Source organism: Gossypium hirsutum, chromosome A03 (genome assembly GCF_007990345.1).
Source record: "Gossypium hirsutum isolate 1008001.06 chromosome A03, Gossypium_hirsutum_v2.1, whole genome shotgun sequence".
NCBI lineage: Eukaryota > Viridiplantae > Streptophyta > Magnoliopsida > Malvales > Malvaceae > Gossypium > Gossypium hirsutum.
This window is the reverse complement of record NC_053426.1, coordinates 25,825,211-25,897,299: the sequence shown is the minus strand read 5'-3', so window position 1 is coordinate 25,897,299 and position 72,089 is coordinate 25,825,211. Positions and strand designations below refer to the sequence as shown.

General features: G+C 35.3%; 2 protein-coding genes and 2 non-coding genes across 5 annotated transcripts; 1 reads left to right on the top strand and 3 right to left on the bottom strand.

The window, feature by feature from the left end:
- Window positions 1-41,261: 41,261 nt before the first annotated feature.
- Window positions 41,262-41,347, bottom strand: LOC121225454 (small nucleolar RNA R16). The gene has a single exon (XR_005923335.1). It is a non-coding gene; the product is annotated as a small nucleolar RNA R16 (small nucleolar RNA).
- A 26-nt stretch (window positions 41,348-41,373) lies between these two features.
- On the bottom strand, window positions 41,374-41,461 carry LOC121225457 (small nucleolar RNA R16). The gene has a single exon (XR_005923336.1). It is a non-coding gene; the product is annotated as a small nucleolar RNA R16 (small nucleolar RNA).
- Window positions 41,462-42,733: 1,272 nt separating this feature from the next.
- On the bottom strand, window positions 42,734-46,769 carry LOC107887121 (uncharacterized). The gene is made up of 5 exons (XM_016811267.2): window positions 44,556-46,769; window positions 44,394-44,469; window positions 43,453-43,789; window positions 43,183-43,281; window positions 42,734-43,036 (listed from the first exon to the last, which is right to left on the bottom strand). Exons 1-3 carry the CDS (start codon window positions 46,161-46,163, stop codon window positions 43,605-43,607), a joined length of 1,869 nt encoding a protein of 622 aa, XP_016666756.2. The 5' UTR covers window positions 46,164-46,769; the 3' UTR covers window positions 42,734-43,036; window positions 43,183-43,281; window positions 43,453-43,604.
- A 2,145-nt stretch (window positions 46,770-48,914) lies between these two features.
- LOC107888160 (outer envelope pore protein 24B, chloroplastic) lies at window positions 48,915-51,009 on the top strand. Of its 2 annotated transcripts, none has more exons than XM_016812291.2 (3): window positions 48,915-49,285; window positions 49,360-49,716; window positions 50,757-51,009. In XM_016812291.2, exons 1-3 carry the CDS (start codon window positions 49,016-49,018, stop codon window positions 50,835-50,837), a joined length of 708 nt encoding a protein of 235 aa, XP_016667780.1. In that variant the 5' UTR covers window positions 48,915-49,015; the 3' UTR covers window positions 50,838-51,009. The 2 variants fall into 2 exon arrangements, with proteins under 2 accessions (XP_016667780.1, XP_040954342.1); XM_041098408.1 differs by lacking the exon at window positions 50,757-51,009 and adding an exon at window positions 49,867-50,101 and having other exon boundaries at window positions 48,922-49,285.
- Window positions 51,010-72,089: the final 21,080 nt, after the last annotated feature.

Below are 72,089 nucleotides of genomic sequence, written 5' to 3'. Positions count from 1 at the left end.
ACCATTTATTTGAGCTAGGGTTGATGTTTAGGGTTTGACCCATGTATGACATGCATGTATTTTGATGTTTCATGGTATATTATGAAAGTTTGATGTGTGATAAACAACTTTTACTAAGTGGTTTTCAATGAAAACACCTAAAAAGGACTTGTTTGTAAAAGTTGTAAAATAGGTCATAGAAATCTAATTTAATGAAAAATATGGGTTGATTGACCATGTGTGTGGGTCGGCTAGGCTTGAGTAACAAAGAAATTGAATGCATTTCATTTTATGAGCCTAAGGACTAATTTGTAAATATGTGAAAGTTTAGGGACAAGATTGTAATTTTCCCAAAGTATAGTTTTTTGGACTGATTTGAACAATTTGATAATTAAATGAGCTAAATTTGCTATTATAGATCAAGAAAGACGGAGTTCGGACCTAGTCTGGGCAAAGAACAAGGTTGTGGAGTAAATCGAATTAGTTAGCCATATTTTGTACCGAGGTAAGTTCATATGTAAATAATGCAATATTATGATCATATTTTAATGCATTAATATTGTATGAATTGTATAATTGATTCAATGAAAACATTCGACAAGTTTCGACAAGAGAGAGAGAGAGAGAGAGTGAGTGAGTGAGTGAGAGAGAGAGAGAGAGAGAGAGAAAATCCCGTTTGAACCTTAGGAATAGAATAGGATACGAGTGACATGTCACCAGGACCCTATGTGATGTATATGATTATGTAATCCGGGTGCTGGTCATGTTTGTCCTACCGGTGGCTAGGTAGTTCGGCATGTGTTGCGGATATCTGATAGCTTGTGTGAGCAGCCCGTATAGCTACGTCTTGACCGTCAGCTTGTGTGAGCAGACCCATGATTAGCTCGAGAGCGAGCCTTTATGTGATATGAAATATGAGGTAGCTTTGGCTACATATGTGGCACTTGTGTGCAAAGACCTTCCATGTATTCGTTTAGTATTCCAAATGTTCAACAGTATGTCAAAAACGAGAAAGAGTATGTTAAGTCATGAGTTGGTACAGGTATGTACGAAAAACTCATAAGAATGTGCTAGTTAAGTTATGAGCTTTTGGTAAGATTAAGAATGATAAAGTTATGCTTAGGAAACTATGATGATAAATATATGATTTTTGTTAAGTTAAATTGTATGATATTCATGCCAAATGTTGCTTAATATTGTTTATTATTGCATGTGAACTTCCTAAGCTTTATGCTTACTCCCCTCCCTTTCTATTTTCTTATAGTATCGCCAAGCTAGCTCAAGAATCGAAGGACATCGGAGCTCGATTCACACTATTAAATTAATCCTTTGGGTATTTATGATTTCACATTTTGAGTATAGCATGTATAGGGGACTTTGTCTTTTTGTTTACGTGTCATATTAATTTGTCCAAGTGTGTTAGCTTATAATGATTTGATGGTTCATTTTGTTTATGGCCATTAGATATGACTTATATTGATTATTGGGTTGTAAGCCTATTTATACATGCATGCTTGTGCCTATGCCTTTGAGATGTGGTTTGTGATTGTGTATATGATGGGTTATGTTATTGGTTATGAATTCTTGTTCATTTAATCGAGATGAGTTGGTACGATGATAACTAAGGTCCCAATGTAAAAAATGGAAGCAAACTTATAATTCTTAATGCATGAGAAGTGGTAAATTTGGCTTAACAAAGTATGGTGTCTTGTGCATGTATAAGTTGATATGGTGTTGCCATGAACATGACTTGTTTGATGATGTTTAAGTACTCAATTATGCCATGTCAGGTACCTTTAAAGTTATGTATGTGCTTGAGTATATAAGGGTGGCAAAACACTTGGAAAATAGCCTCAAAATTGTCCACACGGGCAGACACACGGGCATATGTCTAGGTTGTGTATGACACACGGTCTGCCCCATGGGCGTGTGATCCGACCGTGTGTACCCTTGACCATAGTTTTGAGAAACAGAATGCCCAGTAGTGAACACACGGGCATGAGACATGGCGGCTATGTGAGAGACACGACCATAGGGCGTGGGCATGAGCCCAGGCCGTGTGAAGTATGCACCTTAATTACGAAAATTAAATCGTCACACGACCTAGCACACAGGTGTGTGACTTGGCCGTGTGACCCTATTTTGTTGATGACGTCATAAATAGATAGTTACATGGGCTGAGGACACAGGCGTGTCGCAAGCCACACGGGTGTGTGTAACAACACGGCCTACCCAAACAGGCGTGTGACCCTCCAAAGCCTGAAAATTATCTAAATGTTGTAAAAACTTTGAAAGTTCTCAGTTTAGTCCCAAACCACTACCAATTTATGTTTTGGGCCTCGTAGGCTCGTAATAGCGACGATATGAATGTATATGAAAAGTTTTAATTTGGATGGAAATTTATGTCTTGGTTCTGCATGATTGCTTGTGTATAAGTCCAGTAATGCCTCGCACGTTATTCCGGCGTCGAATACGGGTAAGGGGTGTTACACTCTTTGCTTACTTCTTCAGCTTTGCAAGCTCGTTCAACCAATACAACAAATTCTTTTAGTTTCAAGATTCCAACTAATAGTCAGATGTCCTCATTCAGTCCATCTTCGAACCTTTTGCACATAATAGCCTCGGAGGAAACACACTCTCGGACATACTTACTGAGCCTGACAAATTTTTTCTCATACTCTGTCATTGACATTCGGCCCTGTTTCAACTCAAGAAATTCTTTACGTTTCTGATCGATGAACCGTTGACTGATATATTTCTTTCAGAATTCCTCTTGAAACAATTCTCATGTAACCCTCTCTCTCGGTACCACAGATACTAATGTCTTCCACCAGTGATATGTTGTGTCCCTCAATAATGATATAGCACATTTCAAGCATTCTTCGGGTGTACATGATAACTCATCAAATACCTTGATAGTATTCTTAAGCCAGAACTCAGCTCTCTCAGGGTCATTGTCTACATTAGCCCTGAATTCCTCAGCATCTTGCTTTTAAATCTTTTCAACCAGAGGCTTATTCATTCTTACTAACTCCACACCTTGAGAAGCTACGGGAATCGGTTGGGGATAAGGAGGGGGTGAAGGATGTTGAGCATTCAGATTTGTTTGAATAAACTCCAAATACCACTCGTTCATCATGTAGAGGAAGGCTTCCCTAGCCCCTCCTCCCTGACTGACCATGGGAGGTCTATTTTCAGATGACGATGCCCCTTGAGCGGGAGCCGGTGCATTACTTTCTACATCATCAGTTACAGCTCGGTCATGATCCATTTACTATATGAAAACACAGTTTAAAATTGTCAGGAGTCATCACACTATCATAGTTCATATGTGGCATGTATAGCTAGACTCTTACGCATGCTACGCTAGTTGAGAATTAACTAAAACGTAGCACTGATACCACTAAATGTAACACCTCTTACCCATATTCAATGCCGAAACAAGGTACGAGGCATTACTGGATTTATCACACGAACAAATATACAATTTCAGGTTAAACATTGCATCCAAATTAAAACTTTTTACATTTAATCATAATGTCCCTAATACAAGCCTATGATACCCAAAACATGCTTTGAAAGTGGCTCGAGACTAAACCGAGAACTTTAGAAAATTTTACAAAACTTAGAAAATTGTTCACTAAACAGGGGTCACACACGCCCGTGTGGGCAGGCCGTGTGGTCACACACGCTACCCATGTACTCAATATTGGGCATTCTGTTCTGTAAAATTTAGGGTGCAGGGGACACACGGCCTATACACATGCCCGTGGGGCAAGCCGTGTGTCACACACGGCCTAGACACACACCCGTGTGTCTACCCATGTGGACAAAAATAAGGATATTTACCAAGCCATTTTGCCACCCTTTAATGCATACACCTACACAACATAACATAGCACCAATCCAAGCGTATACATACAACCAACATTCACAACCAAGACATCAACACATCATTCATGATATGCATCATTATATGAATATACTTATAACCAATATTAGCCCATTTCCAATGGCCTTATACAAAATTAATTACTAACCAATATAAGCCAACATATTTGGTCAAATCAATTATGACACATAACAAAATGACCAAGTCCTCTATATATGCCATAATTTAAAATGTTGAATTCATTGGTACCAAAATAATTGTTGATACTGTGAATGGATCTCCGACGATCTCCGAACCCCAAGCTAGCTTGGTGACACTATAAGACAAGGGAAAGAAAGGTGAGTAAGCTATATAGCTTAATAAGTTCCTATGCAAATAATAAGCATCATAACCATGCATTTAACATACAATTAACATGATGAGGATTAACATGAACGTTATCAAAATCTCATAGTCATAACTTAATCATAATCCTACCAAGAGTTCATTACATATCGAGCTCATTGCTTATAAGTTTTACGTACATACCTGTACCAACTCGCAACATAACCATATCCTTTTTCAACTTTTACATTCCCGTTGAACACTCGAAATATTAACGGATACTCAGAAATCTTGCACATAAGTACCATATATGTAGCAGAAGCTACCTCATATCTCATAATACATATGGGCTCATTTTCGAGCTATTCACGTGCCTGCTCACACAAGCTGTCAGGTATCCGTAACACATGTCGGACTACCTAGCCACTGGTAGGACATACGAGACCAGCACCCGGATTACATAATCGCATATACACATGGGTTCCTAGTGACATGTCACTCGTATCCTATTATATTCCTAAGGTTTAACCGGGATATCTCGCTTGTTAAAACTTTGTTAAATACATCCAAAGAGTCAATCACAATTCATTCAATATTAAAGCACTTAAAATATAAATATAACAATTCATTATTTACATACGAACTTACCTCGATACAAAAATAGTAGAATTGGACCTAATCGTCAAACACCTTTATTTCCCCCAATCTAGGTCCAAACCTCATTTTTCTTGATCTGTAATAACAAATTTAACTCATTTAATACTCACATTATTCAATTTAGCTCAAGAATCATATTATAGAAAAAATTCATTTTTACCCCTAATGTTTCACATTTTTACAATTTAGTCCCTAGGCTCATAAAATGAAATGTATTCAAATTATTCAAAACCCAAGCCTAGCCAAACCATTTTCATACTTATATCAGCCCACATTTTCCACTTAATCACACTTTTACTACTTATTTTATAACTTTCACAAATAAGTACTTTTTGACATTTTTACCGAAAATCACTTAGCAAAATTTGTTTGTCTAGCACCAAACATGCATTTTCGACCATTCGACATCAAAATACACAAATATCTAACATGGATAAAATTTGAAACTTCATCTTTCTTTCAAATTAGTCCATGAAAAAGCTAGATTAGGTTACAAGGATCTCAAAAACATGAAAATCATTAAAAATGGGGCTAGAATGGACTTACAATCGAGCTTGGAAGCTTGACAAACCCTATCTATGTCTTCCTCATGTAAAAATTGGCCAAGGGATGAAATTGAAGAAGATAGAGATGTTTTATTTAGTAAATTTTGTCTTTATTTGACAAATGACTAAAATGCCCTTCATACATAACTTTAAAATTTCACCTAATCATATCCATTTTTGTCCATCTAATTAACAAATGGTCTAATTACCATCTAAGGTCCTTCAATTTAAAATTTCATAGAAACTAGACACCTCTACATTCTAGAACATACATTTTGCACTTATTGCAATTTAGTCCTTTTAACTAAATTGACTGCCCAATCAATAAAATTTCTTAACGAAATTTTCACGCAATCATTAAATCATATTATAAACCTCAAAGAAATAATAAAATTAACATTTCGACTTTAGATTTGTGGTCCCGAAACCAGTGTTCTGATTTGACCCAAAACTGGCCTATTACACATCATTTCACGAATTTGATAATCATAAGCTTTATGTACATACCTATGCCATCTCGTAATAATTTCATACTTATTCCCATCGTTGGCATACCCAATGAACCACTTGGAATAATAATATCAGATACTTGGGAAACCTTGCAGACAAGGTGTCACATATGTAGCCATTGCTACCTCTATCTCATAACACATATATGCTCGCACTCGAGCCATCAACAAGCCTACTCACACAAGTTGTCAGTCAAGACGTAGCTACACAGTGCTAGTCACACAAGCTATCAAGTAACCGCAACATATGTGGTATACTTAGCCACTGGTAGGACATACAGGACCAGCACCCGGATCACATAACATAATGCCCCAATGACATGTCACTTGTATCCTAATCCATTTCTAAGGTTCGATTGGGATTTCTCACTTGCTAGAACATCGTCAAACGTGTCCGTTGAGTCATTTACACAATTCATACAAAATTAAAGCATTTAAGATACAATTATAATAAAATTTATTTACATACGAACTTACCTCGGAAGCAAAAACGGCTAAAGGAATCTATTCGTCAATTACTTTGTTTTTCCCCCGATCTAGACCCAAACTTCATTTTTCTTTATCTATAATACCACATTTAACTCATTTAATCATCAAGCTATTCAATTCTGTCCAAAATTATTATGGCAAAAATTACATTTTTCCCCCTAACATTTCAACATTTTACAATTTAGTCCCTAGGCTCATAAAATGAATTTCTTTCAATTTCTTCACAAAACGAGCCTAGCCAAACCTTACCCTTACTCATAACAGCCCACATTTTTTATTTATTCACACTTTACCACACATTTTACAACACTTTAAAAATAAGTCCTTATTTGACATTTTTACCGAAAAATCACTTTACAAATGTTGTTTAACTGACATCTAACACACATTTTCTACCATCAAACATCAAAATACAAACATATTCAACATGGGTAAAATTTTAGACTTCAACTTTCTTTCAAATTAGTCCTTGAAATAGTTAGATCAAGTTACCACGATCTCAAAAATATAGAAATCATTAAAAACGAGACAAGAATGAACCTACAATCGAGCTTGAAAGTAGGCCAAACCTTAGCTATGTCTTCTCCTCAAAAATTCGGCTAGGGGGATGAAATTGAAGAAGATGGACACTTTCATATTAGTTAATTTGTCTTTATTTACCAAATTACCAAATTACCCTTCACTTAAACTTTATAAATTCACTCACTCTATGCCCATTTTTGTCCACCCTAAGTATAATGGTCTAATTTCCATTTAAGGACCTCTAATTAAAAATTCATAACAATTTACTACCTTTAACTTATAGAACTCAAATTTTACACCTATTTCAATTTAGCCCTTCTAGTCAAATTGAGCACTCAATCGACAAAATTTCTTAACGAAATTTTCACACAATTTTTCTATCATGCTGTAAAACTTAAAATAGTAATAAAGTGAATATTTCTACTTTGGATTTGAGGTCTTGAAACTACTATTCTGATTTAACCCTAAAACGGGTTGTCACACCAACTCCCGACTCAATTCGACTCAATTATGGCATGTACCTCTAAACTCAAATCTAAGCTCAATTTACTCTAAGAATTGGATAAACCTGCAAAGCTCTGATACCACTAAATGTAACACCCTCAACATGTATCCCTCATTGGAACCAGGTTACGGAGCATTACCGGAGTTTACCGATTAAACAGACATAAATTTCAAACATTTCGTATCATCAAAACATATCATCAAAGCATTATTCAATTCCAAATTATAAACAAACCTAATCTAATCCATTTTGCCTAGTTTATGAACACTTAGACATCAATTTAACATGTCATAATATAACTTCAAATACAAACACATATTCATATGTATATACCAAATCATTATTAAACTTATAACCTCATTTACAATCAAACTACAAAATAACTATTATTTAGACACCCTAGGTACATGTCGACACAAAGTATAAACATCACCACATTTGAGTTCAGGATCGTTGTTGGATGCTAAATCAGCGATCAAAAGTTAAGTACCTAACCTGCACACAGAAAACAAAACCATATGCTGAGTAAAAACCCAGTGGTATTTCTATAATCCAAATATTTAAAGACAAAATAATATAATAGGCACAATTGAATATTTAAAATCCACATTTATTTATATAATAGCATTAACCATTCAATACTCAAATCATAAATACATCATTTTATACCCGTAACAACTCATTTTTAGGGTTAATCGAAACAGTGGTTTCGGGACCACAATCTGTAACACCCCACACCTGAGTCTTACATTGGGATGGGGTACGAGGCGTCACCTCACTTAACACATGCATTCTAACTTTTTCAAATCATCAAGACTTAACCAAATTTAAAACTTTTTCAAACTTATTTAAAATTCCTTAACATGGGCCTATGAGGCCTCAAACATCCATTGGAAACCATTCAAGACCAGTTCGGGTCCTTAACCAACTTTAGAAAAATAATCCTTGAAACAGGGCACACGCCCGTGTGGATAGGCAACACTCCCGTATGGGACTTGAACATGGTCGTGCTGGTGGCCCGTGTGGCACACACAACCTAAGCACCTAGGGAGATGCCCATGTCCCATACCCCTGTAGATTTATTTTTCAAATTGAACATACACGGGTTTTCACACGGCCTAGCACACAGCCATGTCCATGGCCTGTGTCACTCACACGGTCGCGACATGCCCGTGTCTCAACCCATGTTCGAAAACCTTAACATTCTATTTCTAACGTCAGCAATCCTTAAGGGTCACACGAAAAAGGCACACACCCATTTGCTAGGCCTTGCCCTTCACACGGCTGAGACACACGGCCATGTCTCTGCCCGTGTGTTTACTACCATGCTTACTGACTTGCAATTTTTACATGCAGAGGACACACGACAGGATAACATGCCCATAGGGCTGACCGTGTGTCACACACGGCCTAGACACACGCCCTTGTGTCTACCTGTGTGGACAATATGAGGCTATCTACCAAGCCTTTTTGCCACATTGAAACACAATCTAATGCCGACCAACATATCAAAATCTAACTTAATATGATTTCTCGACCAAACAACCATAGTTAAGACTTATATATATTTCATGTACTCAAACATGCCAACAGTTTTACAAGACTATCTTGCATTCATATAATAACTTTCAATATTAGCCATTTTTCATGGCCTTATACAAAATGAATCAAATGCTAAGTTAGGTCATCACATTTGGCCAATTAACAATGACATGAAACTCAAAAGTCTAAGTTCCTATACATGCCATATTCAAAATGATAAGTCTAATTATACCGAGTGCTTCAGTTGATACTGTGATCGATGCCTCCGACGTCTGTTGATCCTCGAACTAGTTAGGCGGCATAAGAAAATGGAAAAGAGAATGAGTAAGCATAAAGCTTAATAACTTGCAAGCAAATAAACATAATAGCAACTTTACCATTCATCATCGTGATTATAGCACAAAAGTAGGCATAAGCACAACTTACTCGTCACTAACCAATACAATTCACATAGCATATATATATTGAGCTCACGTCTCATACATTTCAAATAGCTACCTGTAACACTCATAACATGGTTATTTTCTTTCGTTTAATTGAAATTGTAACTCTTACCGTTGAACCATTTGGAAAGCTATCGAATATTCACTAAGCCTCAAACATAGGGTATAATGTTGTTTCCATGTCCCAGACATGGTCTTACACTGACTATCAAAATCGAGGCCGACGCCATGTCCCAGACATAATCTTACACTAGCTCTCACATATCCGTGTCGATGCCATGTCTCAGACATGGTCTTACACTGACACATCTCATAGTCGATGCATGTCCCAGACACGACTTACACTGGCTTACATCTCGAGGTCGTACATCTCGAGGCCGATGAATATCCCAAACATGTCTTATACTAGCTCTCGTCTCAATGCCAATGCCATGTCCTAGACATGGTCTTACACTAGCTTTCATAATATGGTCGATGCATGTCTCAGACATGTCTTACACTAGCACACAAATAACCCGAATGTCATGGCATGAATATCCGATTTATTTCCTAAGGTTCAAACGAGAGTTCTACTATATCAATATTCATCATACATAATCATTTCCACAATCAAGCAATTTATGCTATAACAATTCAAACACATATAATAACAATGTAGTTGTATTATTTTCATACAACTTACCTCAAATTACAAACTATAAATGACTAGCTCGGCTTAGTCCACTTGCTTCGCTTTTCCCTAGTCTAGGCCTGGATTTTGTAATTCTTGATCTAAAATGATAGAAATTCATTCATCTCATTAGCATATTACTCTAGACACTCGAGAATTCATAATTGGGCAAAATGACCGTTTTGCCCCTAGATTTTCACAAAATGACCATTTTACCCATATGTCTGAAAATCATTTTTTATCATATTTTCTCACTAACCAAGCTTAGCCGATTACTTTTTATACTAGAAGCAGCCCAAAATTCTCATTATTTCACACATTTATCACCTATTTTACAACATATGCAAAATGGTCCTTAGTTAGGGTTTTCATGAAAACTACTTCACAAAAGTTGTTTATTACACTACCATAACTCATTTTCTTGCATAAAATTTCAGAAAACAACATGAACACACTCATGGTAAAACCTAGGCTTTTAACCATTTTGCAAAATAGTCCCCTCATTTGAAAGCTCATGTTACAAGGGTTCTAAAAGTACAAAAATCATCAAGATCACTTGCTTGTAGAGAGATTAAGTGGCTGAAATTTTCAAGCTTCAAAACCCTCCTATGGCGGATATTTTTGGTCAAGAAGAAGATGGGAAAGGAATGATATCATCCTATGTTTATTTTATTTTCTTTTTAGTCAAATAAGTCACCAACTTCATCTAACATTTGACTAAGTTAAAATCCTTGTCTCATGGCCGACCAAGCACTATTTTAGGGCCTAATTTCAGTTAAAAGACCTCTAATTTATGATACATGGCAATTTAACTCCCTTAGCTATCAAATTAAGATTTTGTACTTTATGGATTTAGTCTTTTCTGCAATTAAGCTCTCAAATGATAAAATTAATTCACCAAATTTTTCATGCACTATAATAAACATGTTATAAGTCTAAAATAATAATAAAATACTTTCTCCAACTTCAGATTGGTGGTCCCGAAACCACTATTCTGACTAGGCCCAAAATCGGGTTGTTACAATTCTCCCTCTTAGGATTTTTGTCCCTAAAAATCTTACCAGTGAATAGATTCGGGTATTGGTCTCCCATGGTCTCCTTCGGTTCCCATTTGGCTTCTTCGACTCCTTGTCTATGCCATAATATTTTAACAAGTGCTATACTTTTATTCCTCAATTGTTTAACCTCTCGAGCCAAAATCTTAACCGGCTCTTCACCATAAGTCATGTCCAGCTGAATCTCAACCTCAGTTGGCGCGATAACATGCGAAGTATCCGATCTATATTGATGTAACATGGACACATGAAACACATCGTGAATCTTTTCCAATTCTGAGGGCAAAGCCAATCGGTATGCTACCGGTCCAATTCTTTCAGTCACCTCATAAGATCCAATAAACCGTGGACTTAATTTGTCTTTCCTTCCGAATCGGAGAACCTTCTTCCCTTGGGATACCTTCAAAAATACTTTATCCCTGACTTGAAACTCGATCTCTTTTTGTTTCAAATTCGCGTAGGATTTCTATCTATCCGATGCAGCCTTTATACAGTCACGAATCACTTTATCCTTTTCTTCAATTTCTCTGACTAAGTCGACCCTGTGAATCTGATTCTCTCTCAGCTCGGTCCAATATAAAGGCGTTCGGCACTTCCACCCATACAAAGCCTCATAAGGCATCATTTTCAAACTCGACTGATAAATATTGTTGTAGGCGAATTCCACCAACGGTAAATACTTTTCCTAGCTGCCTGGAACTCGAGAACACAACACCGTAACATATCTTCTAAGATCTGAATTACTCTCTCCGACTGTCCGTTGGTTTGGGGGTGGAAAGCTGTGCTAAAGTTAAACTTTGTTCCCAAAGCCTCTTGTAGTTTCTTCCAAAACCGCGAGGTAAACCTCGGATCTCTATTCAAAATAATAGACAAGGGCAATCCATGAAGTCTCATGATCTCAAAAACATATAAATCAGCCAATTTCTAAAAGGAATAGTTGGTACGCACTGGTATAAAATGTGCCGACTTAGTAAGTCTATCAACAACGACCCAAACTGAATCCTTTTTTCCTTGGTGTCAAAGGCAACCCTGACACAAAATCCATGGTTACTCGGTCCCATTTCCACTCGGGATCCATCACAGGCTGAAGTAAACCCGAGGGTACTTGATGTTTGGCTTCCACTTGTTGACAAACTAGACACTTAGAAACAAATTCAGAAATGTCTCTTTTCATCCCCGACCACCAGTACATTCTTTTCAAGTCATTATACATTTTCACACTACCCGGATGGATAGACAGGCAACTATTATACGCCTCTCGTAAAATCTTTCGAATAAGCTCGTTATCATTGGGTGCACAAATTCTGTCTTGGAACACCAAGCATTCGTCGGTATTTGTAACACCCCGTACCCGAGACCGTTGTCGGAGTCGAACACAAGGTGCTAACCAACTTAATTAATTTACTTACACAGTCCACTTTTAAAAGTTTCCAGGCAATTGGCTAACTGCGTCACTGTCACCTTAAAAATCATATCTTGAGTTCCAAAGCTCAAAAATCAGTTCTGTAATTTTTTTTCTGAAACTAGACTCACATGTCCATCTACAGATTTTTTTCTAGAATTTTTGGTTGAGCCAATTAGTACAGTTTATTAGTTAAAGTCTCCCCTGTTTCAGGGTTCGACTACACTGACCTTTGCGCATTACGACTTGGATATCTCCCTGTACTGGGCTTCAATACTGATGCCGTTTGTTTCTATAGAAACTAGACTCGAAAAGGAATCTGTACATATATGGCATGACTTATAATTATCTCTGGTTAATTTATAATGAATTTCCAAATTCAGAACAGGGAATCCAGAAACCGTTCTGGCCCTGTCTCACGAAAACTTAAATATCTCTTAACATACTGTTCATATGATCTTTTCGTTACTTTCCTATGAAAATAGAGTCATCAAGGTTCGATTACATAATTTATTCACTATTTAATTTCATTCCTACTATTTTTAGTGATTTTTCACATTCACATCACTGCTGCTATCAGCATCCATTTTTAAGGTAAACTTTACCTATTTCATGATCCTCCATGGATCAACTAGAGTTTGTCATACATATACCAAAAGTGATCATGAATGACCATTCCCATGGCTAACCGTTACCAACATTTCCATACCTCTCAACAAACAACATACAAAACGATTTTAATGCTATGATCAAAGTATATTTAAGCCATTTTCGCATGGCTATCCAAATTTACACAAAATCGAAGGATACATGACCAACAACAAAAACGGTAGTCCTATACATGCCATTTTCAGAGTTCAACCAAAAGTGTACCAAAAGGGCTTTGATAGTGTGGGCGACTTCGACTTCAATAATCCCGAGTCCGATAGCTGACGAACCAAAATCTATAAAACAGAGATTCAAAGAACGGAGTAAGCATTTAATGCTTAGTAAGTTTTAAGCAAAACAAAGTGTTCCCAATCACTATCATTGGTCATTCATTTCAACTGTTCGATGAAGTTAATCTAGAGCTTCATCTCGATCTATAATATCATTAAACGCAACACTTGGCTGCCACATATATACTTTCGAATAATAATGACCTAGATGGTCAAATATTTCCAAAGCACATTCTTCATCGATTTTCAACTTTCAATAATCCTTTCCACTTGTTCATAATCACATCCATACTTTTAAGTATTTCAACATGACAAGTACTAAATTACCATAGGCACATAAAGAACCAAACATATTCCTTATCACATATACGTAAGCTTACAAATCATAATCCTTACCTTGTACTGGCACATCTAGCTCAACCCAACCCATACTCAAATCATAAGGCTTTTGGGCAGAATATGCACTAATACATAAGAATATTTCATCGCATACTTTATTATACAAACATACCATTACCAATTAGATCATTCTCATATTTGGAGTTATAATATTAATCACATTTACCTACCTCTTTGATACTAATAATTCACCTCGAAATCACTCCACCGATGAGTAAGTAATACGTACCTGAACATCTTAAATACATAATACTTATTTGATGGTAACTTAATGTAGATACTCAATATCAAAGTCTTACTTGAATCCTAGCATTTAGCGGTCGGGTCTTTAAAGCTCGGATATAGTACGAGCACGAAGCCTACGGACATTAATCAGGATAATATTCTCGCATAAAGCCTGCGGGGTTTTAACCCGGATATAGTACTGACACAAATGCCCTTCGGGACTTATCACATTTATACACTTTCACATCCATCACATTGGCCATTCGGCCTTATCACATATATACACTTTCACATTCATCACATTGGCCATTAGGTCTTATCTCATATATACACTTTCACATTCATCACATTGGCCATTCGGCCTTATCACATATATACACTTTCACATTCATCACGTTGGTCACTCAACCCTATCACATATATACACTTTCACATTCATCACGTTGGCCACTCGGCCCTATCACATATATATATACTTTCACATTCATCACATTGGCCACTCGGCCCTATCACATATATATACTTGTACATCAATTTCATCATAACAAAATTGACTAGGTATACTAGTCATTTGTGGCTTATAGCTTCACTTTAATACGGATTTGGTACTTTGATTACCAATGTTTAATCGATAGCTTATAAGCAACTCAAATGGTTTTATTAAGGTTTACAACAAAATCCCAAATTCAGCACAAGCTATTTTTCCTGAGCAACAGTCATTAAATTATTCGTAAATGGAGCTACAAAACTCCAAATGAAGTGCCGTTAATTTTCCCTGAAAATAGACTCATACATATCTTATCCAGAAAATTTTCAGAATTTTTGGTTTGGCCAATCAATACCAGATTTTTCTTAAAGTTTCCCCTGTTTCACTATTTGACTAATCTGACCACTCTTCACTACAAATCAAATTTCTCATTGTACGGAATTCAAAATGTGTTCTATTTGATTTCATTTGAAACTAGACTCATTAAGGAGTCTAAGCATATAAATTTTATCTTATAAACATTTTTGTACAAATTATAATGATTTTCTAAAAACAGAACAAGGGATTTCGGAGTCATTCTGACACAGTCCCACACAACTTTAAATATCTCTTTATAGGAAATTTCTTTGCTTCCACGGTCTCTTTTATAAGAAACTAGACTAACTAAGCTTTGATTACATATTTTATTCAGCCTATAATTCCACGCCAACAATTTATAGTGATTTTCTAAAATCACGTTACTACTGCTGTCCAAAGCAAATTATTACAATTTGCTCTTAAATTTCCAAGTCCAAACACTTATGAACTTACCTTTTGAGTTTAAGACATATCATGGCCACATCATATCTTATTAACTCAACTCATTATGTCCTATTTTGATTGAATTTACTCAACGTTTGATCACTTAAAACTTACCTCGGAAGTGGTCGACGATTAGGTATCCACGGCTATTTGTTTACATTCTCTTTTTCCCCTATCCGACTTTGATCCTCTTTGCTCTTAAGCTAAAGCCGCAGAGCACTTTCGAACACCATCACTCAGCTTGGATTGAAGCATCGGATACAAAAACTTTAACCTTCATGTACAATTAATTTCGGCATTCAATCCCCTTAAATTTCAGCTTGTAAAACAATTAATAGCAGTTTTAGACATCATAGTCTTCACCCATTTAGACAACATTCTTTAACATCTAAATAGCTCATTTATATATCATTTGTTCATTAACAACTTCAACCATTATTAATATAAATTTACAATCACTTAGATAACATTAATTGTCGTCTAAACAACAATTTTTTTTTGCTGCATTAAAACACTAAACAACAGTCCTTAAAACAACATAAATACACCACTATCTGAACGTCATTAACAACACAATATTCAAACAGCATCAATACCACAATCAGATAGCATAAGCAGGGTAGCAATGAACAATACCAACAAGGTAAAATTCGGACAATGATTTAACATTTTCAACAATTGTCAAACACAAGAGAATAAAAGTTCAAGGAAAGCTCACTAAGGTTCCCAACACCGATTCTACCTATTCAATTTGCTCTTTCCCTTTTCTACTACAACCTTCTCCTACCTTGTTAGCTAAATACAATCAACCCCAAAGTTACAAAAATGGATTATAACAACACAAGCATTCACTAAATTCTTTTAACACAAGTGAGAAACTCTTCATCTACTAGACATGCAACATTTGCAACTAGAAAAGAAAATCTTCTCTTCTCCCACATATTCGTCAAGCTCAAATCAACAATACAACCAGAATTTGTCAACGAAAAGCTATGGGCAAGGGAGAGTTTAGAAGAGTTACCCTTCTACTTGAAAATTTTAACTTCTAAGCAAACAAATTTCATGGTTTTCCACTACATGCAGCTGCCCTCTCCTTTCTAGCTTCATTCCTTTCTTCCTCTTTTCATTTCGGCCAAGAAGAACCGATTTCTTCTTTTTTTCCTTCTCAAGTCACGGCAATGGGGGGGAACATGGATGAGACAACTTTGTTCTCATCACCCCTCCCTTTTCATTTCTTTATTACTAACCCTTTATTATATTCTTTCTCCCATAACACACTAACACAACATGTTTCCAACATGTTTCACCCCATAACATTTTGTCCACTCTCATGCTCATGGCCGGCCACTACTAATTAGGGGGGAAATTGACATGCAAGTCCACCCTTTTTATTTCATGCACTAATAGATCCTTATGTTTTGACCTATCACATTTCAAAAGTGTCACACATAAGTCCTATTGACTAAATTCACATGCAATTTACTAAATCAAAGCTTAAAACTTCCACACATTCGTATTCACATATAATAGTCATAAAATATGACGGCTAATTATTTTTATGACTCGATTTTGTGGTCCCGAAACCACTTTTCGACTAGGGTCAAATTAGGGGTGTCACAGTATTAATCCAAAAATCTGATTCAACACCCGACTCACACTGAACTCTCTTGGCTTGCAATTGACTGTCGTTATTCTGAGCCTTACAAATCTCTTGTAGGAACATCGGTCTAGCTCTCAACTCTGCCAGAACCGAACCATCTTTAGTCACGATCAACTAAGCATTCATAGCCTTCAAGGCGAACAATGATTTTCTACTCAGAGTGTTAGCGACTACATTCGCCTTCCCCGGGTGGTAGTCAATCACTAACTCGTAATCCTTTATCAACTCTAGCCACCTTTGTTACCGTAGATTCAACTCCTTCTGAGTCATTAAATACTTGAGACTTTTATGGTAGGTGAACACTCGACATCTCTCGCCATACAAATGGTGTCTCCAAATCTTTAATGCGAATAAGATGGCTGCCAACTCTACATCGTTCGTTGGGTAATTATTCTCGTGTGGTTTTAGCTGTCTCAAGGCATAGGCTATTACTTTGCTTTCTTGCATGGGCACGCACCCTAAACCATTCAAGGATGCATCACTAAACACCACAAATTCTTTTCCCGGTTCTGGTTGCACTAAAACTGGGGCTTCGGTCAACAAAGCCGTTAGTTTCTTGAAACTCTATTGGCACCTCTCTGACCAGTCGAACTTGACATCCTTTTCTAACAACCTTGTCATCAGAGTAGCTCTTATTGAGAACCCATTTACAAATCTTTTGTAGTATCCAGCCAAGCCCAGAAAGCTTCGAACCTCTATCACATTCCTTAGCGGTTTCCACTTAACGATAGCTGAGATCTTACTCAGGTCAACTCTAATCCCGTCACCCGACACAATGTGTCCCAAGAATCTGACCTCTCGTAGCCAAAATTTGCCCTTACTAAACTTGGCGTACAACTGCTTATCTCTCAAGGTTTGTAGAACCGTTCTCAAATACTCCGCGTGCTCACTTTCATCACGCGAATAAACTAATATGTCATCGATAAAAACGATGAGGAACTTATCCAAATATGATCGAAAAATGCAGTTCATTAAGTCCATAAATACCGCAAAAGCATTCGTTAAACCAAAGGGCATGACGAGGAACACATAATGGCCATACCTCGTCTGAACAGCAGTTTTTGGTACGTCTTGCTCATTAACCCTTAACTGGTAGTAGCCATACCTTAAGCCGATCTTAGAAAACACAATGTCTCCCTTCAACTGATCGAACAAATCATCAATCCTTGGCAAGGGATACTTGTTCTTCATAGTCACCTTGTTGAGTTGTCAGTAGGAAAATTTGCTCGGATACCAGTGAGTGAGGCTTATTTGGGTCGTGTTATAAATGCCCTGGCTAAACCTATTAACGGTCAGGGTGAAATTTTAGCTTCTGAATCTCGGTTAATTGAATCTCTTGCCCCAGGTATTATTTTGAGACAATCTCATCGATCCGTCCTTCTTCTTCACGAAAAGTACCGGAGCACCACACAGTGAATAGCTCGGTCTCGCAAAACCTTTATCCCTTAACTCTTGTAATTGATTCTTTAACTCCTTCAACTCCATTGGAGCCATTCTATACGGAGCAATCGAGATAGGTACTGTACCAGGGACTAACTTGATACCAAACTCAACTTCTCTGATTGGAGGCAATCCAGGTAACTCTTCCGAAAACACATCTAGATATTCACATACCACCGGCACCGTCTCAATTTTCACTTTAGACTCTTTGGTGTTTAACACAAATGCTAAGTAGGACTCATACCCTTTTCTCAAATATTTCTCGACAGTCAAAGTTGAGATCTGTACTAGTGAGTTATCCAATTCACCTGATTCAACCCGAATAATATCCCCATTCTCACATTTCAATTCAATGAAATTGCTACCACAATTCACTATCACATCATGAGCAGTCAACCAATCCATGCCAAGAATTAGATCAAATTCATCAAACGGTAGTAGCATGAGGTTAGCCGGAAAACAATGACCTCTAATCATCAAAGGACAACCTCTACACACTTTATCAACTATCACATGCCTGCCTAATGGGTTTGACACTTTTATTACAAATTCAGTAGACTCAACAGATATATTTGTACCGGGTACTAATTTCATGTAAACATAGGAATGAGTAGACCCAGGATCAATCAAAGCAATAACAGAAATATCATGGAGAGAAAAAGTACCCGTAATAACATCTGGTGAAGATGTCTCTTTGCGAGCGCAAATGGCATAAGTCCTTGTAGGCGCTCGGCCCTCAGACCTCATAGCTGAATCTCTAGGAGCTCCTCTACTACTAGCCCTACTGCCCATTTTCTTCTGTGGTCTACCCCTCGTAGGAGCACTACTCGCCCTCACATCTTGCTTTTTCTCTTTCTCATCTAATTCAGGGCAGTCTCGAATGAAGTGGTCCAAAGATTCACATTTAAAGCAACCTCTTTCATTCCCTCGGTACTTGCCGAAATGACGCCTACCACACTGCGAACACTCTGGCTTATTTGGCCGAGCACTACCGACGCTCGCGACAGAAGTGGTCTGGGCTTTAGAAGCCATATTTTGCTTGTTCTTGCTCTTATTTAAGAATCCCATTGATGGGTTCGATAGGGTAGGAAACTTTCTCGATCTCTTAGATCAGGTATGCTGTGATTTCTCCATCTGTCTTTTCCTTGAGTCTCAGGATTCAATGTTACCTCTTATCTTCTATTTGGCCAATTCCTCAGCCTTACATGTTCTCTCAACGAGCACCACAAATTCCCTCAATTCTAAAATGCCCACTAATAGACGGATATCTTTATTTAGACCATCTTCAAACCTCTTGCACATGATAGCTTCTGTAGATATGCACTCCTGTGGATATTTGCTGAATCTCACAAACTCACGCTCGTACTCCGTCACCGTCCTACGGTCTTGCTTCAACTCTAAAAATTCTTTCCTTTTTTGGTCTATAAATAATCTGACTAATGTACTTCTTCTGGAACTCTTCCTGGAAGAATTCATATGCTATCCTCTCTCTCGGTACAATAATTACAATAGTATTCTACCATTAGTAGGTCGAGTCTCGTAAGAGTGACACTGCACACTTCACGCACTCTTCAAGCGTGCACGATAACTCATCAAATACCCTAATGGTATTTTCCAACCAGAACTCTGCTCTCTTGGGTCATCATCAATTTTAGCCCGAAATTCCTCGGCCCATTGCTTTCGTATTTTATCTACTAGGGTTTTCTCTCTCCAAACCATATCCACTCCTTGCGGAGCTATGGGGGCATACTGAGTAATCGGAGGAGGTGGGGGAGGTGGAGTGTTCGAATTCGTATGAATGAACTTCGAATACGCGTCTGTCATGTAGAGGTGACCTTCTCTAGCTCCTCGCCCTAACTCACTGTTACGGGCCCACTATCTACTGGCGCGATCCCTTCAGAAGGAACCAGCGCATTACTCTCCATATCATCTGCCGTAGCTACATCAGGATCCATTTACTATATAAATAAAAACACAATTTATCTCTTCAGGAGTCGTCACACTATTAATATACAATTATGGCATGTATAGCTAGACTCGTACTCACGCTAGGTTAGCCCTAGAACCGACTAAACCATAGCTCTGATACTACTAAATGTAACACCTCACACCTGAGTCCTACACCAGGACGGGTTACGAGGTGTCACCTTACTTAATACATGCATTCTAACTTTTTCGAATCATCAAGACTTGACCAAATTTAAAACTTTTTCAAACTTATTTAAAATTCCTTAACATGGGCCTACGAGTCCTCAAACGTCCATCGGAAATCATTTGGGACCAGTTCGGGTCCTTAACCAACTTTAGAAAAATAATCCTTGAAGCAGGGCACACACCCATTTGGATAGGCAACACGCCTGTGTGGGACTTGAACATGGTCGTGTTGATGGCCCGTGTGGCACACACGGCCTAAACACCTACGGACACGCCCATGTCCTATACCCCTGTAGATTTATTTTTCAAACTGAACCTATAGGGGTTTTCACAAGGCCTGGCACAAGTCTGTGTTCATGGCCCATGTCCCTCACACGGCCGCGACACGCCCGTGTCTCTGCCCGTGTTCGAAAACCTTGACATTTTTTTCTGACGTCAGCAAACCTTAAAGGTCACACGGCCAAGGCACAAGCCCATGTGCTAGGCCGTGCCCTTCACATGGCTGAGACGCATGGTCGTGTCTCTGCCTGTGTGTTTACTACCATGCATACTGACTTGCAATTTTTACGTGCAGGGGACACACGACAGGATAACACACCCATGGGGCTGACCGTGTGTCACACACGGCTTAGACACACGCTCGTATGTCTACCCATTTGGACAATACAAGGCTATCTACCAAGCCTTTTTTACACCTGAAACACAATCTAATGCCGACCAACATATCAAAATCTAACTTAATATGATTTCTCAACCAAACAACCATAGTTAAAACTTATATACATATTTCATGTACTCAAACATGCCAACAATTTCACATTCATAAAAGACTATCTTGCATTCATATAATAACTTTCAATATTAGCCATTTTTCATGGCCTTATACAAAATGAATCAAATGCCAAGTTAGGCCATCACATTTCGCCAATTAACAATGACACAAAACTTAAAAGTCTAAGTACCTATACATGCCATATTCAAAATGATAAGTCTAATTATACCGAGTGCTTCAGTTGATAGTGTGATCGATGCCTCCGACATCTGTTGATCCTTGAAGCTTAGTAAGTTGCATGCAAATAAACATAATAGCAACTTTACCATTCATCATCTGCTTATAGTACAAAAGTAGGCATAAGCACAACTTACTCGTCACTAACCAATACAATTCACACAGCATATATATATTGAGCTCACGTCTTATACATTTCAAATAGGTACCTATACCACTCAAAACATGGTTATACTTTTCTCGTTTAACTGAAATTGTAACTCTCACCGTTGAACCATTTGGAAAGCTATCGGATATTCACTAAGCCTCAAACATAGGGTATAATGCTGATGCCATATCCTAGACATGGTCTTACACTGACTATCAAAATCGAGGCCGACGTCATGTCCCAGACATAGTCTTACACTAGTTCTCACATATTCGTGCCGATGTCATGTCCCAGACATAGTCTTATACTGACACATCTCATAGCCGATGCATATCCCAGAAGTGTCTTACACTGGCTTACATCTCGAGGCCGATGCATGTCCCAGACATGTCTTACACTAGCTCTTATCTCAATGCTGATGCCATGTCCCAGACATGGTCTTACACTGGCTCTCATAATGTGGCCAATGCATGTCTCAGACATGTCTTACACTAGCACACAAATAACCCAAATGTTATGGCATGAATATTCGATTTATTTCTTAAGGTTCAAACGAGAGTTCTACTATCTCAATATTCATCATACATAATCATTTCCACAATCAAGCAATTTATGCTATAACAATTCAAACACATATAATAACAATGTAGTTGTATTATTTTCATACAACTTACCTCGAATTACAAACTATAGACGACTAGCTCGGCTTAGTCCATTTGCTTCGCTTTTCCCCGGTCTAGTTCTGGATTTTGTAATTCTTGATCTAAAATGATAGAAATTCATTCATCTCATCAGCATATTACTCTAGACACTCAAGAATTCATAATTGGGCAAAATGACCGTTTTGCCCTTAGACTTTCACAAAATGACCACTTTACCCCTATGTCTGAAAATTAATTTTTATCAAATTTTCTCACTAACCAAGCCTAGCCGATTACTTTTTATACTAGAAGCAGCCCAAAATTCTCATTATTTCACACATTTATCACCTAGTTTACAACTTAGGCAAAATGATCCTTAGTTAGGGTTTTCATGAAAACTACTTCACAAAAGTTGTTTATTACACTACCATAACTCATTTTCTTGCATAAGATTTCAGAAAAAAAAAACCATGAACACACTCATGGTAAAACCTATACTTTCAACCATTTTGCAAAATAGTCCCCTCATTTGAAAGCTTATGTTACAAGGGTTCTAAAAGTACAAAAATCATCAAGAAAAACCATCAAGATCACTTACTTGTAGAGAGATTCAGTGGCTGAAATTTTCAAGCTTCAAAACCCTCCTATGGCTGATATTTTTGGTCAAGAAGAAGATGGGAAAGGGATGATATCATCCTATGTTTATTTTATTTTCTTTTTAGTCAAATAAGTCACCAACTTCATCTAACATTTGACTAAGTTAAAATCCTTGTCTAATAGCCAGCCAAGCACTATTTTAGGGACTAATTTAACTTTAAAGACCCCCAATTTATGATGCATGGCAATTTAACTCCCTTAGCTATCAAATTAAGACTTTTGTACTTTATGCGATTTAGTCCTTTTTTGCAATTAAGCTCTCAAATGCTAAAATTAATTCACCAAATTTTTCATGCACTATAATCAACACGTTATAAGTCTAAAATAATAATAAAATACTTTCACTGACTTCAGATTGGTGCTCCCAAAACTACTATTCTAACTAGGCCCAAAATCGGGCTGTTATACAATTCGAAGTCAAAATATTTATTTTTTTTAATATTTATAGCATGATATTAGAGTTGTGTGAAAAATTTGTGAATAAATTTTATCATTTAAGTGTTTAATTCGATAAAAAGGACTAAATCGCGTAAAGCATAAAACTTGTGTTCTATTAGTTAAAAGTATCTAATGGCTATGAAATTAAATAGTTAAGGGTTATATGTTGCAAATAGCCCTTTTATAATGCAAGTGGACGGTTCTATGCATGAAATAATGAATTTTTAATGTTTTAATCAAAGGATATTTTGGTAAATTAGTTAATAAGTTAAGTTAAATTAAACAAAATAACACATGCATTTTTATTTCTCTTGTTTCTTCAATCCAAAATGGAAGAAGAGAAAGCCATAATAGCTTGAAGCATTCGGTCATGGAGAATTGAATGCATGAAAGTCCATTTTGTCTCGGTTTTTAATAATTTCTACGTTTTTTAGATCATTGCAGCTTAATCTAGCTAGCCCATATCAACGTTTTTGAAACTGTTATAGATTTTGTGAGATGCCATTGATGAATATTCATGATTTTTGATGATTGATGAAGAAATACGGAAGTTAGATGATAGTTTTACATATTTTACAAAGTGATTTTGAGTAAAAATGCAAATTATGGGCTAATTTGTGAATTTGTGAAATGTTGTGGTTAAAAGTGGAAAATAAATGAAAATATGGGCTACTATAAAGTTGTATTAAATTCGGCTAGGCTTGGGTTTGGTAAAAATTAAATGAATTTCATTTTACGAGATTAGGGACTAAATTGTAAAAGTGTGAAACTTTAGGGGCAAAAGATAATTTTACCAAAATATGTATATAGTATCAAATTGAATAGAAAGGAAAGTTAATATGCTGAATTTGATATTATATATAGATCAAGATAAGCAATTACCCGAACTAGATCGAGGAAAACGAAAAGTGGACGAATGGCCGATAGTTTTATTTGAGCGACACGAGGTAAGTTCGTATAGCTAGAATCAAACTATTAAATACTTGAAATTGTTTAAAATGAATGTGTATAAGTTAAATGAATAACCTACTTGAAATTTGAATTACCGGTTATATGATTATATTACTGTTTACATGAATGAAAGTGAAATGTTACAAATGTTATATACGTTTCATGGATTCGATATGATAATATGCATTGAGTATGTAAATTGAGTATTTAAATGTATGTACTTAGTTGAATTGAATATATATAATTTGAGAAATTGAATTATTGATCAATGGATGCTTAAATGATGAAGTTGGATAATTATCGATCCCCGTTGAACCGTAGGAATTTGTTAGATACGAGTGACATGTCACTAGGGTTACCAATTTGGTCGAGTTCCTGCATTTGTTTCAGACTCACCACAGCTCGTATGAGCTTACATATATATCAGCTCGTAAGAGCTTACTGTTTTCAGCTCATTAGAGCTTACTGATTCAGCTTGTATGAGCTTACTATTCAGCTCGATAGAGCTTACCATTTCAGCTCAATAGAGCTTACTAATTATTACCTTAGGAGGAGCTTACCGATCATGGCTCGAAAGATCGAAAAGGATAATGAATTGACGGATTACTGATAAATACACTTAGTGTGTATCACCCGAGTATCTATCCATATTCTACGTAGTTCAACGGGAATAATTACTCTTACCGATCATATGAATAAGTTATGTTGAAATGGATGAATTACTGTTGAAATGAATGAATTACTGTTGATACGGATAAATTACTATTATTACTGATGAATTATTGGTTATATGAATGAATTACAGTTTATATGAATAAAAATGAATTGCAACAATGTTATGTGAATTACATGGTATTGATGTTATTTGATGAATTAGAATATGGAATGAAGTTATATGTACTTGAGATCTAAATGGTTTAACCACGTGCATGCCTATTAGTGTGCAATATTAGAATATCTGATGTTATTTCCATGGTTCAACAGAGATTATAACGATATGAGAATTGAAATGATGATATGAATCAGTTCAGGTATACGTGAAACGCTCGATAAGTGATATTTAATAATTTCATATGATATGTAAGTGAAAATCGATGAATACATACAGGAATTGCCAGGTTGTTATTGTATTACGCGTTGATTTTGAGGAAGCTGATTTAGATGTCCTTATGTTTCTCTAATTCTGAATTAATTGTTAAATTGTATATAGTACATTCTAGTCATACGAGCTTACTAAGCTTATTAGCTTACTCTGTTTATTTTTGGTATTTTATAGTATTTTGAAAGCTCGCTCGAGTTGGAAGTCATCGAAGATATCATCACACTATCAAGAGTCAATTTAGTATTTTTGAACTCTTTGAAATGTGGTATATGGCAAGTATAGGCTAGTTGATCATATGAGATGTATAAGTTATTTTAGCTATTGAAGCTTATATGTATTGATGTGTTTAAGCCAAGTGATTTGGCTTAACTTGGTTAAATATTAGGCTACGTTTATGTGTACTAAATATGGCATGTTTTGATAAGTAGTTGATGGAATGAGGATATGCAAATGTATGGATATATGATGGAAATATGAATCAAAATTGTTTGAATGATAGTTGGTACTTGGATGTTTAAGGTTGAATTATTGAATAGGTTATATGTGTATATTGGCTAATGAATCATATTGATTTGAGTATATAAATGTTTGGTTTTGTAATGGCATATAATGTGTATCTGAAATGGTTGTTTTGATTGCCAAATTGAATGAAAGTATGGTGTTATATGTGAGCTTAGGTGATTGAAGTTTGGGTGAGGAAAAGTGGCTTAAAACAAGCCTATTTCTTGTTCACATGGTTGAACACACGAGCGTGTGATTCGACCGTGTGTCTGCTGAAGCTTAGTTAAAATAAGTCAGTGAGTTACATGGTCTAAACACACGGGCGTGTCTATTGACCGTGTGTGGCACATGGGTTGACAAATGGGCGTGTAGCCAGCCGTGTGACCCAAGTCAGCATGTATGCCCTGTTTCCACACAGCTTATGACACGGGCGTGTCTGGTGGCCGTATGAGGCACACGGCCTGGGCACACTGGCGTATGACCTCTGTATTCAAGAAAATTTCCAAATTTTCCCTAAGTTCTTGTATGTTAACGATTCAGTCTTGAATGCATGTTTTAAGTTAATTTATGCTCGATTTAAGCATGTTACAAGTGTAAATGAATGACTTTGATTGAAATGAGTTATTACTGATAAATGAATGTTCTGAATTGAGTTATAAGTTCCGTAATGCCTCTTAACCTATTTTAGCGACGATTACGGGTTAAGGGTGTTACAATACCAGACTCTCATCACTTGCTATATAATAGCTTCTCACAATTTAATCCACATATCATTTGAAACAATAACAATATCCAATTCATGAATACATAATTCATGTGTCTCATTTTCATGTTTCAAAACAATATTTCAATTTCAATTCACATACAATATCATCCAATATCAATCATAGTATCATTTTATTTAATTACTCCTATTAACATGACTCAGACTTGGACGGGTACACGGATCCAACCGACACACCAATTTGGCACCTAGTGTCTCATCGGATAAATCCGAAGTAATAGCTGCGCCCAACGCTATATAAATTTGACACCCAGTGTCTCATCGGTTAAATTGAAGTAAATTGGCACCCAGTGCCTCCTCGACTTGAAGTCGAAGAAATCCCTAAACTCTTCCAATCCTATGGCATGCCATCTATATCTGATTCAGCCCAATACAGTTAATAGGGTTCCAATTCACTTTCCAAATACAACAAATATCCAATATCATATTTGCACATATATATATTATGAATATATATATCAATTCAATCCAATTCAATCCACTTCAAATCAACTCAATAATCAAAGTGCCATATACTCACCTTAACCACTTACCATATACATTAATTTAAAATACAACAATTAACAACTAAGTTCGGATTATAGAAATACAAACCAAGAATTCCGAGCTATTCGATGTTGATTTTATCTTTCCCCTTTTTAGTCGAGGATTCCGGTACGACGTTAGCTACAGAATTAAAACAATTAAAATTCATCAATATAACACAATTAAATTTCATATTGAATATTTCAATTTTGACTTAATATTTGTCTAATTTTTAATTTAGTCCCCAAACCAAGACTAACTTTATTTCTTTACAATTAGTTTTATATTTTCACACAAATTTCACTTTAAACTAAATTTAACTCTCTATGTTCACTTAAATCCCTAAATTTCAAAATTTTCACAATTTAGCCCCTATTACTCAAAATTTACAATTTATTCTACAATTCAATCCTTTTTCATTTCTAACTTTTAAATCTATCAATTTAATCCCTAATACTAAAATTACTCAACATTAACAACATTTAAAAATGCAATAATTGCTAAAATTTCGACATAGGTCGGGTAGTACTTAACACCGAGATTCCAAAAACATAAAAATTACAAGAAAAATAGACTAAATTGACTAACCAATTGAGTTTTGAACAATTTGAAACCCTAGCTTTGTGTCTTTCTCCTTCTTTCTTTCTTTTTTTTCTTTTCTTTCTTTTTTTTTTCTGTTTCGTTTAGCCTTCTTGGCTTTCTTTCTCTCTTTTTCTTATTCATTTACTTATTATTATTATAATAATATAATATAAATACTTAAATATTAAGTAAACATATTTTATTAATATATACATATATATATATTAAATTTACACATGTAATCATTAATACCATCCACTTGTTGGAATAAGGTTTAATTGATTCTTTAGTTCTTTTAATTTTTCTTTAATCTATAATCCAACTTTTACTCTTTATGCAATTTAGTCCTTATACCTAATTACTCTTAATTCATGCAAATTCACTTAACCAAAACCTAATTAACTACACAACTAGCTTCGTAAGTATTTTTAATAAATATTTATGAGTTTAATTTACGGAAACGGAGTCTCAAAAATGCACTTTCTGACACCTGTGACTATTAGGTCGTTACATGAACAGGCATCGAGGGTTTCCATAAACTATATATCTTATTTTGCCAAGTCGAAAAGCCAATATTATGACTTAGAAGTTTTAAAATCACAGTGTTATCCATACCCTGAATGAGAATTTGTTGGATTCTATTCGAAAAGGTGATAGACGGCATGCCATTCACAAATGATTTATGAATGTCCCCTTCTAGTATGTCAAAATCTTCCTTTTCTTCCGAGCCGTTAAGGGCGCGGCCTTGACAGAATGGCCGACAAGCTTATCTTTCCAAGAGATAGATTGGCTAGAAGTCAGATCAATCATCATGTCACTGTGCACATCTGCATCTTTGTCTCTGAATAAAACCTTTTTAGGAATCAATTCCTCCACACTAGGAATATCAAAACCAAAATTTTCATAGAGAGAAGACATCAAAAAATTATATTTAAATTTATCTTTTAATTATCACTTAACTAGTGCTGAAGTTATATATTAACTAATATTTAAGTTTAACTCTAATCATACACATTTTTAAATATAATTAACAGAAGAAATATAATAATTAATGCTTCAATGCTCATCCCTAATGAAAAGTGGGTACGGGTCAAAGGTTCGTAGTTGGCCCCAGCGGCCTATCATCCATCAAATTGAATGGAAGTTGCTGCCATTACTTGAAATAGAATCAAAAGGAGGAATGATCCTGGTGATGTAACTCAGTTTTGATAGAGTGAATTGTGACGTCATATAATAAATATTCTGGTCTAATTTGGTATATGTATCTCACAAAAAATTATACATCTTATATTATTTAATTTGGAATTTTAGAGTTATTTGATGAAAGTTAATTACTAATATGATTAGATTTAAATTTTTATGATTTTGTTAATAGAATTAAATTTAGTATTAATTATGAATTTATTTAAATTTTAGGATTGATTTTAATTCACTACAAAATTAATAATATTAACTTCAGGTCGAACTCCATTTTATTATTACCTAGGAGGCTGGACTTCCCAACCCATCCAACTCCGACAGAATCATCCCAACTACACAACGGAAAAAACAAAAGAAGGAAAGAGACGTTCTTGTCTTCACCTCCTATCTGTGTATGTAATGGAATTTCTATATGCTTTTTCTGCTTCTAACAGAGAGTTCCAACATGGCCAACACTTCAGAGTTTGCTCAGAAGCTGTTAGATGAACTTCGGTTGCGCAAGGAACGAATGGCTGCAGGTCACCAGCTAGCTTGTAAAATTCAGCATCAACCTTAAATGCATAGTTTACATCAACGTATGCCTAACTTGGCTTTTGTTGCATGTTTGAGCAGATCATGCATATGCTTACTCCAAAACAGGCTATAAATCATCCAGGGAACCAAACACACTCAAAACTGTAAGTTTCCATAGTTGAAAACTGAAATGCACACAAGCTATCAGTTACATATAAGAGACAATTAGATATAGCAGTTTCATTTAGTTTCATGTTTTGGCTTCATTCAGATTGGTTCTAGAGCTGGAAACTCACAAAACAGGCCTAATGGAGGCAGGAGACCGGTATCAAATCAGATTGTTCCTTTTGGGAGAGGCCAAAAATCAGTGGTCCTGGATTTTGCACTTGAAAATGGAGGAAGAAGAGATTCTACAAGCAATAGTTCAATGTTCGATTTTCTGCATAAGATTGGCAGGAAACAGATGGACTATGGGAAGATGGCAAGAAGAGATAGCAAACTCCCTGATATCTCCCGCCTGCGTATCGAAGACATATCTAGGGGTGTACAAAAGTTAAATCATATCCTCGGAGCCTGCTCTAATGGCCTCAAATTCGACACATACTCGATACAAATTGGGCAGGAACTGTTGAAAGGGGCAATGGACTTGGAGGAATCTCTGAGGATGCTTGTCAACCTGCAGGAAGATTCAAAATACTCAATAACACAACGGAGAAGAAGTAGGATAACATTGCTGGAGGAAGAAGAAGATGGCAATTGGATATTATGCCAATATTTCTTGGCATACACTCAAGAAATTATAATGACATTCAAGGTGCTGCAAGGACTGACCTCAAGCTGAGGCTCAAGCATCTTACCTATTCTTCTTCTGAGGTTACTGATTCCAAGCATGGGAAAAAAGTTGTATCTGCCTCGGTTGGCTCGGTTACAGACACTAAAACTCTCGTTACATTCTCAGAACAAAATAACTTGAGTTCCTTGCAGTGCAAACAAGAAAAATTGAGGATTCCAAATGTAATCGCGAAGTTGATGGGGCTCGATCAACTTCCGGGAAGTGTAGATTCAAATGTCACCACCACAAAGGAGTCTGGAAATCAACCAGGAAAAGTTTTGCCAAATAGGAATGGAAGCACAAGGGTTGCTGTTCATGACAAATTACCACCTCGAAAGGACTTGGAAGACATAAAATCGATGATGAGTTCGAGAAAGGCGTTCATCAAGATAGGCAAACAACAAAGTGACATCATCCCACTGAATCAAAACACGCTTCACAGGGGAAACAGATATGCTAACAAGCTTCTCCGAGGTGATCAACAAAAGTTGCAAATTAATCATGGATTTGAACAGGTGAGCATGCTCCAAAAATCCGAGCTTCAAGAGAGAAGGTGACAATCGGAAGAGAGGAAACAACGAAGCAAGAAACAGAAATTGCAGGGGAAACAAAAGCTAAATGAACCAATGTCTGGTGCAACTGCAACCAATTCGCGAAAGAAGCAGCCACGAATAAACCAAGCAACAGCTAGTAGGAAAAGCTCCAAGGGTCATATTGATGCAACACATTTCAATGGATTCCAAGATGGTAAGCACCATAAAAATCAAGCCAAAAATAGGAGCTCAACAAACTTTTTGGCTCAAACTTTATTGAAGGCTAGAAGCACAAAAGGGTATAAACTTGAGGTCCCTCGAACCAATGAAGTAATAACAGAAAAAGGTGCAAGCGTTTATACTTTGTCAAGGACTCCGAAGAATCTGAGTTCCATTTTGCAAGAGAGGAAACAGACAAGGCTGGAGAAACTTGCTGTCCCCAAACAACCAGTTCAAACGAAAGGCAGCAGATTCGAAGAAGTAGAACCAAAGGTCATTAGATCCAACAAGTACATAGCACGCGGGCAATCATCAAGTGTACCGAAAAAGATGCAGAAAGCAGCAAAGCAAGGTTCAGTTTTGTGCTGTCATGTAGAAGATGAATGCGAAAACCGCAATAAACCACAAGCTTTAGATGAAGATAGCGTAAGATCACCAAACTACAGTCATTAATCTATTATATGAAACAAATGAATCCACCAATTAGCTCTTTTGATCTCATGCAGGGCCAAATTTCAGTGTCAATGGTTACAAATGAACAGCAAGATCAAGAACCTGATTTCGAAAGATCATCAGAACGCCAGTTTAAGAGCATTGTATCTGATCCACTACATGGAAAGTAGAAATTTACGCACGCGCACACACAAACGAGCACATATAAGAAAACATGCATATTATGTTTGGTTTTAATATATAGAGACTGAACCATAAAAAGTTCATTGTCTCTTAGGAACCGATGAAGCAAATACTTATGAAAAGCACTTATGCATCAAAGATGCCCGAGCCATTGACAGAGAGTGAAAATCTCCTCAAGCAGATACTTATCAAAAGCCAACTATTTACGAACACAACAGAGGCGCTTTTCAAGCTGGACATTCCTACCGGAATTCTTCATGGAAATGTCCACAACTATAATGAGCAAGAAAGCAAGCTCCTTTTGGACTGTAGCTACGAAGTAATGAAAAGGAGAGGAAGAAGGCAGGAACTAAGTGCTCATCCATTTCTGCAAGTATCCATCAGCAGCAGTACTTCAAACAAAGCAAAATCCTTGGATAACTTGGTGAAGCCAATGTGAAAAGATTTTGATAAGTTGAAGTCATATGGAAGGGAGGGTAAGGAAGATTGTTCCTTTGAAGACTACCTACCGAAGATGATTGAGGTCGATGTCAACAACAAGGAAGCAGATTTGAATTGTATGTGGGAGTTGGGATGGAACTGCATGATGCTTGCATTAGAGAAAGATGATATTGTAAGGGATGTTGAGAAGTACGTGCTTAATGGACTACTAGTTGGCATTACCAGAGATCTTTTCACACCCGTAAGTGTTTCAGCTTAGGGGAAGAAAACCCGAATCTATTTAAGCGTGAGTTTCCCATAGCTTTTCAACCTGTAAAGTGCCTAAAACTGTTTCTTTTTGTATATTTCCAATTTCTCTATTGATTGAAAGAAAAAGAGAGTCCATGTTCAGGGGATTAGTTCATCTTATTGAATGAAATGCGCATATATGAAAGGGTAACTGTAACACTTGAAAAGAAAGATAATGTGTAATCCCAAACCATCACGGTAACTTTAAAAGATAGGAACGCAGGGACTTACTGGATATGAAACTGGAAGGGACTTTGATAACAATTATTATTTCTTTCTGTGTGTCTGCTTAATAACCTAATGAGCATAACTACAAGATTAGGAGAAGTTTTAAAGGGAACTATGGAGTTTGAATCATTAAGTGTCCCCTACTTTCGATATATATATAGATATATATTTAATTTGTATAATATATTTTAAAATGATTATAGTTAATTTTTTAAAATAATTTATATAAAAATTCTAAACCCATGTTAATACATATAAAGATGGACATTAATTTGATGAATGGATCAACTTAAAAGATTTTTTTTTTTGGCACATAAATCAATTCCATAGGCCTACTAAAGGAGTTCATCATGTCTACAGCATTCCTTTCCCACACCTTTGCTTCTTTTATTACAAATCTGTTGCCATGTTGTGTTCTGACTATAATAAACTCCTGCATCAAAACCTAAAATATCGTTGTACATTGGGGTAATCTTCCGGCTCCTCTTTTATTTTCCTTTGACAATATTTCTCCATTTCTTCTCCACGTTTATCAATCTACACTTCCGAATTTCTTCCAAAATATTCTTGATGTTTTAATAGCTGCAAACAAAATGTTGTAAGAAATCAAAATTTGTAACTTTTAGTTAAGAGTTGTCACTATCAGTGATAAGTTAGGTGTCTTGAATATCAAATGTTATGTTAGTGTCTTGAATATCAAATGTTATGTTACTTGGTCATTAACCAAGAGTTATCACTATTTATAGTAATGAGTTATATCTCTTGTTACCAAAAATTGTGTCATTTAATTATTATTAAAAAGTCATAATTATTTAAGTAGATATTTATTGAATAATTATGTTTATTACTAAAAGATATGACTATTCATTTGGATAGTTATCTCTCTATGAAAAGATATAAGAACTTCTATAAATAGGAGTCAAATTTCAATTATTTGGTACACCAAAAACACACCAAAAGTTGTTTATATTTTTCCCATCTTCTAATATTCCTAAATTGTTCTATAAAGAAATACTATAGAAGTTCTTTATAGAAATTGATACTCTTTGATAAGAACCTGGTAAACCAGTGAATCTCTTTACTAAACAAGAAAATTAGAAAATAATCTTCATTCAGATTTCATTAAACTTTGCTTACTTTGAATAGTGCCCAACTACATGTATATATACACTTGAGAGACCCTTTAACAAACTACTAGCTCACTAACTGCCTAACCACTTAATCCACACATTAGCCTAACCACCTAATCCACACATTAATCACATGCGTAAACCTCAGTCTATAACATTCACCGAGCTTCCTCAATGGGGACGACCCTAAGAAGATGACGAAAACGGGTAAACACCGAAACAAACAACGGCTTAGTGAGAATATCGGCTACTTGATCACAGGCAGGAACTTCGCCAACAACCAACTCACCACTGGCCACTTTCTCACGAACAAAAAACAGATCAAGTTCAACATGTTTGAACTTAGAGTGCATAACAGGGTTAGCCGTAATAGCAACAGCACTAGAATTATCACACCATACCGTCGGAGGATCAATTGACTGGAGATGTAATTCTGTTAACAACGAGACTAGCCACGTAACATCACTAGCAGCGGCTGCTAAACTCCAATATTCAGCCTCTGCCGTAGAGCGAGAAACAACTTGTTGTTTCTTGGAACACCAAGAAATAGGTGTGTGTCCAAAATACACACAAAATCCTGTAGTAGATCGACGATCATCAAAATCAAGTCCCCAATTCGCATCAGCATAACCGACCAAAGACAGTCGATCAGATCTCTGAAACAATAAACCATGAGAAAGAGTACCATACAAATATCGTAAAATTCGTTTTAACGCTATCATGTGTAGAGAAGTGGGAGCATGCATGAACTGACACACTCGATTAACAGCATAAGCAATATCTGGCCTTGTCAAAATGATATACTGAAGAGCTCCAGCAATACTACGATATTCAGTAGGATCAGCAAGAGGTTCACCCTCATCTTTTGGTAACAAAGAAGAAGTTACCATTGGTGTAGGAACACTTTTGACATTAGTCATAGAACTCCGAGCAAGCAGCTCACGAATGTATTTACGCTGGCACAAATGAAGACTACCTGAGGATGACCGACTGACCTCAATACCCAAAAAATAATATAGCTCACCAATATCCTTTAGAGCAAACTTGTTGTGAAGCTGCTGAACGAAGCAATTTATCACATCAGACGAGTTACCAGTGATAACAATATCATCCACATAGACAAGAACATAGAGAATATGACCAGAAGATGAGCGGACAAACAGTGAGGCATCTGACTTAGACAACTGAAACCCAGCAGAAAGAAGAAACTGTTTCAATTTGTCAAACCAGGCACGAGGAGCTTGCTGTAACCCATATAAAGCTTTAGTCAATCGACATACTAACTTTTCACCAGTTGGACCAGATTGCTCAAAACCTGGTGGTTGCTGCATAAACACCTCATCGGTTAAATCTCCATTCAGAAAGGCATTGTTAACATCAACCTGTCGTAAAGACCACCCCTTGGTCACGGCAACAGACAGGATGGTTTGAATGGTAACAGGCTTGACTACCGGACTGAACGTTTCCTCAAAATCGCAGCCAGGTACCTGAGAACACCCCTTAGCAACCAAGCTTGCCTTGCGCCGGTTAATCGTCCCATCAGGATTCTTCTTGATCCTAAACGACCACTTACAACCGATAGCTTTCCGACCAGGAAGGAGAGGACACAGCTCCCAGGTTGAGTTAGCCAGTAAAGCATCAAACTCAGCTTGAACAGCTAGTCGCCAGTCTGGATGATCAAGTGCTTCTTTGACAGAACATGGCTCTACCTTAACTTTATTTGCACACAAGGCTTTGGGTTTAAATATTCCAACTTTAGACTTGGTCACCATGGCATGAGTATTAGTAGGCAAAACAGGAGGAATAGTAGGAGGCTCAGGAGGAAAAGTTGCAGTAGATGAGACCTCCTCTTGAACAACAGATCATACATTAGATGGAACCTCCTCTTGGATAATAGGTCTTGAATGAGCACGACTAGAGGAAACAGGCTGAGTTCTGGTACCATTATGACCAGGATGATTTATAGAGTCCTCAGTAGCAGATACAAGATCCAAACGAACCGTATGAGGTACAGCAGACCGAATCACTGGCACATACGTAGTGGTATTGAGAGGCAACTTGGTACTTGTAGGAGAAATCAGAAATAGAAATCGATTCTCATCAAACACAACATGTCGAGAAACAATGATTTTCCCATCGGGCGTTAGACAGAAATAACCTTTATGACACGAGCTATACCCCAGAAATGTAGATGGCTGAGATCAAAATTCAAGCTTGTGTTTACCAAACGGTCGTAAATACGGAAAACAACAACATCCAAACACACGGAGATGATCATAAGCTGGTGTATGACCAAATAGACTTTGAAATGGGGTCTTCCCGTCAAGGACCGAAGTAAGCAATCGATTAATGAGATGCACCGCACTACAGAACGCATAACCCTAATAATCCATCGGTAAATTAGCCTGAGCCAGAAAAGTGAGACCAGTCTCCACTATATGTCTGTGTTTACGCTCAGCAACACCATTCTGTTCAGATGTGTGAGGGTAAGAGACGCGATGAATAATTCCCTGACTTGCTAAAACGGAGGAGAACTTACGAAACTCACCTCCCCAGTCACTTTGAAATTGCTTAATATGCTTCCCAAACTGAGTGGAGACCATCTTCTGAAACTGACCAAAACACTCTAAAGCTTGAGATTTTCTACTGATCAAGTAGATCCAGGTAAAACGACTAGTCATGTCAATAAAGGACACATAGTACAAGTTTCCTTCACATGAAACAGCAGCTGGGCCCCACAAATCCGAAACAACCAATTCAAACAAGTCAACATATTTAGTGCTAGAAGATGAAAAAGGCAACTCTTGCTATGCTCCGCTTAATGACCAGTAGATTGTTTCCGTTAGTGCAAAATATCGACAATCATTAAGCTTCATTGTACCCTCGAGGTTTATTTTCTAATAACTCTTTTACACACCAAAATATAGGTGGTTCTAATAAAACCTTCAAAAAAGTAGTATTGATACACACCTTGAAACCTTTGCTAATTTCTCATAAATTTATTTTTATCCCCATGCGCCAAGAATTTTAAGATTTTATTTTCGCAATTTATGATAAATTAAAGAAGGTGTGCTTGTTTACCGTGCATTCACATGCTATTATAATCATGGTACTACAATGATGACTATTAGTAATGGAACAACATTGAAGTCGGATATCTAACTATTGATTTAGAAGAAATCTTTGCAGCAATAAGAGGTACATCAAATCTTTGGTTTACTATTATTGCATGAATTGGATTTCATGGTTATGTTTTATTGAGATTAATTATATTATGCAAAAAAATATAAGTATTTATTTTATGGATTAATTTATAAGTATTTCAAGGATTAATTTTTAATAAAGTCAAATGGTAGTTTATTACATACAAGATATTTTACAAACATAGTTATGATTGATACATGATTATAATATATATTTCAGTTAGTGCCTTTATTTGGATTTTGAAATCATCGTACAAACATATGCCTTTATTTGGATTTGAAATCATCGTACAAACATATTCGGTGATTTCAAATCAAATAATCATATTTATTTGGTAAATTTTTAAAAATAAAAATTTATAACTTTTTAAAAAGATATTTATGTACTTATTGATACATTATAAATAGATATTTGGTTCGAATTGAAATAATTAATTCATTCCATCCAAATTTTGAGTGAATTTTTTTCACTGCAAATATTTTCTTTACTTCTCATGAACTTGAGATATTTATTGATTTATTTTTGAAATCATGACATTAGTAACTAACATTTAGATGTTATTTACGAGACATTATTTAAGTGTATTAATCAATAATTGGTACACTAAATCAAAGTTTATCAAATAAATGATCATATAATGTGAATCATTTTGGTTAATTTAAAATAATCATAATCTAAATGGTTTTATATATGATCACATATTTGTTTTAGTGTAATAAAGTTTGGGCTAGAAATGGTTTTGACAAGAAACGAAACAAGTTATATGCAACTTGCATGGTTAATTTTTCTTGTCAAAGTAAAATAGTGGAAACCATTGACTTATATAATAAGATCATTATTCTCATATGAAATCTTCTAGTGAGAATGAGGACGTGATAATCGTGTATTTGAAATTGAGATAATATTATGCATATTTATGATGGTGTAAATAGTTTTATAGCTTAAATATATCTATAATCTCATAAAATTATTTTAGAAGTCATTAATCAAATGATCTTAGGAGTATGGAGATAACAATATAAATGTTAATTGACCCATTTAGGTAATGGACATGATTTTGATTATAGTCAAAAAATGACTAACAAGGTTCATGATAAAGGGTGTACAACGAGATGTTATAGTCAAAAGATTGAACAATTGGTGGCCCTCTAATATGTTTATGTTCTAAAAACATATGAAATACTTCTATATGTACATGTTTTTTTTTAAGTCATGTTATATTGACTATGATAAGAAGTCGCAAACATGTCTTGTTTCATCAAGGGATTTAAGGTCTCTTTACAACATCTTACTAAGTAAAAAGGACATAATAATAATAATAATAATAATAATAATAATAATAATAATAATAATAAAGTGATCATTGTAAATTAATAATCATATAAAGAATATTTAACATTCTTTTGCAAAAGAATAAGTAATTGAACATAGTGAGGATGTTGGTCTTATAACTTTTATAACACAAATAAATATATAGTTTCACCATGTGATAAAGAAATTAACATAGTTATGTTGAAAATTTTGAAATTTAGAGACAATTACAAGCTCATACTATTTGAGTCACTCATGATAGAAACTTGAATTAACGCTTGCTATTACATTAAGTTTTGAATTCAATAATACAAAGTACATTATTAGTATGTGATTAATAGCACTTTAAAATATTATATAATATATCATTCCAAAGTGAAAAGTGTTAGATACCATAATGATAGAGGGAGTGGTGAGTATTACGCTATTGATAGACTCATAACATAAACATATTAGTGTTAAAATTAAAGGGAAAATCTTGATGAGATCTACATATATCAATAGAAGTGCGGTCGCTTCTAAAACCTCAAGAGCTTGACTTTAACAATATTCATGAAAAGAGGCTATAGACACATAGTCATAATAGAATTCCTAAAATTGTGCATTGATTAATAGAATTCCTAAAAACTGTGCATTGATTAGTGTTGAAATCATTATTTGATATGTATTTAATTAATCAAATACAAAAATAGATTCAAAGCATAATTTACCATGCAATTTCAATTAACATATATTCACCAAATGAAAGTTCAATTGTAAAGATACATTCACTTATACAATCGGTTTCCAAAATCGCTCTTCCAAAGAGTCCAAATGACATTCAAACCTCCTTCAATTCAATGTAACCTGCAATCGCTAGCTCTTTGTTTCCTACATTGGAAGGATAACATATCCTTATTGTCAGTCAGACTTCAATGATAGAAGAACATTTTAAATTATCTCTTTGCAACCATTAAAAGATTCAATTCGAGATCAAATCATAGCTAAAGGCATGAATTCTCAACGAAAATGGTCCTCCCAAACAAGATGGCTCTGACAATGGTCCTCAGTTTCTCCATCATTGTCAGATCTAAGGATCTCTTTGACCGAGATCCTCTTATGGCACACTTTCCATAGGAAGACTTAATAAGCTTATGCCGGAATTTAAGCTTCCAAAAATTAACCCAAACGCTACTTTGTGGATTTCAAGTAGAATTCTCTTTTGAACCCAACTTCTGTAAAAGATTATAGGGTGAATTAACGAAGAAATTCCCATTAACATTACATTTTCAAATGATTCTATCCAACTTCTGTAAGGAAAAAATAATGCCCTAAATCAATGAGTTTCATCTCCCCTTTCCGGTAGTCGAAAACCTTATCAATGAGAGTGTTTCACCATCTCCCTTTGATAGTTATCCTTCCCATCTTTAGAGTGAGAGTGGCAAATCTTGATTTCACCCTCCTTAGCTTCATTTTCAGTCGCAGATATCATCATTTGTCAAATCCATGACCATTTGTTTAATCTCTTTCTCAAGCAAACTGTTCAGTCTGCTGCTACATTATCCTAGACCTAGAAACAAATCCTTATAAGAGACAAGCCTTTTGCTCAGTTCGTCCCCATGTCCTTCAACTTCTTAGTGCTCCAACAGAGCTCTTCTTCCTTGCTTTCTTTTCTTCCATATGACACTAGAATTGCATTATGAGAGCATTTTTAATTCTAAGTCAAATGTCATATATCCACTTGTTACTTTAGATATGCCACTTAAGTTACTGGAATTGCTTCAATATCATGAAAGGACTGGCAAAGCTGTTTACCTGATGGCTTGTTCCTTAGAATCCATAGAAAAGACTACATAAGCTTCTCACTCTTAAGTAAATCTCAAGGCAAAGGAACGTGATTATTCTAATTCAATTTCGAGTCAAACTTAGCTTAACGCATAAAAACCCAATCAACGTTTTACATGCCAATTTCAGGCTTTAAATCCTCTCCAAAACTTATTCATCCCTGGAAATGCTTCCTTCTCTCCCATCTCCCTTTCTGGTAATTACGATCCTTTTTATGATTTATCTTGTAATATTTTACCTACTCTCCAATGACGAAGAAAGCAGCAAAGAAGGCAATGAATCAGGTTTGTCGATGGAAGAGATAGAGCAACTCCCTAGGTTCTATTATTCTCAAGAAAATCATGCTTCAGCAACGACAATGATGTGCAACGTCTGCCTGGATGGTTTTCAGGTGGGGGAACGATGTAGGATTTTGCCCGTTTGTAGTCACATATTCCATACACAATGTATTGATCTTTGGTTTCTAAGGAGAAACACCTGCCCAAACTGCCGTTTCCTTTCAAACCCGTGGATAACAATATTGTATGAATTTCTTGATACAGGTGGGTATACTCTCAATATTTCATACCTTTGAATATACAGTTTATTGACAAATATACAGCAATGCTCAGAAGATGCGTAGCTAATCATAAGCTGAGTTCATATGTCCAGACATAATTGAAGCAACTTCATCATTGCATTGAAAAAGAGTTTGTATTTTATTTCAGTTTCAAACCATGAACTAAAAAAAATATGATTAGAAATCAGAGAAAGTTTGAAATAATGAAAAGCTCAGAGAAAATCCACAAGTGGATAATTGCAGACATACAACATGGCATCAGATTCAGACCGCCCGTCTGCTTCTTCTCATCATAGAAAATTTCAAACAACTCTTCACTTTTCAAAGACATCGTAAACAAAAAAAGGGCAAAAAAACAAAAAAAAGCAAAGGCATCAGATAATAAGCGGAGTTTAATAGTCTACATACATAATTCAGTGTGTAGGATAAGAAACTTTCACATCATTTGCCTTCACTTTAAAAATAAATTAAAACAAAAAAAAAGCATCAGAATATCAATAAGCGAAAATTAGAATCTACACGGTTCATCAGAGTGTAGGATAAGATAAACATTCATCCTTTGCCATCATTAAAAAACTTTTAGTTGTAGAATCTATAAACATAGCAAAAATCAACAATTTTTTTAAGCGAAATGAAAAAATATGTCGGTAAGTCCATTTGACACCAAGGCAAAGAAATAAAATGCAATGGGCTGGTAAGCTAACCTTTTATTGTTTGCATCTGTTATATCTCCTTTGGCATTTTTTCCTATCTTTGCTACAAAAGGAGAGGGTAAACAGATGCAACCAAAATAAAAGCATAACATGGAAATTTGCAGGAGCTATTTAGAGATGATCAAAGAATCAATTGAATAGGCGCAGCAAATTAAAAATGTACTTGTATAGAAAGGAGAAGAGAAGCAGAAAACCAGGGATAGATGATAAGGAAAGCTTTGGAGGCGGAAATCTGAGCAAGAGAATAGGAGTTGAGTGGGTTAAATAGGGAGTAAAGGAATTAGGGTTTAGTAATTAGCGGCATTCTATTTTAGTGGGGAAAGTGCGTAATGTTTGAGTTAGCGGGAGCGGCGCCTTGAATTTGGGCCTTTCGAGGGCTTTGATCAAATGAAGGGCCAATTATATATATGATGACAGGACCAAATAGCTCAAAATTTCACAATTTTAATGACGGGCCTCAAACCCTTGGACTTTCATGGACCTTCTAGGTCCGGTCAAACTTTCTACTCATGAATCTAATAGGCATAATAATTTATTCGATATTTTCAACTTTTACAAAAATTTTATTTAAATTTTTTATTTAATTTTGTTTGTTCTTTTAATTTTTAAACTTGTTCTATTTATAAAATCATCTCAAAATTGATGAAAATTTAATTTGAACTTTATTGACATAAATTATCATATGAATGTTATGTCATCAATTAATTAATTTTTTAAAATTATAAAAAATTATAAAAAAATATATAAATATTATAAAAATTAATCTTTTTTTTATTTTAAAAAGTAATTAATTGCTAACATGATTACACGTCAACTACCAGGGTCAAATATGTTATTATATGAAGGGATAATAAAACTGTTTGATTATTATATATTTGCTTTAGTTTTTGTTGTTTTTCTTTACGATGAAACAATTTTTTTGACAATGAGTTTTGATGTATTGGATACTTATATTTTTCATTTTCGTGCTTATGGTTGATAAAAAGAATTGATCCAAATGATCTTAGTTACCAAAAATTCAGATATTGAGTATGAATTTCCTTTACTTGGTCAATTATTTCAACTAGGATTATGTAGATATTGATGTCCATTTAAGATTTGAAGAAAATTCTTTTACCACTTCATCTATAATTCAATCAATGGCCCCCTTCTGGGAATTTTGATTGTGGAAAAGTGGAAGTTCTGTGAGTAATTTACCTGGCCATGGTGATTTAATTTGAAGATGTAAATATACAAGCAAAAGATGATTGAGCCTACTCAACCGGTAATCTACGTTTTTAAACCTCTCAAAAAATGTTAGCTAATTCGAAGGGCTGTGCCTGTCATTCTTAAAATACTTTGGCATGCCACCAGCTTCATCAGCAAAAGAAACCTTCCTTTCTTTTTTGATTACACTTTCAGATGCAGCAGGGTTATCCTCCGTCAAACTCTGCAATGAAACCATCAAAGTAATCAGCAAACTCGTAAGCATACTCTCTCCCTGCTTCCTCTCCATTTCCTAGTCCCAATCCACTGACTGTTCCTTTTAGTTTTGTTCTGCTTTCAGTTCAATAGTATCAAGAAAACTAAACATACCATGATTTTACAAAAGCGGTTGCAATCTCTTGTCAAAATAGCAAGCCATCTTCTTGCATATTCTTCAGCTCTTGTTGCGTTTTCAATGGCTACCCTGACCTGCCATGGTAGTAAAGTGATATTAGATGTATAAACTCCATCCATCTAAATATACATATACATTATATGTATGAACTTCAAAATGAAAGAATCCTCTAAAAAGAGGACCGTGACAAATTTATGTGTTAAAACTAGTTCAGTGGTAACCAAGAATGTTGTAAAATGACTTACTTCATCAGCATTTTCATTTGCAGATGTAGCTATAGAGGCCTCAGACTCCGACTGAAACTTTCCCTTAACAAGGTTTTTCATTGACTTCAACTCTGTCGTGAGTTTCATAGCTAAAGATTGGAAATCCTGCATTTGTTGCTGTGTAAATGCTATCACGCTTTGTGAACGACATTGAGGGGATAAGTACCCTTTAGACTGCCCTTTATTGGAGACTCTTTCTTATCTTGTTTTGCTTTTCTCATGGTTGATGTTGGCTTGATAGCTACTCCATCCTTCCAGATATGGTCAAGCCCTTGAGCTCTTGAAGTCCTATGATGGCTCTGCTTTCCTCTATATTCTGATAGTATAACAACCCAATGAGTATCAAGTAGATTGGAATGCACAAGGAAAAAACTGACATGTCTCCGTAAACAAGATTGGTGATCCATAATATATCTACAGCATTTTAATGCAAAATACTTACTTTAGCTATGGTCACATTGCAAATCATTAAGAGCTTCAACTAACAACTTTCTAGCACTTTCAGATGCTTTTATAATTTTAAACCCAAGAGATGTTAGCTGTTCGAGGATAAACATGCATTATATGGAAAGAACTAACTGGACATAATATCAAGAAAATATCATTCTGTCTAGTAGCCGCAATAACTTTTTTGCTCCAAACACTTGCAAGTTGATTGCATAAACCATGGAAGAGACATAGAAATTTCAGTTTTATTAGACCAATTTCATTCTGATAAAACTTTTTTCCCAGCTCAATTTTTGCTCAAATAACATATGATTCTCCTGGAATTCTACCAGGCTACCACTTACATGTTCAATATATTTTGATGAAGCAATCAAATAATAGTAATAAGAAAGTTTCAATATCGTGAAAACCAATTTAAAAGGCAGTGCATAAAAGTAAGTTAACATCCAAGTGTAATAACTGTTTTAACTTACGATGACACTCGTTTTCATCCAACCCACTTAACCTCATAGCCCGACAAAGTCTCTCTCGAGAAGCTGGAGAAATGGCCTGAAAGTCAAAGCATTTAGTTAGAAAACACTTCAATAGAACAAAACTAGAGTCACTTAAACAACATGCAACTTATTTTGAGAGACCTTTCTGCCTGAGAGAAGCCTTTCAGCACTATGCCGATGCTTCATTTGATGATAATCCTTAGGTGCTGGTGATGCTAAAGGCTTACCAGAAGCATCAAAGTAATTACGAGCTATAAGCGCTGGTGACAGGGGTTGCTTTTTTGATGAAGAAGAATCAGCAGAAACAAGGCCTGAATGTTTCTCATGCTTCAAGCTTGATGAACTCCAATACAAGCCATTGTCAGTGGAAGGACTGACCACAATGTTTCTAATATTAGAAGACCAGTAATGTGTACTTCTCCTCTCAAAGGAGCACGCACTATATTCATTGTTAGTTTCCAAGCATTGGAAGCAATTATCAGTGTCCATCTCAGGCATTTCAGCTTGGCCACGATTGCCGGTCTGTGAAGACATCTTGTGCTCTGAAGAATTAAAGCTATCATGCAAATCAGTACAATCATCCTTGGTAGGAGATACTAATTCAGAGGTAACAGCATAGGTTAGCGGATCTACAGTATAACTGTCTTTCCCAAATTCTTGCAGGTCTGAACATAGATAGCTGATTATTTCCAGACTGTCTACCTTTACAGTCTCACAACTAGAAAAACTGGCGCCAGATTTAGGAGCAACATCTTCAGTAGATTCATAAGACACCCCATTTGAAACACTGCATTTTATGGGGTACAATGAGACCCCCGTTTCCGTATCAGAAGCAATATTTGTCTCAAGAATTTGAATTAAACTGTACCTGCTTGTCTGCCATGGCATCTCTGGCTTGGGAGACTCATTTTGGCAGCTATCACAAACATCATAGCTATAATCCTTTATCGGAGACATTGGTTCCGAGGAGACATCATAGGAAAGGGGATGGATGGTATAATCTTCTTTCCTATATCCAGACAAGCCAAAATACGCTTTACTTTCTGGACCGTGTACCTGAGCAATCTCCCAACTAGAAACCCCTACATCAAACTTGGGCTCAAAATTTTCCCTATATTCATAGGACACTTCATTAAGAGAACAATACTGAGGTTCCTTTGTTTCACAGCCAGAAAGCCTCACGTCAAGCCTGGTCTCAGAATCTTCCATGTATTCATAGGACACTTCATTAAGAGAACAATACTGAGGCTCCTTTGTTTCACAACCAGGAAGCCCCACGTCAAGCCTGGTCTCAGAATCTTCGGTGTATTCATAGGACACTTCATTAAGAGAACAGTATTGGGGTTCCGTTGTAGGACAAGGCACGTCAGTCTTCAAAATATTTACATTAGCAGTTTCACTTTCAGGAACCTCAACTTTAACATCAATAGGCGCAGGCCAATCCCGATTTAGTTCAAGCAAATCTTCATCGCTACTCTTGATATTCTTGAAAAGTTCAGATTTCCAACCGATAAGAGGATCTTCAAGTTCATCGTGTATGTCGCCATTGTGCTGAAAGTTTGGAGACTCGAGTTTCACGGAAGAGCAGGTTTCCAGCGTTTCTTTATTTAAACCAACAAAGTTGAAGCGTTTCCTTTTCTTTGTTTCGCATCTATCCGAAATCCATTTCAACACCACATTGTCTAAGCCAAAATCATCACTGTTGCAGTCAAAATCTTCAGGTTCACTCTTAACTTTCATTACGTTCATGAAAGAATCTGAGATCTCTACTCCAATAACATGATATTTGGATAGGCGAGCTCTTCTAATTATCCCTCAGATAAATTTTAGGAACTTGAGTGCCAATCGCCCACAAGTGTCCACATTCCTGGACAGTGCAAATGGGTCAAGCCTCTCCAGCTACATTAGATAGTAACTAACATAAATTCAAAACGAGGCTTGAATTTTCAGTGTCTGAGAAAACTAATCACTATTAAGCAAAAACACTAAGTTTAGAAGTAACAAGTTTAACATCAGCACATGAAACTAGAAACTCCCATTTCTCCAATCCTACCCAAAAATAAAAAAGAAACAAATTTGAAAGTGGAACTCGCCTGAAGATTGAAGAGCTATCTGCAACAGGGAAAATGACGATAAGGTCGAGGAATTCCAGGTCCGTATTAGGAATGCGGGGGATGATTTTAGGGCTTGCTGATGAAAAATTGGGGGTTTAGGAACTCGCGCGTTTGTGGCGGGAACTCAAAGGAAGCGGAAAAGAGCTGAGTTTGCGTTCGACGCGCGCGTGTGATATTGTGAAGTACCGTTGATCTTCTTTTCTATTTTCGAAATGTGCTAGAGGAACAAATTATGGCGGGTGCAAAAAGCTCAAACTAAAAGAAAAAAAAATGTCTTTGGATTTTATTTCAATCTACTATTATTTAAACTTTCAAAATATATTAAAAAAAATCTCCAAACTTTTTCAAATTAAGTTTATATGTTTTTTTCACTCAATTAAATACTTAAACTTTAAACTATTAAAATGTATTAAAAAGAATCCCAAATTTTTTTTAAAAAAAATAATTAAACACTACTTTTTTTTTACTCAATTGCCAAAATGTCCTTTGATCGTAAATTTTAACAGTTGACTATTAAAGTTAAATATTCCTAATTTTTTAATTAAAATCATCCCATGTCATGACCTCTACGTCACATGTGATAAAAATTATAAAAAAATAATAATCAATAAAAATTATAAAAATTATTAAACTTTAATAAAAATTTAAAAAAATTAAAAATTAGAATATATATATAAATAGTAAAAATATATAAAAAATTGTATAAATTTATAAAAATCATAAAAATTTATAGAATGCATTAAAAAGACCTTTAACCATTAGCTTTAACAGTTGATTGTTAAAGTTAACGATCTCTAGTTCTTTTCTCAGTTAAAGTCATTCCATGTTACAACACAGCGTGACATGTGACGAAAAATAATAAAAATAAAAATCAATAGTAATGCTTCTTTTGGTATGATAATTTTTATAATTTTTTTACGAATTTTATATTTCTTTACATTTTTTATCATTTTCTTACTACATTATAAATTTTTATATATTTTTCTATATTTCTATATATTTTATGATTTTTATAAAATTTTATATTTTTTTACTATTTTTATAACTTTTTTCTATTTTATTAAAATTTAATCATTTTTATAACTTTTATTGATTTTTATTTTTTATCGTTTTTGTCACATGCCAGCCGTGGTTGTAACATGTGATGGCTTTAACTGAAAAAAAGTAGGGGTGATTAGTTTTAATGATCAAAGGGTATTTTTGATGCATATTAATAATTGAGTGTAAAAAACAAAGAAAGAGCTTTATTGCTTTTTTGAAAAAATTTGAAGACCTTTTTAATGTATTTTGACAGTTCAAGTATCTAATTGAGTGTAAAAAAAAACAAAGGCTTAATTGTTTTCTTTGAAAAAGTTTGAGAGCTTTTTGGTGTAATTTGAAAGTTCAAGTATCTAATTAAGTAAAAAAAAACCTAATTACTTTTTATTTGAAAAAAATTAAAGACTTTTTACACCATTAAACTATAAATTATTTAAACAAAATTATTAGACAAAATTTCCAATTATCTTTGATGTGTTTTTAATAATTCCTAGCATTGATTGTATAAACAATATTAGTAACATATTTTATAGTCAATTTTTAATTTTCTTATCTAACTTTATTAAATCGTAATTTTTTTAATTGGTTTGTTTAAACAAAACATTTATTTCCAACTTAATTACTCCTTTTTAAATTATTAAAATTACTATTTTATGATGCCAGAATTAAGAACTTATGTTTAAAATTGTATTTAATAAATTGGAAATTAGATTATAACATCAATTCTTATGTTATATTTGGCAATCTCAACCTCAGCATTGAAAAATATGAATTTCTTGAATTCAACCATTTTTTAAATTTATTTTAAAAATTTAAATTCTCAAACTCTACCTAAATATATTTACTGTAATTATTTAATTTTATAGATGAAAATATAGGAAATAGCTTCGGTTAAATTATGTTATGTGGATTTAATATTTGTAATTTAATTTGGTTATTTTTAGTTTTGGTACTTCTCAGTTTTTAAAATTTTAATTTTCACCAAATGATAATTATTAAATTCATTAAGTTAAATTTTGTTATTTCTAAAATTCGATGCACCTAAAATATTATTATATGTGTAATGTTACGTAAGCTTAGAATGATTTAATTGAAAAATATGGATTAAATCTACAACTCTACTTATAATACAAGGCTAATGATTGAATTTAAACAAATAGATTTAATAGCTACTAATTGGGTTAGGGCTAAAATTTCAAAATTTAAAAAGTACAATAACTAAAATTGACTAATTCAAAAAGTATAGAGACTAAAACTACAATTTTTGCAAAGCTTAAGGAGTAATAGAAGAATTTAAACCAATAATTTATATTTGAATACAAGACAAAAAGATTTTAAAGCTTGAATTTCGGAGTCGAAGTTCCAAATTATGCGATAAAGCCCAAGTTTCAATTGAAGAGTGGAGGGTAAGCTAGGCTCGTCGTCCACCTGAAATCTGAAAACTTTTCCATGCAAACATACAAAACCGAATTCCGCCAACGTCTCCCTCTTTATCTCCCTTCCTTGTATCTTCCGAGAGAAATGAAGGCGTCTCTGAAAGGCCGATACACAAACGACAAGAGCACCGCCGTCGTTACTCTTGCCGTCAACGCCGGCGATGTCAAGTTACTCGCCTCCATGAGTGATGTCACCGTCGTCAAAGGTCCCAGGCTCAACAATCTTACTTTAACCGTTGAAAAACCAGCCTTCTTCATCTTCGACTATGATGTCCCCAAGAAGGTACGCTTTAACTTGAAAACCATTTTTCCTTTCATGAATCACCAATTGAATTATTTTTGCCTTTTGGGGGTTAGGATTTTCGGTTTCAGTTTATGAACTCAATCAAGGTTGCGGAGAAACCGTTGAAGCTCACTTACAATCACGGCCATGGGGAAAACCGAACGGTGATGGAGGGGTCACTGGTGTTGGATTCGGCGAACAAAGTGTCGGCTAATTACATGTTCGGAACGAGGAACTTTAAGCTGAAATATAGTTACGTGCACGGAGGGGTTACGACTTACGAGCCATGTTATGATTTGGGGAAGAATGCGTGGGATTTTTCAGTTTCGAGGAGATTATATGACGATGTTTTTAAGGCGACTTTTGAGTCATGGAGTCGGGACTTTGCCCTGGAGTGGTCCCGAAATTCCAAGTTCAATGGGACATTTAAGGTAACCCACATCCACATTTCTTCCTTTTATCTGTTTTTTGATTTTCTTTATTCAATTTTAAGTGTTTGAATGTGTAAATTGCAACTTGTTGCTTGAAAGCTGAAACTATGTTAGCTAGAATCAATATTTTGAAGTTCTTTGATGTTTTAGAAGGGTCCTTACAAAAGTTGTATCTCGGGATTCATGTACGGATGCCCATCGAAATGAGACAATATTTCCAGAAGATTGAAGCGTTAGGCTTGAAGAGCTGAGGAGATCTTGAAGAAAGCAAGGCTTTGAATTGTTTGATATCTTTGTAGATGTGCACGTTATCTCTATTTGTTTAAGACAAGGCTTTTTATTGGATGAGCTGAGTAGAATAAGATATATAAAACGCCAGTTTTCTCATTAATTTCAGTAGGTAATGATATCAAAGATGAAGATAGGTGATTTTGCTTCAAGGCAGTGACATTATGGAAGTAAATAAGAGGACCCTTTGCAGTGATGGGATACTCTTTGCTTTGGAAGCAAAATTAGATGCTAACAGGACCAAATTCTGCTTACTTTAATAATGTTCTAAATAAAACAGCTCCGGAATCAAACCGTAGTCATTTTCTTACTTGCATTTGTCATATAGCTCGGCGTTATGCAATTTTAGATATAGCAATGACAGGTTGCTTCAACAGATAGAGGCTTGGAAAATTGTTCCTTTCCATACAAATGGGAGAAAAGCTGTAGATTTGATGTCTCCATGTGGTTATTGTGAAGAAAGAGAAACAGTGGAGCAATTAAGGGGAAGAAAAGCTTTTAGTTAACTCGGGTTTTCACTGCTTTACATTTTGTTTTACTAGCAGGAACTTAAGGACATCCAGGAACTACCTTATATAGCTATAGTTTTACATTGGATTGTTGGCACATGTTAAAATCGTTAAACTTACTACGTTAATATGAGTTTTTGAGATGATGGGTGCTTTCTTAGTGATCTAACTACTATATATAAGGTAGTTTAATCCTTGAGTGAGATGATTTCTGACCATGATTAGTGTTTTTTTGTTTTCCAGATATCAGCAACCATCAACATGGTTGGAGAATCGAAGATTCCTAAAGTATTTGCAGAGAGTACTTGGGATTTGGAAATGTGATTTGTTGTTGTTGTTCATCAACCTTTATCCAGATGCATGTTTTGAATTACATAGGTTTGGACAAACTGCTTGCCAAGTTGGAGACGAAATCAATAGGAAATAAAAGCTTTACCCAATGTATATGTAAACAGACTCTAGATTATTATTTTACACTCCTTCATTCATCGGTTAATGAAATTACCATTTTTTCTTTGTTTCCAAAAAAATATCTGTCATGACCAATTATTATTAGGGGTGAGTAAAACTCGATTCGACTCGAAAAAATTAAAAAAATTCAAATTTTGCGTTAAAAAATCGAATTATTTGAGTTAATTGAGTTATTCGAGTCAACTCGAATTTTTTCGAATTTCGAGTTCGAATCGAGTTAAATTTTTGAATTCGAATAACTCGAATAATTCGAATATCAAACTATAATATTTTATATTTTTATCTCAAACTCTTAAACCTTTTTACTTTTCCCTCAAAACTTTTACTCATTCCATCCCAACATCCAATCTACTCAAAATCTATTTCTCACAAAAATTTTGCTCTCCCATTTACTTTTTCTCAAAATTTTATTGCCAAAAACTCTCAAAACTTTTTATTTTCCAATAAAATTTTTACTCCATCCCACTTTCCCCCTAAATTTTTTATATTATTTATATTATTTAATTGTTTAGTCATATTAAATATTTATATTAAAATTGAATTATTAATTATACCATTAAATATTCATGTTAAAATTTTCTGAAGATAATTGAAACAACTAAGCAAGCAAAGAAGCTAACCCGTATATAAAAGATTAATAAATAAATTATGAGGTGATGAAAGTTAATAAAAATTTTGATTAAGGTGGACAAATTTTTTTACGATGAGTGACAGTGGTTAAAAGGACTCAAAATTATTTTTTTAAAATTTAACTTGAACAAATATATTCGGTTTTATTCGATTTGAATTCCATCTCACTCGACTCGATTCGAGAAAATTTTAAATCAAATTAGGATGATAAAATATGAGTCGTAAACTCGATTAACTCGAAATTTTTTTATTCGATTCGATTCGACCGAACGCTCACCTCTAATTATTATAAATAAAACATCATTATCAATCGTAAAAGGCGGGATGCTTGGGAAGATGTTAACGTAAGTTAACAATATGACTGATGATAATTATATGGAGGTAAATAAAGTAGTAGTTTAACTTTATAGGCTAGAAAATTTCCTTAAAAAATAAAAGGGTTTGGACAAAATATGAGAATTGAAAATTGGGTTTGGATAAATTTTAAAATCCATTTTTTATATGGGATAAATTTATTAAATTCTATTCATCGAAGCTACTAAATTTTAAGTTTAGAAAATCAATTGAATTGCGATTGCTTTTTGGATGAGATCTAGGCATTTCTAGATTGAAATGTCTGTACAGCGTTCGAAGATCTATCAGTTAGATTCAAAACACGCTTTAAATCATTCGATTATGAGTTCGGGAACTTAAGTTATGACAGTTTTAGCAAATTTCGGGCTTTTAAATCATATTGGTTTTGATTTTTAGGCTTAATTTTTATTATTTATGAGCTCAATATTGCATTGATTAAGTTTTATTATTTATTTATTTATTTCAAATTTTGGATATTTTAAGTTATTTAGAATTTTATATCAAGTTTTATTATTTATTTATTTATTTCAAATTTTGGATATTTTAAGTTATTTAGAATTTTATATCAAGAAAGTTTAGGTTAAAATTAATTCTTGTTTACATTAATTAGAGTTTTAATGTACTTTAGAGTTTCAATATAGTTAGTTAGTCTATAAAAAGGCCTTTTCATTTTTCATAATTCAATATTCATTTATCAACTTTTCTCTTTTGAGTTAATAATTATTGTTAGAATTAAGTGACCCAAATTCTTATTTAAATAAAATATGATGGAAAATAAAATAAAAGTAAAATCCATATAGAAGTAGACTTCTTTTATTTTATTTTAGAATAAGGTTTTTTAAACCTTATTAAACTCCATCTATTTTATATTGATTAAGATAAGGTGTTTCAATCCTACTAGAATATGGCTTTACAAGCCTATAAATAGACATAGTCTATTCCTCTTGTATTGATTCAATTTTTCGACATAGTGAATTTTCTTCTCCTCTGCCCGTGGTTTTTTCCCGAAAGGGTTTCCATGTAAAATTTGTGTATTCTTTATTTTTTTTTTTTATTTTATTTTTTTCTCAAATTGGTATCAGAGCTTCCGGGTTATTCATCTCGATCACGGTAATAGCGTCTTTGAAGTATGATATTCTGCTGTTGGATCGCAACACCAGATTTGCGTTGTGGCAAATTAAGATGCAAGCAGTTCTTGCACAAATGGATCTGGAAGATGCCTTGCTAGGGATAGATAAGATACCTTCGACATTAACAGATGAATAGAAGAAGCGTAAGGATCGAAAGGCGTTAACACAATTACATCTGCATTTGTCCAACGAAATTTTGCAGGATGTGATGAAAGAGAAGACTGCCGCTGCATTATGGAAGAGGCTAGAACAAATATGTATGTTGAAAACTCTAACAAGCAAGTTGCATATGAAGCAGCGTCTTTATGCTCATCGTTTGGAGAAAGGTGCGTCTGTACACGAACACTTAACAGTGTTTAAAGAAATTCTCTCAAACTTGGAGGCCATGGAGGTTCAGTATGATAAGGAAGATCTAGGGTTGATTCTACTTTGTTCGTTGCCCCTCTCTTATTCAACCTTTAGAGACACGATTTTATATAGCAGCGAGTCTCTCACAGTTGATGAGGTTTATGATTCTTTAACCTCGTATGATAAGATGAAGCATCTTGTGGTTAAACCCGACTCTCAGGGAGAGGGTCTCATTATTCGTGGGAGACAAGATCGGAATGCTGATGATGATCGTGGTAGGACACAGGAACAGAATCCTCGTGGTAAATCTAAAGGTAGATCGAAGTCTTCAAACAGAGGTAAAACTTGTAACTTCTGCAAGAAGAAAGACACATTAAATCTGAGTGCTATAAGCTACAAAATAAGATTAAAAGGGAGGCTGCGAATCAAAAGGGAAAACAACTAGAAAATTCCGGTGAAGCTGATGTTGTAGAAGATTACAGCGATGGTGAACTTCTAGTTGCTTTTATCAATGATTCTAAAGTAAGCGAGGAATGGATACTTGATTCAGGCTGCACCTTCCACATGAGTCCCAATCGGGATTGGTTTACAACTTACGAAACAATATCTGAAGGTGTTGTTTTGATGGGAAATAATGCTTCGCGTAAAATCGCAGGTGTTGGAACAGTTAAAGTTAAGATGTTTGATGGAGTTGTCAGAACACTTAATGAGGTACGACATGTTCCAGAATTGAAGAGAAATTTAATTTCGTTGAGTACTCTTGATTCAAAAGAGTACAGATATACAGTTGAAAGTGAGATTTTAAAGATTTCCAAAGGTTCCCTTGTTGTGATGAAAGGGCAAAAAGAAACTTCCAAGTTATATGTTTTGCAGGGTTCTACTGTTACTGGTGATGCAGCTGTCGCTTCCTCTTCCTTGTCAGATGATGATATTACTAAACTTTGGCATATGCGCCTAGGGCATATGAGTGAGAATGACATGGTAGAATTGAGTAAAAGAGGACTTCTTGATGGGCAAGGAATTTGCAAACTAAATTTCTGTGAGCACTGTGTTTTTGGGAAGCAAAAGAGAGTTCGATTCACTAGAGGAATCCATAACACGAAGGGAATATTGGAGTATATTCATTCTGATCTGTGGGGGCCATTCAGAGTGCCTTCGAGAGGTGGAGCTAATTATATGCTAACCTTTATTGATGATTTTTCCAGAAAAGTTTGAGCGTTCTTCCTGAAGCAGAAAAGCGATGTGTTTTCCGCATTTAAGTCTTGGAAAATTATGATTGAAAAACAGACAGGAAAATAGATAAAATACCTCCGCACAGACAATGGCTTAGAGTTCTGTTATGATGAGTTTAATAGATTGTGCAAGCCAGAAGGGATCATGAGACACTTGACAGTTCATCATACTCTATAGCAAAACGGCGTTGCAGAACAAATGAACAGAACGATCATGGAGAAGGTTCGATGTATGTTGTCAAATGCCAACTTGTCGGAGTCATTTTGGGCAGAAGCAGCCTTTACTGCATGTTTTTTAATCAACTGATCTCCATCCGTTGCCATTGAGAAAAAGACTCCACAAGAGGTATGGTCTGGTAATCCTGCTAATTATTCTGATTTAAAGATTTTTGGGTGTCCTGCGTATACTCATGTTGATAATGGAAAATTGGAACCGAGATCCATTAAATGCGTTTTTCTTGGTTATAAAGCTGGTGTAAAAGGGTATAAGTTATGGTGTCCTGAAAATAGAAAAGTTGTGATTAGCAGAGATGTTGTTTTTGATGAAACTGCTATGCTACCTAACTTATCTCTTAAAGAGTCTTCCAATAAAGAAAATCAAAAGCAGATGGAGCATCAGATTAATACAGAGTCAACTCCTCAAGCCAGAACAAAAGTTGAGAATAGAGTTGCTTCTTCACCACAATACTCTATTGCCAAAAACAGAACTAGAAGAGAAATTTAACCTCCAAAAAAGTATGTCGAGGCTGATCTAGTTACTTATGCTTTAAATGTGGCTGAAGATATAGATGCGAATCAAGATCCATCTAATTATTCTGAGGCGGTTAGCTGTGAAGACTCAGAAAAGTGGATGTTTGCTATGCAAGAAGAGATGGAATCACTCTACAAAAATAGAACATGGGACCTTGTGAAACTTCCTAAAGGTAAAAAGGTTGTTCATTGTAAATGGGTGTTTAAAAGGAAAGAAGGGACTCTAGGAGTTGAAGAACCCAGATATAAAGCAAGGCTTGTTGCAAAGGGTTACAGTCAAATTCCAGGAGTGGACTTCACAGATGTGTTCTCTCCAGTTGTTAAGCATAGTTCGATTCGAGCTTTGCTTGGTATTGTGGCCATGCATGATTTGGAGCTTGAGTAGTTAGATGTAAAAACTGCATTTCTGTATGGAGAACTTGAGGAGGATATTTATATGCAACAACCAGAGGGTTTTATAGTCTCAGAAAAAAGAGGACTATGTTTGCTTGCTGAAAAAGTCCCTTTACGGGTTGAAATAGTCACCAAGATAGTGGTACAAGAGGTTTGATTCCTTTATGACTTCTCATGATTTCAAAAGAAGTAGTTTTGACAGTTGTGTTTACTTTAAGAAAAACAGTGATGGTTCTTTTGTGTATCTACTTCTTTATGTTGATGACATGTTGATAGCAGCAAAAGATAAAGGAGAGATAAGAAATGTCAAAACCCAACTAAGTAAAGAATTTGAGATGAAATATTTAGGACCAGCAAAGAAGATACTTGGAATGGAGATTCTCAGAGATAGAAAAACAAGTAAATTGTACCTAAGTCAAAAGGAGTACATTGAGAAAGTTCTTTGCAGGTTCAATATGCAGAGTGCTAAGCTTGTTAGTACTCCTTTAGCAGCCCATTTCAGACTTTCATCAGATTTGTCTCCACAATTAGATGATGAGATTGAGTACATGTCACATGTTCCATACTCTAGTGCAGTGGGATCTATCATGTATGCTATGGTTTGTTCACGTCTAGATTTATCATATACAGTCAGTGCAGTTAGCAGATACATGGCAAATTCTGGTAAAGAACACTGGAAAGCAGTTCAGTGGATTCTAAGATACTTACGAGGTACTACTGATGTTTGCTTACAGTTTGGAAGAACTAAAGATGGAATCATAGGGTATGTTGATGCTGATTTCGCTAGAGACCTTGATAAAAGAAGATCTCTCACAGGTTATGTCTTTACAATCGGAGGTTGTGCAATCAGTTGGAAAGCCACTTTGTAGTCTACAGTCGCTTTGTCTACCACTGAAGCTGAGTACATGGAGATTACTGAGGCTTGTAAAGAAGTTATTTGGTTGAAGGGATTCTTTAGTGAACTCAATGAAGACCTTCAAATCAGCACAGTATTTTGTGACAGTCAGAGTGCCATCTTTCTTACAAAAGATCAAATGTTTCATAAGAGAACAAAACACATTGATGTTCGGTATCATTTTGTTCGTGATATTATTGCTCGTGGTGATATTGTTGTGAGCAAAATTAGTACTCATGAAAATCCTGCAGATATGATGACTAAGTCACTTCCTATAACCAAGTTTGAGCATTGCTTAGACTTGGTTGGTGTTCATTGTTGAAGTTAAACCCTTAAGGGGTTTTATGGAAGAGGCGGAGAACTTGTTTATTGAAAGTTCACGATGAAGAACTTGTTCATTGAGAATTTGTGTCAAGGTGGAGATTGTTAGAATTAAGTGACCCAAATTCTTATTTAAATAAAATACGATGGAAAATAAAATAAAAGTAAAATCCATATAGAACTAGACTTCTTTTATTTTATTTTAGAATAAGGTTTTTTAAACCTTATTAAACTCCATCTATTTTATATTGATTAGGATAAGGTGTTTCAATCCTTCTAGAATATGGCTTTACAAGCCTATAAATAGACATAGTCTATTCCTCTTGTATTGATTCAATTTTTCGACATAGTGAATTTTCTTCTCCTCTGCCCGTGGTTTTTTCCCGAAAGGGTTTCCACGTAAAATTTGTGTGTTCTTTATTTTTTTTCTCAATTATTCTGAGAATCATCTTCAAGCTTTTTCTTACCAAGAGTTTTTTTTTGTGGGGAAGTTAGAGTTATTTAAGGGGGGTGTCGACTCATCTTATTTCCAAGGCTCCTTATGACTTCTACACGCCACTTTCTATGTTTTCCATCTATCTTGTTCTGTTTCTTTTTTTATTTTGTTTTGTTCTAATTTAATTGTTTCTAATTTTAATTTGGATTTCCTGTTCTTTTTCTATATTTTATTTCTTGTTTTAATTGTTGTCATTTTTAATTCTTAGATCTGACTTAGATTTGTTTTATGTTTTAGGTTGTGTCAAACTTCAAATTCTCCATCATTCATCTAGAGCCCTAAGCCAAATCCGCAACTTAGACAAAATTATAATCCTATTTCGCACACATTCATATCAATTTGTATTAGTTTATTAGGCGTTTTGGGTGTTCTCTGTGTTTTTATAAATTGATTTCCAGCAAAACAATCTCAAAACAATTTTCTTACCCAAAATTTTTTTGAAAACAAATTAGTGGGTAAACATTTTCCAAATGATTTGAAATTTTACATACTACTTCTTGGCACTCTCCTAGAATATTTTTTTTAAAAAAGTGATCAAAAAAATAAAAAAAATACGAAAATAGGAAAAAGAAAGAAAAATAAAAAGAATATTTTGTGGGTTGAAACTTATGTCAAACTTTCTAGATAAAATCTACATTTTTTAAGGAAGCTCCAGTTTAAATTTTGTAATTTTTGGAAATTAGGAAAACGTCGAACAAAATTTGTCAAGTTGCTTCGTAATTTTCGGGATTCAGCAATTTTTATTGGCTATTAGCCTTAGGTCTTCATTTGTTTTTTTGTTTTTCATTATTCCTTTATGCATTCTAATACTTTATTGTTTCTTGTGTTAGTAGGTTAAAGCACGTTGTATATTTCTTCCTCCGTGTAACACAATTCTTCGATGTCTAGTTGATTTTGGACTCCTAGTGTCATTAGGTTTGCTTTTTTTTATGAGAAAGAAAAAAAAGATACATCTAGACTACATAAGCTAACCCAATCCCCCTAATCCGGAATGTTTCAAAAACTTGCAAGCCATGTCTTCCTTCACATGTCAGCTTGTCCAAAGTATCTGCCTCATGATTATCCATTCTAGAAATATATGAAATACTCCAATGATCAAGCTAGGCCAGCAAATGACGAATCCTTCTAATCAAAGACAAGTTGGATCCTCCTATAGGTCTCTCCTAAATAGGCTTAACCGCCTCAAGATTATCAAATTGGATTGCCACAGCACCATAGCCTCGATCAATTAAAATCCCTAGCCTATCTAAGATACCCGATAATTCAGCTTCAAACACTGAGCAACTCCCCAAGAATCTATTCAACCCAGTGATCCATTCCCCATTTCGGTTTCTCACAATTCCTCTTGCAATAGCAGAACCATCTTTGTAACTGACAAAGCCATAAGTTTTCAAACAAGCCAAATTCCTAGATGGGTGTGTGCAAAGATAAGGGATCTGAAACGTCTCAATTTGCCTCATCTAGACAAAACAAATTGCTTGGCCCAGCTATAAGACACTTTAATAGTATTCTTATTACTCTATGAAGTACCTTGAAAGATGAAAAGATTTTGATTTTTCCAAATACGCCAAATAATGATCCCAAAAAGACATTGCCAATCAACCTTGCCGAAGCAAAAATCATAACGATTTTGTAGGTTTGAAATGAACCAATCTTGCAGATTATCCGAATAAAACCTATCATGTCGATCCGTATGGATTAAAAGATTCCAAATGCTTTTCACTGGAGTACTATCCTTAATAGCATGCAACACTTCTTCAGAATTATGCCCACAGACTCCACACATCGAATTGTGCCCAAACCCCCGACGTACTCTCTTCTATTAATCAATAACTTGGGCTTGAACGCAATCCAAATAATAAATTTGACACGTTGAAGACCTTGAAACTTCCAAGGAAACTTTCACATATCCTCTTTCGACTTCCAAGATGTTTCACAAAGTTTCTTATACGTATTTTTAAAAGAGAAGGATTTTGTCGAGGTACCTCCCTAGATAATTTTATCGACACCAGCGGCTGAATGTGGTGAGGGTACCCCTATAATCTTACCAATGACCACCTCAAGTAATCAAATGGAATAGCTCAGGATTCTAAGTGCCATCGTCTAAAACTATATCACTCAGAACACACTCTAAATCAAGATTTGAATGACCAGGAATTATACTAATGAGAGTCCCCACCCCTAGTACCCAAGGATTACGCCAACATTTGACACTTCTCCGATCCCCTACTGACCAAAGTAGATTTTCTCGAACAAGTGGCCAAACCTTTGAGAGGGCTCTCCACAAGAACGAACATCTGCTACACAATAGGGTCTCAAGCAAACCTTTTGCAACCCCATACTTAGCTTGGAGAACCTGAGTCCAAAGAGGTTTAATATCAAGTACAAGTTTGAAGTTTAGCTTCATCATGAAGGAAATGTTATGGTCCGCAACTTTTGAAAATCAAGACCTCTATGATCCCTAGGTTGGCAAACATTTTCCCAACTAATCAAAGCCACTTTTTTCCCACTACTTGAAGATCCTTACACAAATTGACGTACCATACATTCAATTTCCTCACAAACGCCTTTGGGTATCATCATTGACTGCATAAAATAACTGAGAATCGCCAACAAGACTGACTGGGATAGAGTGGCTCTGCCAACTAATGACAATGACCTAGCATCCCAACTCTGTAGTTTGTTTAGAACGTTATCCACTACAAACCACAAGGTGTTATTAGTTATAGTAACAGCCTGATTTTGGGCATAGTCAGAACAGTAGTTTTGTAACCACTAATTCGAGGCCAGAGAAATTATTTTTAATATTATTTTATATGTTATAGCATGATTATATGAGTGCATGAAAATTTTGGTGAAATAATTTTAGCGGTTGTATGCTTAATTGCGAAAAATGACTAAATAGCATAAAGTGCGAAAGTTTTGTTCTACCAGCTAAAGGTGTCAAATAGCTATAGAACATTAAAGTAGAGGTCCTTATTGAGTAAAGAGACCAATAAAATATTAGTGGCTGGACATGGAGCCTTAATTCAAGGGATGGTCAAATGTTAGGTGACTAAATTGATAAAATAATAATAAACCTAAAGACTAGCTATCATCTTTTTCATTTCTTCTCTTCACCATCGAAATTATCAGCCATTTTAGGGGTTTTGGGGCTTCAAAATTTCATCCACTCTTTACTCTTGTAAGTAAGTGATTTTGATGGTCTTTCTTGATGATTTTTGTATTTTTGGGACCCTTGTAGCATAAGCTAACTAATGGGGGGACTATTTTGCAAAATGGTTGAGAATATAGGGTTTTTCTAGAGAGTATTCATGTTGTTTGCTAAAATTTTATAGAAGAAAATGAGTTATGGTTGTTAAATAAACAACTTTTGTGAAGCAGTTTTCATGAAAACCCTAACTAAGGACCATTTTGCATAAGTTATAAATAATGTGGTAAATGTGTGAAATAATTGGAATTATAAGCTGCTTCTAGTATATAAAGAATTCGACTAGGCTTGGTTAGTGAGAAAATTTGATGAAAATTGATTTACGAGCCTAGGGGTAAAATTGTAATTTTGTGAAAGTCTAGGGGCAAATTTGTTATTTTACCAAAAACATGATTTATAAAATGTCTTGATTAATGTGAAGATTAAACTAGTAAATTTTATCGCTATAGATCAAGAAATACGAAATCCGGACTTAGACCGGGGGAAAGCCAAGCTAGTGGATTAAAAATCGACTAGTCACCCACCTTTTGTATATCGACGTAAGTTGTACGTAAGTAAGGCAACTTTATCATTATTATGTGTGGAATGATTGATTTTGCAAAATAATGTTGAATATGCTTATGATTAATGTATGATGAAATTCAATGTGGTAAATTCCCAGTTGAACCTAGGAATAGATTGGATATCCATGCCATTACATTTGGGTGATATGTGTGCTAGTGTAAGACCATGTCTGGGACATGGCATTGGCCACATTATGTGAGCCAGTGTAAGACCATGTTTTGAACATATCATCAGCAATGTTATGAGAGCCAGTATAAGACCTTGTTTGGAACATGGCATCGGCAATGTTATGAGAGCCAGTGTAAGATCATGTTTGGAGCATGACATCGACAATGTTATGAGAGCCAGTGTAAGACCATGTTTATAACATGGCATCGGCAATGTTATCGAGCCAGTGTAAGACCATATTTGGGACATGGCATCGGCCTTGACATGTGACCAGTGTAAGACCATGTCTGAGACATGGCATCGGTAAATTACCCTCTTGTGTGAGGCTTATCGGATATCCTTTAGTATTCCAAATGGTTTCACGGGTTATTTTAAAGCTCATGATAAAGATATGGAATGATATAATCATGTTGTGAGTGGTACTTATTCAAAACTCATGAGATATAAGTCTAGTTAGGATGCCTTAATGGTAAGAATGACATGAGTAAGTTCTAGCTATGAAAATGATTTTGGAACGATTTTGTATTCTTTGGCTTATACTTGTGATATATAAGCATGTAGTGATATTTACCTTTGTTCACTCAAGAATGTTGTGTTGATTTATAATATGCTATGTGTTTAAATATGCATGGTTGATGTTGTTACTTATTTATATGCAACTTACTAAGCTTTATGCTTACTCCCTCTCTTTTCCATCTTCATATAGTGCTGCCAAGCTAGCATCGGGAATCAAGGGACATCGGAGGCATCGATCACACTATTACCTGAAGCTTTTAGTATAGCTAGTTTAAATGTTTTGAGTGTGGCATGTATAAGGACTTGGTCTTTTTTTAGTGTCATGTTAGTTTAGCCACAAGTGTTGGCTCATATGGATGTGATATTCATTTTGTATAGGCCATTAATGTTGGCTAATATTGATTATTATTAAATGCATTTGATGAAAATTCTCATGGTTGCGGCTGTTCTGATTATGTGTGTTTATGCTTGGATTGGTTATATTTGATGTTGTGTAGGTTGATGCAAGTAAGGGTGGCAAAAATGCTTGGTAGATAGCCTTTTTTTTGTCTACATGGGCAGACACACGGGCGTGTGTTTAGACCGTGTGTGACACATGGTTTGCCCCATGGGCGTGTAGTTAGGCCATGTGTCCCCTACACCTAAATTTAGCAAAACAAAATGCCCAGTAGCAACCACATGAGCGGAGACACAGCCGTGTGTCTCAATTGTGTGGAGGACACGGCCTAGTACACAGACATGTACCATGGCCATGTGCTCTTAAAGGGTTGCTGACGTCAAAAATAGAATGTCAATGTTTTTGTACACGAACTGAGACACAGGCATGTCAAGGCCGTATGGGGGACATGGGTCATGGACACGAGCGTGTGCCAAGCCGTATGAAAACCCCTGTAAGTTTGAATTGAGAAATAAATTCGCACGGGCTAGGGACACGGGCGTGCCCCGATATGTTCAGGCTGTGTGAGCCACATGGGCCTTCAACATGGCCATGTTAAGAAGACACACGGGCGTGTGCCCCTATTTGCTTTGAAAATTTTCAAAGTTTTCTAAAGCATTTAGTTTATTCTCGAATCATTTCCAAAGTTTGTTTTGGACCACGTAGGTCTATATTAGGTTCGTTAAGAGGAAGTTTGAAAATTTCAAAAATCGAGCAAAATTTATGACCTGAAAATGATTGTGTGTATGTGTTTAAGCCTGGTAACGTCTCGTATCTTATTCCGGTATCGAACTTGGGTAAAGGGTGTTACATTTAGTGGTATCAAAGCTACGGTTTAGTCGATTCTCAGACTAACGTAGCGAGTGTACAAATCTAGCTATACATGCCATAAATACATTGTGATAGTGTGACGACTCCTAACCTTTAAATTGTGTTTTCATATAGTAAATGAATATCGACAGAGAAGTGGTGGATGATGTGGAGAGTAATGCACCGGCTCCCGCTGAGGGGACTACGCCAGTCGAGAGTGGGCCTGTGAAACTAAGTCAGGGTGGAGGGGCTAGAGAAGCCTACCTCTATATGATGGATGCCTAGTATTCGGAGTTTATTCATGCAAATCCGAACACTCCACCTCCCCCACCCTCCAATCCCTTAGCCTAACCCTATATCGCCCTAAACGGTGGAGATGTTAAGAAGGGAGACACCTCCGGTTGATACAATTAAGAAGCAGGGGGATGAGGAGTTTAGAGCGAATATAGATGATGACCCAGAGAGGGCAGAATTCTGGTTAGAAAATTCCAATAGGGTATTCGATGAGTTTTCTTGCACACCTGAGGAGTGCATGAAGTGTGTTGTGTCACTCCTACGAGACTCGGCCTACCAGTGTTGGAACACCCTTATGTCAGTTGTACTAAGGGAAAGGATTACATGGGAGTTCTTACAAGAGGAATTTCAAAGGAAGTATATTAGTCAGAGGTTTATAGATCAGAAGAGAAATGAATTTCTAGAATTGAAGCAAGGCCGAATGACAGTAACAAAATATGAGTGTGAGTTTGTAAGACTCAACAAATACACTAGGGAGTGCGTATCTATCGAAGCCATCATGTGTAAGAGATTTGAGGAGAGATTGATCGAAGACATCCGATTATTAGTAGGTATCTTAGAGTTAAGAGAGTTTGTGGTGTTTGTTGAGAGAGCTTGCAAGGTAGAAGAATTGGTCAAGGAGAAGAGAAAAGGTAATAACAAGTCTCGTGACTCAAAGAAAAGACAAATGGGAAAATCATTTCAGACCTCGTCCAAGAGATCGAGAGAGTTCACTACTCGATTGAATGCTTCAGTGGGATTCTTGAGTAGAAATAAGAATTAGTAGTACATGGCGTCTAAGGCTCAAACCACTTCCACCGCGAATGCTGGTAGTGCTCGACTGAACAGACCAGAATATTCAAGTACGGTAGATGCCATTTTGGTAAGTGCTGAGGAAATGAAAGAGGCTATTTCAAATGTGGGTCATTAGACCATTTCATCTGAAACTGTCCTGAAATGGAGGAGAAAGGTGAAAATTAAGATGTGAGCGAGTAATGCTCCTTCGAGAGGTAGACCACAGAAGAACCCAGGAAGAAGGGCTAAAAGTAGAGGTGTGCCTAAAGATTCCACCGTGAGGTCCGAGGGCAGAGTGCTAGCAAGGACTTATGCCATTCGTGCTCGCGAAGAGGCATTGTCACCGGATGTAATTACGGGTACTTTTTCTCTTGACGATATTTCTATTGTAGCTTTGATTGATCCGGGGTCTACCTATTCGTATGCTTATGTAAATTCGTGTTTACCATGAATATGCCTGTTGAGTCTACAGAATTTGTGATAAAAGTGTCAAACCCGTTAGGTAAGCATGTGTTAGTTGACAAAGTGTGTAGAAACTGCCCTTTGATGATTAGAGGTCATTGTTTTCCAGCTAACCTCATGCTACTACCATTTGACGAATTTGACTTAATTCTTGGAATGGATTGGTTGACTGTTCATAACGTGTTAGTAAACTGTGGTAGTAAGTTTATTGAGCTGAAATGTGAAAATGGGGATATTATTCGGGTTGAATTAGGTGAACCGGATAGCTTACCTATACTAATTTCTTCTATGACTGTTGTGAAATACATGAGAAAAGGGTATGAGTCTTATCTCGCATTTGTTATGAATGCCCAAGTGCCAGAGGTAAAGATTCAGTCAGTGCCAATGGTATGTTAGTTTTTGGATGTGTTTCCAGAAGAGTTTCCCAAACTGCCTCCATCTAAGGAAGTCGAGTTTGGTATCAAGTTAGTTCCTGGTACTGCACCTATATCGATTGTCTCGTATAGGATGGCACCGTTGGAGTTAAAAGAGTTGAAGGCTCAGCTACAAGAGTTAACGGATAAGGGTTTTGCGAGACCGAGCTATTCTTCGTGGGGTGCTCTGGTACTTTTTGTGAAAAAGAAAGACGAGTCAATGATGTTATGTGTAGACTACAGACAGCTCAACAAGGTGACTGTGAAGAACAAGTATCCTTTGCCAAGAATAGATGATCTGTTTGACCAATTTAAAGGAGCACAATGTTTTCTAAGATAGACTTAAGATCCAGTTATTACCAGCTAAGAGTTAAGGAGCAAGATGTAACACCCCCTACCCGTGTCTAACGCCGGGATTGGATACGAGGTATTACTAGACTTAAACACAAACGATCATGCAATCTGAGACATAAAATTTCGTTCCAAATGAAAACCAATCAAAAATATTCATAGGGTCCCTATTATGGGCCTACGAGGCCCAAAACATGCATTACAAAAGGTCTGGGACTAAACCGAGAACTTTGGAAAGTTCTGGGAAAACTTAGAAATTTTTCTCACAAAACAGAGCCACATGCCCGTGTGGACACAAGGGCACGCCCGTGTCCTCAGGCTGTGTAACTCTATGTTTATGACGTCAGAACACAATTTGAACCACACGGCCAGGCCACACGCCCGTGTCACCAGGTCGTGCCCCTCACACGGATGAGACACACAGCCGTGTCTCAGCCTTCATGGCCAACACTTAGGCTATTTTCCAAGCCTTCATGTTACCCACAATCCCTTACATATATATACACATCATAATCACAATTCATAGCAGCATTTTAATGATTAAAACACTCTTTATTGAGACACAACATGACATTTTCAAGGCATCATTCACGTTTTATATATTCTCACATTATACCGATTTTAGGCATACCGTATCTCATTTATTTGACCAAGTCAAATACTTTACCACTTATTCTCCTATACCATGATTATCACCTTATCCATCTAGCATTCACGTTCAAGGCATTATTGTCTTACTTGCCCTATTATATATTAACCAGGGTCATAACCACTTCGAATGGTCATGAAGCATTCATCACACATGCATGTCACAACACCAATCATGCATGGCCAACCATCATGCTCACATCATTTCATCACAAACATTATAACATAGCATGGATAGATAGATTTACAAACCATACTCAATATCAGCAACACCCTATGGCCATATACAAATAAATCAAAATAAGCCAATACATTTGGCCAAATCATAGAACACACATCATAAAGAAAACTAATCCCTATACATGCCACTCACTTGAAACTTCTCAACCTATGTATCAATATCCCAAGGTGATAGCTTGGTAGTGTGATGTTGCCTCCGACGTTCTCCAACCTTGAGCTGACATGACAACACTAAAAGTAATGGAAAGGAGGGAGTAAGCTTTACGCTTAGTAAGCTCGCATGAAAATAATAAGTAAGGAATTAATATGCTATTTCAATTTCTCTCTATTTATTAAAAATCCAATCAAGCTCTTTTCTTGAGTCACAATCACTAAATCATTTATATCTGGAGCTAACACCAAATTAATATCTGTTAATTTTCCCAGAAACTAGACTCACATATATTTTTATCATAAAATTTTCAAAGTTTTTGGTCTAGCCAATAAGTACAGTTTATTCTTTAAAGTCTCCCCTATTTCGTTATCCAATAGTTCTGACCTCTCTTCAGTAAAACTTAATTATCTCTTAGTATGGGATTTAGATAATGTTCTTGTCTATTTCTATTGAAAATAGACTCATTAAGGACTTAGTCATATGAATTCTAACCCATAATTATTTTTTTACAATTTATAGTGATTTTCCCAAGTCAAAATAGGGGATTCCAAACTTATTCTGACTTTATCTCACAAGAACTCAAATATCTCATAATATTAAATTCTTTTGATTATACCGTTTCTCTATGTGAAACTAGACTCAATAAGATTTCATTTAATATTTAATTTAGCATTTAATTTGACTTATACAATTTTTAGTGGATTTTCAAAGTCGAACTATTGCTGCTGTCGAAATAGTTTTAGAGCAACAAAATGATGTTCATCATAAGATTGCCGTAAAAATATTATTCTCATATGTATCATTCATCTATTTGCATTCTTACCGCAAGTCCATTTCATTTCACATGTCAAACACATGTTCATGGGTTTCGAGTACGTACATGTGCTATCTCTTAGCACAACCACTCATCCAAACATGACAATCATATGCATCATACTAGTATCATTTAAGCATAGATGAGTTTATCATTTCAAGTATTTCCATTTCTATTTCTCATGTTAATCTCGTTGAATTTCTCATGGATCTCGATGGATATCCCATTTACCATCAATTATACAAGTGATCATCTCAATACACACTCCCGCGAACCTTACATCTTACGGCAGGATTACCAGTTTAGGCTAAATCCCCCGTAGCAATAACTCATAGAGCATTTTTGGGATTACCAGTCCAGGCTAAATCCTTTTCAACAACAATTACTCTCATAAGCTTGGATCTGAATTGCCAGTTCAGGCTAAATTCAGTCCTCAATCGGATTACCCATCCAGGCTAAATCCTTTGTAACATCCCGAAATAGGGCCTAAACAAAATAGTGGTTGCGAAACCACGAATCTGAGGTCAAAAAATTTCATTCTGATTAAGTTTTAAGGTTTATTCATTGATTGAATAATTGTGTGAAAATTTTGTGAAGAAATTTTATGTATAAATGCCTAATTTGATAATTAGGACTAAATTGTAAAATTAGCAAAATGTGTGTTCTAGATAATAAAGGGGATTTAATTGAAATGGGTTCTTAAATTGGAGGTCCTTATTTAGTAATTAGACCATTATATTTAAATTTGGACAAAAATGGGCAAGAAGAAGACAAATTTGAAAGAAAAGCCTTTAAGGGCATTTTGGTCATTTAGTAATTAAAAGAATTAAAAAGGGAAAATAAAGCCAAAATTGGTCCATCTTCTTCATGGAGTCCGAATATAGCATGGGGGAAGCCATGGTTAGGGTTTTCAAGCTTTCCAAGCTCAATAGTAATTTCGTTCTAGCCTCGTTTTTAATTTTTTTTTACGTTTTTGGAGTCCCGATAACTTGATTTAGCTTATTCTAGCAATAATTTATGCTAGGGTTCATATTTGGAAAAATACCCATAGTTTAAATGTGTTTATTTTGATATTTTATGGTAGAATATGAAGCTTGAAATTATGTTAAACAACTTTTGCTAAGCGATTTTGAGTGAAAACAAGTAAAACGACATAATCGGTAAAAATACCTAATGTTCATAAGTACATGATAGAGTGGGAATTTGATGTTTCCATACAAGGGAAAAATGTTCAGCTTGTCATAAAACATATTAAAAATGGATAAATTTTAATTTTCGAGTCTAGGGGAAAAATCGTAATTCTGTAAAGGTTTAGGGGCAAAATTGTGATTTTGTCAAAGTTTGAGTTAGGGAATGTTTTGAATATTAAAGTAATTAAATAAGTGAAATATGATGTTTTAGATCCCGAAAAGTGAGATTTGGACCTAGAACGAGAGAAAAACTGAAAATCGAGAAAGTTGGTAAAATGGTCGTTTTGGTATCGAGGTAAGTTCATATGTTTAATAAGCATTTAATTATGCATATTTGAATGATAAATTGATATTTTGGCCATAAATAATTTAGTATTGAGTTTCAAATATAATGATTAATGTTTGATAATAATTCAATATTGGAAAGAGAACTGGTATAATTTATATGTAAGACCATTTTTGTATTATGGCTTTGTATGATAACAAGAAAGTATTGACTAGCATAGTTTGATGAGAATAAATTAAATTGATGATATGATGAGATTGAGAATGTAAGTATGTAAGTTGAGTAGCATTTTATTATTATGCAATTATTGTTATTAGTATTGTTATTATTGAGTTATGCGACTAACCTTGAGAATTTGAGCAAGTATGTTTCAGCTATGACCTGACAAGGCATTAATATCTCAAATTCCATGGTTGTACCATGGAAATTAAGGAAGAATTGATGAAAAAGTCGATGTTCATAACATGGCATTTAAGGAGGAATTGACGGTTAAGGATACCATGTAAGACCATGTCAAGACATGGCATCGGCATTGATTAAGGACTCCATGTAAGACCACATCAAGATGTGGCATTGGCACTAAGATAGGGATACCATGTAAAACCATGTTTGGAACATGGCATTTGGTAAGACAAGGATACCATGTAAGACCATGTTTGGAACATGGCATTTGGTAAGGTAAGGATATCATGTAAGACCATGCCAAGGCATGGCATTGATAAATTTTATAAGGTAAGGAAATCATGTAAGACCATGTCAAGACATGGCATTGATGAGTTACTATAAGGAAAAGGTCCCATAAAAGACCATGCCAAGGCATGGCATTGGTGAGTTTATAAGGTAAGGATACCACGTAAGACCATGTCAAGACATGGCTATGGTAAGTTCAAAAAGGAAAAGGTTCCCGAGTAATCCAAAGAGTAAGTCAAAGAAACGACAAGGTGAGAACATGAAGAAAGAGTATAGGTATGCATTTAAGGCTTATTTAATAATGAGATTGTAAGTAATTGAGATTATCAAGTATTAAGTAAGTGATGAGTTTTCAGTTATGCTTGTAACACTTTATGACATGATTGGCAATATGCCTATATTATGAAAGAGTACTCATGTGTTAAATAAGATGTTGCAGTTATGTAAGCAATCCATTAAGTAAGGTGCCTTTTGTATTATAAGCCTTTGGTAAGGTTACTGATGAGTAAGATGGGAAAGTAAGAACTAAACATTATTTAAGCAAATTATGACAGCATAGTAGTAAGCTAAATTGATTGCTAATGCTTATTATTTTACATGTGAACTTACTAAGCTTTATAAGCTTACTTCTTTCAATTTCCATCAGAGTACTTAAAAGCAAGCTCAGGTTGGAGGTCATCGAATATCACTTCACACTATCGACTATCAAGTTACCAAATGGGTATCTTCGTTTACAAATGTTCTAGTTTATGGCATGTATGGGGACTTAGCCATTTTGTGTGTATGTCCTTATGATATGGCTAAATAATGGTATGTAAATATTTGATAATGATGAGCTATTGAAATGGCTAATGAAGAACAAGTTTCGGTGTTGTGTATGCCTAAATGGTAGTTAATACAAAGAAATCATGAAAAAGTGAAATTAGCATTAAATCAGTATTAAACAACAGCAGTGACGTGATCTTGAAAAATCACCAAGAATAGTAGAAATGGAATTAGGTGATGAATGAGATATATAATTAAAGATTATTGAGCCTATTTTCATATGAAAGAAACAAAGTAAGCAAAAGAAGTGTATATTAAGAGATATTTGAATTTTAGTGAGATAGGGTCAGAGCGATTTCTGAATCCCCTGTTCTGAATTTATAAATTCACTAAAAATTGTAAAAAAAATAATTAGGAGTTATAGTTTATATTTATAGATTCCTGTGAATATACTTTCAAGAGAAACAAACATCATGGTTATTTGAATTCTTTACAGGGAGAAAATTGATTCGTAGTGAGGAGAGGTCAAAGTAGTCTAACAGTGCAACAAGGGAAATTTTAACTAATAAACTGTACTAATTGGCTGGACCAAAAATTCTGGAAAAAAATTAGTAAGAAGATATATGAGTCTAGTTTCAGGGAAAATTAACGAATTTAAATTTTGAGTTTTTTTACTTAAGTTATGATTTATTTAGTGACTATGATGCAGGTGGGTAGTTTTATAAGGAATAATGAAATAAATTGTTTTGATTTGTCTAAGTATTCAAAATTTTTTTAATGTTCCCGATTTGGTCTCGGACCCTTTCAATTGCATGTTTTAGGGTCTCGAGGGCCATTTTTAGGGACATATTGAATGAATGTAAATAAATTAATTTTAAAAGTAAATTTTATGCCCCGAATTAGTAAGTTAAGTTAGGTAATGCCTCGTGCTTGACTCCGACGATGGTCTCGGGTAAGGGGTGTTACATCCTTATTGTACCCATATTCTTTGGGAGGCTCGATCACTCAAGTAACACCTATCTGGGCTAGATCCTTTCTATATTAAGATCTATGGATTACTCGCCTGGGCTAAATCCTTTACTGCAACACATGCAGGATCTCATATCATGTAAGAAATGATATATCCATCGGATATCCCTTTTTTTATTCAACTGGGACACTTTATCAACTTTTCATTAGTACAACCTTCCCCATGTATTATTTCACAATGTCTATCAACATTATAATTCATGCATGAATACACATTTTAATGTTTATTTGAGCATTAATCCATATAATAAAAATAACATATCACCTAGTTTTCATGCAAACTCATTCATTTCATTTAAAATGTCAATTTTCATCAAATTTCCATTAACATCAAATTCAATACAATCATAGCAAGATATATTTCATGTGTAACAATAATAAAATAATATGCTCATTAAATCACGTGAACTTACCTCGAATACGGAAACGAAAAAATTACTATTTTAGTCCAAAACTTGTATTTTCTCGATTTAAGCCCGAATTTCGATTTTCTTTATCTATCATTTCAAATATAGCCTATTTAGGACTCACATTATTCAAATTGACCCAAAAATCATATTTTGGAAAATTTACAATTTTGCCTCTAAACTTTCACATATTTGCAATTTAGTCCCTGGGCTCGTAAAATGAAATGAGTTCAATTTCTTGATTATCCAAGCCTATCAAAACCATATTCAAGGTTATGGCAGCCCAAATTTCTCACTAAAATAGATTTTTAGTTACCTATTTTACACCCTTTTC

Coding starts and splice junctions, on each gene's coding strand:
- LOC107887121 (XM_016811267.2), bottom strand. CDS start 46,163: ATGAACGTAATGAAAGTTAAGAGTGAACCTGAAGATTTTGACTGCAAC. Junction 44,470..44,555: donor GGCTTCTCTCAGGCAGAAAG/GTCTCTCAAAAT, acceptor TTTGACTTTCAG/GCCATTTCTCCAGCTTCTCG. Junction 43,790..44,393: donor GGATGAAAACGAGTGTCATC/GTAAGTTAAAAC, acceptor TTATACTATCAG/AATATAGAGGAAAGCAGAGC.
- LOC107888160 (XM_016812291.2), top strand. CDS start 49,016: ATGCAAACATACAAAACCGAATTCCGCCAACGTCTCCCTCTTTATCTC. Junction 49,286..49,359: donor ACTATGATGTCCCCAAGAAG/GTACGCTTTAAC, acceptor TTTGGGGGTTAG/GATTTTCGGTTTCAGTTTAT. Junction 49,717..50,756: donor AGTTCAATGGGACATTTAAG/GTAACCCACATC, acceptor TTTGTTTTCCAG/ATATCAGCAACCATCAACAT.